We start from the raw sequence: 69,017 nt of genomic DNA, 5'->3' as shown, positions 1-69,017 counted from the left end.
ATAGGATTGCTAAATCCAAATATAGAATGATCCAAATAAATACAAAGAGGTTTTTGCCCAGCCTCGCTCATTTTACTAAAGCACTGCTGTGGGGGTGCTTTGAGTTGTGCTAATTTGCAAATTTCTTGGTAATAATCATCTTTTCTTCAGGTTCCCTCAACTGGAAACTAATGCATTTCAAGGAGGAAAATGTGAAGAAAACAGCAACAACCGAAATAGACTCAGTGGGGGAGGTTTTCAGATTTGCTTTTTATTTGGTCATTTGTTTCTTCAGAAAAAGTAAGCAGCTCAACTAAATAAAAAAGAAAACTCCTTGCTTATGAAATCTAGCAGACAATACAATGCTCTCTCAAGTGAAGTGGTAAAAGCTTCCATTACCTGAGACGTTTAACCGTGAATTGAATTTAGGACCATAAAGCATCTCATTCTTCCTGTGTTTCACATGCAGTGCAAATACTCAATAGCCTTACCAGGCTGGTACTGTTAAAAAGAGAAATGAGTTATGAATGGGATGTACACTGATACAATCTCTCTATGTAAGTACACTAAGTGTTGCATCCTTCGTAGAAATGAACAACAGGGTAGAGGGCTGTCTTCTTTTTGACTCCCCAAGTCTGAAACTTTAACTACAAACTACCCCTTTTCCCCCTCACCAAAATGAATGCAGGGCACACAGACCTCTGTCTTATTTGGGACTTGAACGTCTTGGAAGAACAACCTATTCTCTGCACCATGTACAACTGACCAGCACACAGCCTGAGCACATGGTGAGGATCTGAAGATCACTGGGAGGCTGGTCAAAACTACTTCTCAGACTGTCACAGCTTCAGCATCTCTAGACAACACTGAAAACCCTTAAATTCCACCTGGACATTATATAAAGGAAAAAAATAAGAAATTTCAGCTACCATTGCATGGTTGCAGTGAGCTATGAGCTAATGTAGCTTCCATTCTGATTCATCTCAGAGCACTGCAGCTTCTTCTGTAGGTTTCTTATGTGGCTGGCTCAGAAAATACTCTAACTGCAAGCTCACCCCATGTTTTTACTTATGCTTCAGAGCAACACTGTCTTCATACAAAAAAAATTCAAGCTCAGCTTTATGACTCCTTTGCTTGGTACAAAGTATAGATAAATTACATTTTATGGAAGCCTTTCATTCCCACATTTTCCCAGCATTAGATCAGTCGTGGAACATACTGCATACTTCACAGTTAGATAACTCTCTTGTACCCTGCATATTTATTTCAGCTTGGGGCACAGTGAGAGGTGAGTTTTTTTTAAGCAATTTTGTTAACAAACACTAGAGCAATCACATAAAAAAGTCATTGTATCCCTGATAGGCTATATTTACTCCAAGGTCAAGGACTCGAGGACTAGTTGCTTGGTGGATGGCTCCATGTAGTACATTTTCTTTTGAGTGATGATTCCCAAAAAGCCTCAGCACTCCAAAGTCTTTCCACCATGATATGTGTCCCTACACACATAAGCCAAAAGACCAGGATAAATATCCTTTCTCTAATAAATGTTCTAACCATCTCCCACATGCCTAGTTCTGTAATTTCACCCTGTACTCCATTTGCAAATGTCACAATATACAATTATTTTTTATTTAAGACAATTAAAACCAGTACTCACTGAAATATAAACTCAGCATCCTCTCAAACAGATGTGGGACTAGCAGGCAGCTGAGCAGTTGATGGAGATTGGTACACAAGTGCATGCTCAGCATCCACTGACACCTTGAATATCAGGAGAAAAATGGGTGTAGGGAGGAAAAGAGAGAAAGATGGTACAGCCCTGCAGTAGCTAGGGCATGCTGGAGAAAGCAAACAAGATGAAGGTCAGCTCCAGGTTTCACATGATCAGCATCCCAAAGCCTCCAGCATGACGGTGGTGGCCCACCCAGTATGGCAGTATCACAAAGTGCTACCTACCTGAAACAAGTGTCCCCCTCCACATCGCATGTGCTGCAATCATGGAGTAAGCCTAGAGACCAGCAGGCTCTGTCCTGGTCCCCAAAAGGCTGTGATCAAGCTGTGTATGTTCCTTGTTTGCCCTATCCTCCTATGACTCACAGCAGGGAATTATGATGCAGACTGACTCTTTCTGGGTTTTTAACATCTTATTAGAAAGTTCTATCCAAAGGTTTTAAGAAAGTGGTCAACTCTTCTCACCAAAAAAAAACCAAAAACCAAACAACAAAGATATTTCCTCTAAAGAGAGGGAAGTATTACAGTCATTGTGTAAGACCTTGGTGAGTCCTCTATGCAAACTGAGCAATTATCAGTCACCCAGCTTCAGGGAAGAATTCAATATAAACAAGTGGAGATCAAGGCTGCCAGCATGGGGAAGAGGAAGGAGGAAGCCACCAGCTGAAAGGGAACTAGAGAGTGCAATCTTTGTTTACCCTAGCCAAATGAGAACTGAGAGTAGGTATGACAGCTCTCTGTAAATACATCAGAGCAAAACCAGCAACAAGGCACAATAATTATATTAGCCAAAAGAAAATGTTGGCGCAGGAACTGATGGATGCAAACTAACCATGAATACATCTAGGCTGGTAATCAGGCAACAGTTTCTAATTACCAGAGGAAAGAAATTCTGGAACAGTCACCCACTGAGTGTGGTGGAGGACTGAGACCTGATTGCTTTTAAGTTAAAGATTGATCAGTTTACAATAGAGATCAGATGGCAGTGGGCCTGCAATAGCAGGGACAGCTCTCAAGCACCATGACTCTAAAGGACTGTAAATTACTTTGCTGTGTAAATGATTGCAACATCCAATATGTCCTGCAACACCGTTAGTTTCTCCCAGTACATACCACTCTGCAATGCACATGGGTGTACAAGGCACCTTTTGTTACTCCTCACCTAGTGCCAACAGCAGTGCACCAGTCTTTACCACACCTCCAAAATTCAGGAGTCTGGAGCCCTTCTCACATGTTGCCCACAGTTTTGCAGCAGCTCCATAGATCAAGACACACCATAGTCACAAGTATGGCATGAGCCCAGCTGGCATCCCAAGACTTTTGCAGGCAGTACTGTCCTGTTGCCAGCCTCTGCAAACTCCACTGCCACTTTGCAGCTGTTCAGGGAACTGTGAAGCCTTCTGTTATTCCCAGAAGTTCTGATTTCCAGCTACAATATCTGCATCCAGAAGCAGAACCAAGATGCAGGCTTGGCCTACAGAAACAACCATGAACCATCCACATTACTGGAAGAGGAATTCTGGCAATATAAAGATTACTGCTGCCCAGTGCAGGACACATGCTGAAGCAGTGTCCTGCAGGAATGAAGCAGCCCAGAGTTACAGGGCTTTTTCACAGAGGTGAAAGGCCAGGCCACTGTTTGAAAAGAGAGAAGCAGGTCAGTCTGGCCAGTACAGAAGAGGGTTGTAATAGACAAAGTCAAGGTGGGAGAGGAGGAAATGAAATAGATCACCAGACTCAAGACAAAAAGGGAAATGTAAAATGTAAATATAGATAGGACCAAATGTTTGGTGTTTCATGGGACCAGGGTTGTGAGGAATTATGGCCAGCAGAAGTCAGCAAGGTCCTTGAGGAGTATGCACGGAGGGAGAGTTGAACACTGAAAGCACAGGCCTTGTACAGCTCTGCAAAACTCAGATTTAACCAATTATGCCTCCCTGGCAGGTGGTGAAGAGGAGATGTTCTCACACTTGTACACATATGTGACAGTTCCAATGCTGACTGTTCACATTTAGTCCTTATGCATATTGCCTCAGCATTCTGCTTTTGTCTAACCACAACCAGGAGCATGCTTTTTCTGTTTGGACTCTACTAATCCTGCTGTAACACATGGTCTGTGTTACAGACACTGTCCTCTCATCTCACCTTACCTCTTTCAGCATGTCCATACAGAGAATGTAGAGTTAGGAGCAAGGGAAGACAGTGTGTCCCCACCTTGACAGATGCTGTGGCTCTGGGGGACACTGAGGCTGTCACATTGACATTACAAATGAATGCACACACCCTTGTGGTTTCATTAATTACAGTATTCCCAGATGAAGAGGCAAGAAAATGAATGCATCCTGGGAAAAAAAAATGAAGACAAATGGGAAGTAATTTAAATACATTCCCAACACCAAAATAATGCACATAACCAAGCTTCTGAAGTTCTGCTTCTCTGCAGGAGCAAGTCCATATATTCAGAGAGGATCCACTAGGCTTCTTTATAAATAAGACCAAAGATTTTATATGGCTGAGGTAACTGGCATGCAGCATCCATTTCACCTAAAGCCCACTGCAATACTGTGGTCACTTCCTCCACATTCATAGCCATTAGTCCTTTAAAATAGACTATTTTACACAGGACATATCCAAATGTAACAAGCTGTGCTTCCTTTTTAACAAGAGACAAGTGTTGTAGCATGCACATGGAAGAGCAGAACCACAGGATGGCCTAGGTTGGAAGGGACCCCAGAGATCATAGCACTGTCTATGCAAAACAACAGGGACCAGGATAGGTTTTAATCCAGGCCTCATTTCAGTCAACACCAAATCACCTTGGAATCTAGGAAAAAAATATGGGGAAATGGGGCAGGAGTGAAAAGAGATTTCTAAGTTGCAAACTACGACAGAGAGAATAGGTAATCATTCATAGAGCTCTAAGTGCTGTATTTAATTCTACAGCTAAATTTGGTTGTAGGCTTGGGCTCATATTACTATTTATTCACCTCATGCTTCTTGCACTTGCCACTCCGCTGAACTAAGTACTAAAAAAACAATGAAACAGAAAGAGGACCACTAAATCTAGAAACTTGCAGGGGAAAATGGTAGACAAGAATGGATGGTGAATATAATGTGGGCAAAACAAGACCCTAATAAGTGGCTTCATGGGTGGTAAGCCCTTAACACACAACTAATTTTGCATTAAGCCTAAGCACACACACATACATATCCTAAAATGTTCTGTGCTGATAAGAGCATTTCATAGAATATGCACCTCACTGCCAAGAAGACACCTGAAGGAACATACCATGCACTGATTTTTGCACTCTCTCCCTGGCACATAGGCAAAAGAATGCAAGGTGCTCTGAACAAAAGGAATAAGCAATATTCTCACAATAGTCTGAAACCGACAGAAGCTGCACTTCAGGTCTTAAAAATTATGGAGCCTGCATAATTTTCTGATTCTCTCACTACAGCTTCTTATAGTCAAAAGTACAAAGAAACACTTTAATCAGGTGATAAGGATTTGAAAAGGTTGTAACACTCTTTAATTTGCTGTAAGCACCCTGGTATTTTTCCCATCTGACCTGTATAATCTAGGTGCACACCCTAAAGGAATCCCTGGATTTTCTAGCAAAGGGAAAGGCTAAGCTGTTCAAAAGCACCTAATAAACGCCTGTGTTTTGTGCTGGCTGCTTCCCTTTATTAGTTCTGAAGAATGAGAATGACTGAAGTTAGTTTTTCCAAGCATTTCTGCACTGATGAAAAGTGCAGTGGGAGGGACTACATGTTGTTCTTACTATTACTTTTACTATTATAGTTATGATTGTTCTGTGGGAGAACAGGAGAATGGATGGATCTCGCCAGGGGAAGTCTAAATGATCAGTGCTTCTGTGGCTTTAAGTGCAAGCATTCTGCTATATGCTGATTGTTGCAAATTCATTCTCTTTCCTCCACACATAATCACTGTCACAATCTAATACCTACAAACCACCCAGCACTAAAATCATTAAACTGCAGGGGAGCTAGAATTCCTTCCCATTCTGCCTCCATCTAATCCATACACCAAGTGCTCCAGAAGTTAACTGATGTTTCCATACACTCCCTAAGATGAGTGAGAAAGCTGAAGAGTATAAAATCTTGCTGATGGGAGCCATATTTTCCTTGTACTGTGCACTGCTGAATGCATTATGGATCCATTACTGAGACCTCTAGAAACATGGTTAATAATTGGGGGTAAACAGCAGGTGCCAGGGTTGGGGGGGACAAGCCTGGCAAGGTCCTGATCATAAATCTGCAGAGACACCTGCCCATCTCATAACTCCTCCACAGGTTACGAGTTGAAGGGTAAGGAGTCATTTTAGAGAGTTTCACCAGGAGCAGGCACACATGTGCACACGTGTGAGAACATCTGCATGGACCTTCTGCTCAGCCTAGGGGCAGATGGGGTCTTACTCTGATGGTGTTAGAGGTGCTGCACCTGCAGACATTGATCCATACACCTTATTGTCCTGGAGTCCTGTATACCCCAAAATTCCTCTCTCATTGTAGTTTGAATGGGAGAGGAAAGGCACAAAAACACCTGTTCCCCTCCCCCCCCCCCCCGCCCCAGCTCTGCAGGCGTGAAGGGGGGACCAAGGGGGCCCTTCCGGCACGAGGGGTGCCCTGTGCAATGCCCACGATGGAATAGGGCTGGGGATTGGCTGTGGTCTTCGCACCTAGGCAGTGGTAACTCTGCTCTTTGTCTTGGAAGGGTATAAATACTGGGGGACTTCCCGCCTTGGGGTTTCCACCTTAGAGTTCTCCCCCCCACCTGGATAGATTCTGCAGAAGGAGCCCCTGGTGCTCTGCTCCGAAGGAGGCTTCCCATCTTAAGCACCCTTTATGCAGGCTCAATAGGCGTTAGGGACCCTCCTACAGCCTCTGAAAGAGAGCGAGGGGACAAGCAGCTGGACCGCCCTTCTTTTCAGCCAGCCTGACTCACCTGTGAGTAACTTTGGCTCAGCTTTATTATTAGTGGGGAATGCCATTATTTAATAGCTCAGCCTTCAACAACTTCTGACTTCAAAAATAGTCAAATTACCTATGGTATCCTTGTAGATCTTCTCAACCTAACTGAATCTGCTAATTCAAACTTAATTAATTTCTGTCTGTAGTTTTGGGGAAAATAAAATAACTCTATTTTTTTCTACAAAATTCCTGACTCGGCCGCATTAATTCCCTGCCTCCACAACACTTATTTTGGATCAAACTACACATCCACACAGCAGGCACAGGCCTCTATCCTACCGCAAATACTTATCGTGTACTTGTTGGGACACAGAAGCATCAGCAGAAAGAGAAGGTACATCTATAAGCGCTGGGAAACCGGGCCGCCTGTGATGGGTCAGGTTTAACCTCAGGCACAGCTGGGAAATGCAGTCTACAGACAGCATTTAACTGTGAGCAGCCTCTGACAGAGTCGTATGGGTATCTGCCAAAGCTCCTCCTTGTGTGGAGAGGATAGGATTTAAGGCAAGACTGAAATGGGGTTTGCTGAACAGGGACCTTCTGAATGCTCAGAGTGAAGAAAGGCTAGCCTGGTGGGGAAAAGTTTGCCTTTTCTAAGACTAGGGTGCTTCTTGCACTTTTTTGCCTGTCTTGGATCCTTTGCAGTATCAAATGAGCCATTTCGAAGATTGAGGTGGTAATTTGCCTACCACCTTTGGACAGCTGATGGGAAAAGGCATGTGGGTTGCATGAGGCAGTAGCCCCCTGAATGCACTGTTCAGATGTGTTTATGTCTGCTCCTGCTGGTCCTTACTCTCCCAGCAGCGCAGCGTCTCCCCTCAATTGCTCAGGCAATCCCATAGGCTTGCAGATGAAGCGGTTCATGTGCAGCGTTGCTAACTTCACGGAAGCGCTGCCTCCCTAAGTATTCAGGAACAGGATTTCGCCCTTTTCCCATTGAGCCACTGTGGCAGGCACAAGCAGGTGATTAACCCACGCTCGCAAGCACGGTCAGCTCAGTCTCGTAAGAGATTATGAGAGAGTTGTGCCACAACAGCACAGCACGGCACACAAACACACACAGACGAGCTTGTGCTGAAGACAAGGGAAAGATGGGCACGGCTCCCCGTCTACGCTAGGCGGTCGGGGACAGCGCCAGCCCCACGCCTCCGAAGGGGCACCTCGCAGCCGGGGTGCTTGCGGGCACGGCGGGCGGCCCGGCCTCCAGCGCAAGCAGCAGCGCTCCTCACTCTAGTGCCAGCCCTGGGCCCGTCCGTTCACACCAGCGGGGCACCGGGCAGGAGAGAAGGCTACAGGCCACGTCCCGGGGCCAAGGCGCTGGACAGGTAAATGAGCGAAGTCTACCAAACCAAGTCCCACCTGCCCTGTGCAGAAAAGCACCATTCTCAGCCCCGCTCCTATCCTGGGGAGCGGAGCACCTGCCCTGTGCAGAAAAGCACCACTCTCAGCCCCGCTCCTATCCTGGGGAGCGGAGCGCCTGCCCTGTGCAGAAAAGCACCACTCTCAGCCCCGCTCCTATCCTGGGGAGCGGAGCGCCTGCCCTGTGCAGAAAAGCACCATTCTCAGCCCCGCTCCTATCCTGGGGAGCGGAGCGCCTGCCCTGTGCAGAAAAGCACCATTCTCAGCCCCGCTCCTATCCTGGGGAGCGGAGCGCCTGCCCTGTGCAGAAAAGCACCATTCTCAGCCCCGCTCCTACCCTGGGGAGCGGAGCACCTGCCCTGTGCAGAAAAGCACCACTCTCAGCCCCGCTCCTATCCTGGGGAGCGGAGCGCCTGCCCTGTGCAGAAAAGCACCATTCTCATCCCCGCTCCTATCCTGGGGAGCGGAGCGCCTGCCCTGTGCAGAAAAGCACCATTCTCATGCCCGCTCCTATCCTGGGGAATGGAGCTACCCTCTCCGCCATCGATACGCTCGGCAATCCCACACTCCGCCCTCTCCCCCGCCCGGCGGGTGCTGCGTTGGACATGTTCGGCGATCGGCTGGCTGCCCCTAGCCCCAGCGCCCAGTGTGTCCCTTGTCTCCCGTTCCAAGATGGCGGCCGCGGGCGGTGGCGGCGCGGCGGGAAGTGGCAGTGCAGAGTGAGGCGACTGCACCGCCTCCCCACCCTGCGGCTGCGGGCCGGCACCGGAGGGCCGGCGGGCCCTGTCGGCCCTGAGCGGCCCTGCCGCCGGGGCACACTCGGGCCTGCTGCAGGGACGGAGCCGCGGGCTGCTGCGAGGCCGGAGCCTGCGCGGGTGAGAAGGCGCGCAAGCGGGAGCCGGGCGACAGAGCCCGCTTCGAATGGAGGCGGCGGGAGAGGCGCGGGCGACGGCTGGCTTCGGGCCGTGAGGGTGTTGGCGCGCATGCGTGGAGCTGGGACGGGGGGTGGCCGGGGGGTGCCCGGGGGGCGCGGGAGGGCCCGGCTCTGGCGCCGTGTGGGTGAAAGGGCCGGTACCGACACTGTCCTCGCTGCCGCACTCGCAGTTCCCAGCAGAGCCCGCCTGCCGCCGCGGCTTCTACAGGTCGCAGGGAGTGCTGGCGGGAAACGTGGTGAAGGGAGCCCGCCGCCACCGCCCCTCCGCTTCCACTCGCCACGGTCTGTTGCCAGTGGGGTGCACATCCCTTGGGGGACCGAATCACTGGAAGCCGAAGGGGCTGCAGATGAGCAGTGGTTGGGCTCGATTAGGGAACAGAAGACGTGAAGGCAGCTTCTGCAATGAACGTGCAATTAGTGCTGAAACCCAAGAATTCGAAGCAGGGAAACCTAATTAGGACAAGACTAGTTAAGGATATATTTTGTATTTTCAGGGTTGGAATACTATATTTTAAGACCTTTCGAGTATTATCTACCGACTTTTATACCGGACAAGCAGGTGAAATTTAAAAAGAATAAATAGGTATGGATCTAGCTGTAAATGAGTCTTAGTTTCTCCAAGCCACCTGTCTATGAATAACAGATTTTAGCTTTGTTGAACAGTATCATAAGCTTCCTATCCTGCCTAGCCGGGGGGCCACACCAGGCCCCCCGGCCTTTAGATCCCCTCCACCATTCACCCAGTGCACACCACGGGGACTCACCAGTGATGATGTGAGGAGGATCCCTCTGCCCAGTTGGGCAAGCTTGGGGCTTGCCTTTCCCGGAGCTGATTATAAAGGGGGGTGAGGAGGGAGGGCAAAGTGGCCACACCTGGGGTGGGAGGAGTCTCAACAGCACCCAGGTGTTCTGGGTTTGGGGGGAAAAGGTCAAAACACAGTGTGGGGTGGGAAAGGAGCAGATATGGTGGAAAAGGGAGGCTGGGGACAGAATGGCTGGAGAGCAGCCAGGAGGAAAGGGACCTGGGGGTGCTGGTAGACAGTAGGCCAGCAGTGTGCCCAGGTGGCCAAGAGAGCCAATAGCATCCTGGCCTGCATTAGGAACAGTGTGGCCGGTAGGACAAGGGAGGTTATTCTTCCGCCTGTACTCAGCACTGGTCAGGCCACATCTTGAGTACCGTGTCCACTTCTGGGCCACTCAATTCAACAGAGATGTTGAGGTGCTGGAACGTGTCCAGAGAAGGGCAACGGAGCTGGTGAGGGGCCTGGAACACAAACCCTATGAGAAGAGGCTGAGGGAGCTGGGGTTGTTTAACATGGAGAAGAGGAGGCTCAGGACTGACCTCATTGTTGTCTACAACTACCTGAAGGGAGATTGTAGCCAGGTGGGGTTCAGTCTCTTCTGTCAGACAACCAGCAACAGAACAAGGGGACACAGTCTCAAGTTGTGCCAGGGCAGGTCTAGGCTGGATGTTAGGAGGAAGTTGTTGGCAGAGAGAGTGATTGGCATTGGAATGGGCTGCCCAGGGAGGTGGTGGAGTCGCTGTCCCTGAAGGTGTTCAAGAAAGTACTGGATGAGGCACTTAGTGCCATGGTCTAGGTGACTGGGTAGGACTGGGTGCTAGGTTGGACTGGATGATCTTGGAGGTCTTTTCCAACCTGGTTGATTCTATGTTTCTATGATAATGATTCAGAGGAGGCCTGAAAAACAAGCTGACATGGGTTGCATTGCCGTGGAAGACTTAGGGTAAGGGAGGGCTTTCTTCCATTCCCTCTCCCAGGCTGGCATTCAGAATGGCTGCAGTGGTAGTGTTAGGAAGCAGATCAGAAGGGCGCACACCTTCGTTATAAAATGTGCAATCCTTTAGTTAAAGAGATTGGAAAGAATTCATTTGTAGTGCGGTGATTTCTGACTAGTTCCTTGTTTCCATTAATTTCATCTGAGATTCAAGGGTTTGAGGCCTCTCTTTAAACATCCCACTCTTTGCTAAGTGGTTCCTGACCAAAAATGGCTTTGATACAAGTTCCACTGCAGTCTTGTGTGTCATGAAAATCAAACTGACCTGTCATCTCACAATCTATTTTTGTAAATAAATTATTTCTAGCTATTTTTCAAAGAAGAGATGGTCTTTAGTATTATTTAAAACAATATAGAACAACCACTCTCAACTTAATTTAAAAAATATACCCTGTCAGGCCTCAAGCGTGAGCACAAACCAACCAGAAGGTAGATTCCTTTCCTTTCCCAGTATCTTACAGAAATCTTCACTTGGTTCAGAGGAAGTTTCCCATTTCACATCATGATTCTTCTTTGTGGGAGGGTTATTTTCATGCTCTTGTTTCTTAGACCTTTTCCTGTAGATGGGAACGGGGAAAGGAGCCCAGACGTGGCAACACAATCTCAGGCTCCTGCAGGACCACCATGGCTTACGATGACTCCAAGAAGAAAGAAGGTATGACTGCTTCATAATCTCAGAGGAAGTTGCCACAGAATAAAAACAAAACCAAAAAAGTGCTCTGCAGCCCATGCAGTCAGAGTGGGAAAGGAAGCTAGTATGCCATGGAGTCTGTAAATTTAACCTGGCCAAATTGCCAGAGGATCCCAAGCCCTTGACTTCCAGGTGTAAAGTACTAGGATTTGAACTTGAGAGAGATGGGTGTTTTTTTCCTAGTGCAAACACCCTGACTGTAAACTCTGCCACTGCAGCCTTTCTTCTCCATGCCAGATCCATGGAGCAGGAGACCAAGATAAGGGTAACATTTCTATGTCCAGTTGTGTTTAGAAAGAAATAGACAAGGGTCGAGTATGAAATCTTGACTGGTACTGTTCCTGCATTAGAGCACTGAGCCCCATTCCTGCCATCAGAGTACAGGTTGTTATTTTTTAGGCCTCTTGTGCTTGTTGAGTTTTGTGCATCACTCTGCTATCATGTGCTGTTAGTTTATTTTATACACTGTCCACATGTCTGTCGTTCCTTAATGGGGTATTTAATTTCTTCCTTTTCCCATTTCACACAAATCTTAAGAGTTCCTAGAGAGTGACCGAAGTGTTGATGACGTGGGGCTGGCAACTGGCAGGATACAGCGGGAGAAAAAACACTCTTACAAGGAACCACTGCAAGAGGAAGATGAGATAGCAACTCAGGTCAGGAAGCCCTCAGAGAAAAGGTTGAAGGTGTGAAGATATGTGTAAAGTCAGTTATAGAAGGGGATGGATGAGTTTCTTGTTCTTTTTCATGCTGATAGGCATGTAGAAGACAGTAAGAGCATCTATTGCGCCTTGTAACTTCACTGTGGAAAAGGAGGAATACAGCTTATACCAAAATACAACTTGCACCATTTTTTTCTGGACTTAGAAAATAGAGTAGTAGGAAGCTGTCTTGATGTAGAATCTGACAAGTCAGAATATAGCAAAAATAACTTTTTACACATAACACTCAAATTTGTTTTAGAATTTATGGTTGTGTGAATAGCCACAAAGGCTGAATATAATGTTAACTGGGGCACTATTGTCTTCCTGGTTCTGCAGACAGCCTGACACAATAGCTCTTGAGAGGTATGAACTTGCCCTGTTCACCTCTTTGGAGCTTAAACTCTGCAATCACGTACTGACAACTGAAATTCCTTCAAAACTTTCCTCTTTGAGCTTTTTTACTGTTAGCTCAAAGATGACTATTGTGATTTAATGATTTTTTTTTTAGTTTGGAAAAGAAGTTCTGGTTTAAAATTAAAACACTCCTACGATGCAGGTGGAATTCTGTAGAGGAGCTTCAGTTTCAGACCATAAATTGATCAAGAGACATATAATAATTGGGTGATGTGACATGTTAAGGACAAATTTTTTTGACTCATCATTTTAAATGTCGCCTCTATGTACTTCCTTCCACTTATTTTACCGTTTTCAGCACATTAAACATGGATTGCTCGCCTTCATTTCAAGGCTCGACAGCCTATGCATGCTTAGTTATTTTTCAGCTTTATTAAGAGGCAGTTGCCCATCTTTTATCAACTCATAGCTGATTTCCAAATGCTAGCTTTCCTTGACCATTTTTTTAACACTTATAAGTGTGATTTTTCACTTTTTCTTGCACATTGCAGAGAGCTTGCTGCTAGCTGGGTGGCTGATGTGCTGAAACCAATCCTGACTAATACTGCTTTTCATGTTTTCTCACCTATCTGTGCCATGCTTTTTGTCTCTTACCTTAAATCCTCACTGTAGGCTCTCGAAGAGAGAGTCTATTTCCTTTGCCCATTTTGGCACTTATAATAATGATCTCGGTTCATACCCAGGGTTCTTTGATATTACAGTAGTACAAATAAGTCTTGATATCTCCTACAAATGATTATCTATGTCAGTAGTGCATGTGCATCTCGTATTATCTTCCTCACATGTGTCAATAACCTTTCCCTTGTTACTCTAGGACACTGAGCTTTTTCCGAGGTTAGAACCTCACAAAAAGAAGAGAAAGCACTCCGATGAGTTCTGCCACAAAGGTAAGCACAGATCATGACACTGAGGAAAGGATGATGTTAAACACTGTCATCAGGCTTTGAGGTTACCACTTTGTGGGAGAAGAGTACATCAATTTTAGGACATGTCTTAGGACAAGTAAGAGAAAACTGATGCTGATCAGCACCAGACAGCAAATTAGGGAATTATAGTTTTAGAGTGTAGAGAGACTGAGGCAGCTGAGGTTGTTTAACCTGGAGAAGAAGAGGCTTGGGGTGACCTCATTGCTGTCTACAACTACCTGAAGGGAGATTGTAGCCAGGTGGGGGTTGGTCTCTTCTGCCAGGTAACCAACAACAGAACAAGGGGACACAGTCTCACGTTGTGTCAGGGGAAGTATAGGCTGGATGTGAGGAGGAAGTTCGTCACAGACAGTGATTTGCCATTGGAATGGGGCTGCCTAGGGAGGTGGTGGAGTCGCTGTCCCTGGAGGTGTTCAAAAAAAACTGGATGGGCCATTTAATGCCATTGTCTAGTTGATTGGAATGGGCTGGGTGATAGATTGGACTGGATGATCTTGGAGGTCTCTTCCAACCTTGTTGATTCTATGATTCTAAGTTGCTATTGTGAGTAAAGACCTTCCAACCCTTTTTCATTAATAAGTTTTGTTTTCTATACTCAAGCCTTCCCTTTTGACATTTGCATTTCTTTTTTTTTCCTTACCAGGTTGCAAACTGTAATTCTATTTGCAGATAGAATTACTTTCACTAATTTTGTAGAAATAGAATGCCCCAGGGTGAAAAAAATGGATTTGGGCTCAGTTTAAATACAGAATCGTTATTCTCACAATTAATAAGATGGCCAGAAAATGACAGTTCTGTTAATAAAAGCTTGAGAGATTTAAGATTTATTTTCTCCCAGTGAGAAAGCCAGGAGGAAATGTCATAAAAATTTGTTTTCAGAATGAAAATGCTTGTATTTTATCTCACCTTGGCTAAAAATGGCATGAAATCCTTGCACTCAAGATGTAATTTCAGTTTCAATAAGATACCTTTTCATCAAAATACGTTATTTCACAATAGAATACAGAGCGTGACATCATTGGAAGTTCTTTCCTACTCTTTCTTCCTGTATTAAACTGACTAGTTTGGGCAGTGCAGCTCTTGAATTGTGTCAGTACAGCTGCACTGAGATGGATACGCATGTCTGTGATCTGTTTAATCCTAAATGTAAACCTGTTGTCTGTAATCCTAAGTTTTGCAGGATTCCCACTTCATTGCTTTGAACTAGTGTGATGCTGTCTTCAAGGGAATCATCTTGAATGTACAATTTTCTTGATCTATTTCAGGTGTTTCACCTTTGGATCTACCATCAAAGAAGAAGAAAAAAGCAGTTTCTAGCCCGTCTTCAGCTGATACAACCATGGATTTACTCAAGGCTATCACCTCACCTTTGGCCACAAGCTCAAAGGCTTCAAAGAAGACCTCTGAAAAATCATCTTACTCTTCCTCTGGCCATTCTGAAAGCAAAAAGGAGCACCACAAGAAGAAGCTGAGTGGCAGCAGTGGGGAACACTCAGTGGATGATAGCAGCTTCCACAAATCTAAAAAAATGAAACCTCTCTATGTGAACACAGAAACTCTTACTCTCCGGGAACCTGATGGCTTGAAGATGAAGCTCATCCTGTCACCAAAAGACAAAAGTGGTACTGCAGATGATGATTCTTTCTCCTACTCTTCAGCTCCATCAGCTGCAAAGAAATCTTCAAAGAAATCATCTCGAGATGAGCAAGGCTCCGTCCTGTTAGGTCATGAACTGCCGAGCTTCCTGAAGTCATCTCGGAAGAAGCACAAACCACCTTCAGACTCGAATCCACCTTCTGAGAGCTTTGGTGCTGACACTTCCCTTTTTTCTGAGGGCCATGGGAGCGAGTATGAAGTTTCAGGTATGGAGGCACCACCAGAATCTGGTTCCTCTTCTGGTGGGGAGTTGGAGGCTGGAGAACTAGTGATAGATGACTCCTACCGAGAAATCAAGAAGAAGAAGAAGTCGAAGAAAAGTAAGAAAAAAAAAGACAAGGAGAAACATAGAGAGAAGAAACACTCTAAATCTAAAAAGAGTTCTGGACATGCTTCTGTGGCAGTAGCAGAAGTAACGGTGTCACCACCACCTCCTTCCGGTACTCCATATGTTCTTCCCCCACCTCCTCCTGCTATTTTCCACTCGGATGGTCAAGGTGAGAAAAGGAGGAAAAAGGAAGACAAGGAGAAGGACAAAGCTGAGAAATGGGAAAAAGAAAAGGAAAGAGAAAAGGAAAAAGAAAAGGAAAGAGAAAAGGAAAAGGAAAAAGAAAGAGAAAGAGAAAAAGAAAGAGAAAAAGAAAGAGAAAAGGAAAAAGAAAGAGAAAAGGAAAGAGAAAGAGAAAAAGTAAGGAAAAATTGGTGGGAAAATGGAAGTTGGGTGGTGGGTAATGGTGAATTAGACACTTCATTCCAAAGGCATGTTAAATTGAAGCAGAAGGATAACTAATAGCAGGATTGATGGGTTACCTTAAGCACATCTGCAAAAATTTCTGCTTGCAACAGAATACATACATATCATTCTGGTTTTGTGGCACGGGCAGTCTTTGGGCAGTAGAGGTTCTTTGGAAAGGTTATGCTTCATTTCCTCAATACAGGTTATGTACCAAACACAGATGCATCATTTTCTAAGGTAACTGGTTCTTGCTATTTTCAGGCTTTTGAACTAGCAATCTAGTCTATTGTCACAGTTCCTGTAAAAAGGAAGCAAGCTGTGACCTGAAAAATGGAAGTATTTGGCCATTTACTCCTGTATTAAAATGAAATTCTAACTCTTATCAGACTACCACATTCACAGTTTTCTTCTGTACTCACATTCAGTTTTGCATGGTTAATGGATACAAAGATGAGTATAAAAATTGGTAACTAGCATATGGATGAGTTTACAGGTGATAGAGCTGTATCCATATAAATATATAAATGGGGACAAGCAGTTTATATATGTTCAGATAGACAAAAGATGCTTTATGTCAGGAAATGGGCAGATGTAGCCCAAGTTTGCTCAGCTTATGTTTGGTAAGTTTTTTTCTAGTGATAGCTCAGCAACTGCTTCTGCCACTGTTGTCAGTGTCCTGTTACTTACACTGGCTATTTTCCTTCCAAGCTGAAGTGCAAGGAATGGCTCAAAACACTGTGATAAGGACTGAATTGTTTTAACAGAAATAGGTACTGTGAACAGTATGAGAGATACCTTTTTTATTAAGTTTTAAAACTGAGATCTGTTAACGAAATTGTGTATTCATTCTGGATTCAGAATAGCAGGTTATTATAACTTAGGAGTGAAATGCATTGATAGAGTTGTTGCAAGGCAAAACTTGTTCTGGCAGGTTCTTGTGCTTTCATAAATACTAAATTCAGCCAGAACGTGTGAAAACATTGCTTCTTCAGGTTCCTGATTTAGGCATCATATCTTTCTTTAAGTTTTCAACAAATGCCAATTTCTTAGAAAGTTTAAGTAGATGTCATAATTAAAAAAACTTTGTTTCTTTTTCTTCTTCTGACTAGCCAAAGAAGAAAAACATGTCTGCCTATCAAGTGTTCTGCAAGGAGTATCGTACAACTATTGTGTCTGAACACCCTGGGATAGGTGAGAGAATAATCTAGCCTTCTTTTGTGTATACACCAGACAGATTAATTAGCCAAATACATCATTCCTGTTTCATACCAACTTCTTGATTTTGACAGAATGCAAAGAATCTGCCCATTTTCGTTGAATAAGAGCTGGCAAAGGGGACAGGTCTGGACTGCATTATTTGTTTTCGTTGTATTTTAACCAAGGTGTGGATGTGAATTAAGAAATTGCTAGCTTGCTCTTGAAGAGTTACCTCAACTGTGTCACTTTCACAGAATCACAGAAAGACAGGGCTTGGAAGGGAACCTCAGGAGATCATCTAGTCTAACCCCCCTGCTAATGCAGGTACACCTAGATCAGGTTGCACAGGAACATGTCCAATCAGGTTTTTAAAAGCCTCCAGAGAAAGAGATTCCACTACCTCTCTGGGCAGCCACTGCTTCATCACTCAAAGAAGCTTTTCCTCAAATTGAAGTGAAAACTCTGGTATTGTAGTTTGTACCCCATTACCTCTTCTCCATTGAAAAGAGCCTGGTCCCATCCACTTGACCTACACCTTTCAGGTGTTTTGTGTATCTTTCCTGTATTTATGTATGTGACTTTATATTCCTGATACATCTTTAAAAGAAAATTAAACAGTAAAGGGAGTGCACACTGGCAGTTATTTCAAGGGCAGTGGGGAGAGTTCTAGTTGTGAAATTGGTTACGTCTTAAATGTAAATTTCCTGTGTTCTCAGCATGATTTTATGATTTCATTTGTTTCAAACATTTTTCTTCTTTCTTCCTGCCAGATTTTGGAGAGCTAAGTAAAAAACTGGCAGAAGTGTGGAAGCAGCTACCTGAGAAAGATAAACTGGTGAGTGTGTGAAATGTTTTTGTAAATGACTTCTGTAAACTATGTGTTTAGGTCAGCACATGCTGGCAGCATTGCCACCATACCTTTAAAAATGCTGCCTGTGCCCACAAAGTGTGGAAGCCTTGCTCTTGCAATCATAAAAACATTCATCTTATGGTATTACTTCATCAGTTACATCATTCAGCCTCCAGGTCCTGGCATCAGGTAACACATTTACCTAATGTTATTAATCTCTTTTTGCATACCATGGCGACTGCAGATCTGGAAACAGAAAGCTCAGTATCTCCAACACAAGCAGAATAAAGCAGAAGCCACCACTGTGAAGAGAAAGGCCTCATCTTCAGATGGTGCACCAAAAATAAAAGGTAATTATACTTTTATTTACTCTGGTGGTCTTTCTTGGACAGGGAAGACTGTGTTGCTTGTGAAGTAAGGAACAAAGGTCCTTTCCTGCTTCACACATCTGCCTGCTTTCTCTCAAGTCTTGACATTTAACTGATCATATTACTGAAAAACAAATTTTCTGTGAGAGTGATAATGATGTCAGCATTAAAGAAAAAAATACATTGCTATATCTAGTTTGTATAAGGGTATTTAGTTTAGTAATCTAGGGGTTGAAATGTAAACTAAGAAGAGGCATGCTGCAAGAGGAAAAGGAATTGTTTGATTTGACACCTGTTTACCAGATATCCCAAACCAAGTCTCCCAGATTTTGTTCAGCTGAGGTTGATGCTTTTCATACATAAAAGGAAAGTAAGTTTTTGACTCCAGATGACCAGGTCCACAGAGCTGTGTAAGCATCTTGTGCTTTGAGATTTGAGTGTTGCTAAGTAAATTGTCTTGTAAATAGAAGAATGGAAAAGGGAATATGAAATTCTAATGTCTGTGTTTCCAGCTTCTCCAACAGGAGTGATTTCCCCTCATAAGAAATCTCCTACCAGCACTGTGGTGATGTCTTCCTCACCAGCCAAACTCCCTGAGACAGATCCTATCGATGTAGCTGCACACTTACAGTTGTTGGGTGAATCTCTGAGCCTCATTGGACACAGACTGCAGGAAACAGAAGTGAGTGTGTAACCAGCAATGTCACAGTAATTTCATGCAGCCTACACAGAGGACTGGGAGGTGGTTTGTTATTTCACCTGAAGGTTTAGCCAATACTTTTATCTTAGGAAGAGAAATTATTGATGGCACGTTATGTTTCTTTGATGCATTGCTGTTTGTTTTCAGTGAAGTAAAAAGCCTTATCAGTAAGCAGTAGAGAGCAAAGACAGGTCTTTTGCAGCTCCAGGTCCTTGGAGGCAATTTTTAATTCAGCAGTCTTCAGTCTTTTCTTCCTATGTGTTCAGCATGGATCTGGTACTTCCTTGCTGGCTTTGCTGGTTTCTGGTCTACTTCCTGTTACTGTCTCAAGCTTTCTTAGAAACCATCAGCCTTCATCACAATGTTTTTTGCAGGTCCTGTTGTTTTCTGGCAGTATTATAGTGCTTTGGATAGAGGCTACTAATGGTTTCAACTTAGTTGTCAATGTAGAAAATGTCCTATCGTGGTGGTTTCCTGCTCTGAAATTATGGTAGTTCTGTCTTCGCACACACATTCACACATGCACTTTCAGAACTCGGCCCAGCTGGTGAGGAGAGCACATATTTCACTCCAATGATGTAATTGAATTTTATGGCTAGCATGGTCATCTCATCCCACTATGCTTGTTTATCAGGAGTAAAATAAATGTTCTTTCATTTTGTTTCTGGTATGACTGATAGAACCCATTCTTCAGAGGAAAAACCAGAGTAAAACCTCCACCTTTACAGAAAGGGACACAAATTCCCTTTCCTGAAAGTATATCAGTAACTAAAGCATTTATTACAGACTTAGCATTTCTTTAAACTTACTAATGAAACCACTAGTGTATTGAGGACTCACATAGTTAACAAAATAGATTGTATGAAATGGCAAGGAAATTACATTACAAAACACTGTGCAGTTTTGTGCAGCTGACTTTCTGACCTTTTCTGTTCCCTAATTTTTTCCTACACCAGTATGCTGCCTGCTGAATTCTTTCATCTTTTTGAAACAGGAAACTCTCTGAAGCATAGTTTTGTTACTTTTTAAGAAATTGAAGTGGACTAAAGCTTGAGAGTGAGATACTGTATCTGAGATTCAATACAGCTGTGAAAGAACCATAATTTTCACTACTCTTTCCTATCTGTTTTTTCCTTTACTACTTCCAGGGAATGGTGGCTGTTTCAGGAAGTTTGTCTGTACTTCTAGATTCAATCATCTGTGCTTTGGGCCCTTTAGCTTGTCTGACCACACAACTGCCTGAGTTGAATGGCTGCCCTAAGCACGTTTTGGTGAGTTCCTCGTGGTTACTTCCATTCTGTCATTGTTAATTGCAGTAGAGTCTAGCTTAGAGCTTTTCCTGTGCATTAATCTTACAATGTAGTTATAATTCTAGTGCAATAAGAAAATTATGTTGGTCATACACTTTCTACAGAGGAATATTGCTTGACATTCTTTCAGGTGTAACTACTGTAATAAGCACACCACTTTTTTGTCCCGGTGGCAACTGACCTAATATTTGTAGCATTGATTGCAGTGCATGTAGGTCCTGTTTTAGTGACTGAATCAGTCTATTTGAATCAAGGAAAAGCACCTGTATATATACCAGTATTTTTGAAAGTTCTATTTTTCAGTAAAAATAAAAAGCACCTCCTAGCTGCACTATGTCACACAATCTGTTTTTTCCTTTAATAGCAGAAAAAATAACTTGCGATCTCAAGATTCCTAATGTGACTGAGTAGGGTGTTTTCTCCATGGCTGTAACCTTTTCCAAGGAAAGAAAAACAGACTTCTTTTAATGAACTACATAACTACAGATTCTTTTCCACTTTACACTTAATATTGAGCCCTGTGGACATAGATTAAGGTGGCAGTGTATTCAGGAGCCATACCTCCCACAGGGGACATGAATAACGCAGCTAAGGAGCCTAAACAAATAAATAGCCTGCAAAAGTTTAAAACAAATCTGACAGAGAGAACAACAGAAATGGGATATGAATTCACATGGTATAATAGGGCAGGCCAAACATTGATTCATTCTGAGAACACTTAACAGCAACAACAAACTTGACAGCTTAGGTTGTGAGCTCCCACAAACTGGCAAGTCTGCACAAAAGCTGAGTCAGTGGGGTGTTCCCGTCCTAAGCCTTGGAAAAACATCCTGTTTTTCCTTCCTGCTTGCCAAGTGCATTCAGTGCAATGACACCACCTGACTAATGACGCTTATATTGGAAACTTGATCAACTTACTGTTACAAAGAGCAGTGGTGCTTTAGGTGGATGAAAGCACTTACCCTTCACTTCTGAAAAGTGATATTCAGACTCGATGATAACTAAGCTACTCTGATTTTTACCATCAGATACCTATCAGTGATATTTAAGGTATAGATCAAACTGGCAGTGGTTGTGTTGCACAGAAAATGCAATTTGCGTTCGCAGTCAGTAGGTGGCATTGTTAAAAGTCTAGAGCCGTGACTGGTGCAGCTCCAGCTGCCCTGTCTTCAGCAATAAAACATGGTACTCCTAAGGCCGTTCAGCAGCAGGCTTATGCTTACTGAAATAGTGCATTTGAAGAACATACAGATAATATACTGCTGGGTCTTGTTTTCTGATGTGCATGAAAAGGAATCTTGCTCTAAGAATTGTATTATATTTTGCAAGAAAAACTGGAGGGTGCTTATTTTCCCCATCTGACACCATATTTGTGTATTTAAGGGTTTCTCTCTTGTGAGTGTAAAGTCAGGCAATTTTTGTATATGCTACAACTTTGATCACTTGCTCAAGTCCTTTATCACTAGTCTTTCCTGTGGTTGCTGTGTTATAATCAATGTGTCTTGTTTCAAATTCAGAGATCAGGTAGGGGGTTTGTAAGGAAGGGGTCACCTGAGGAAAGCCTCAAGCATTTCCTTTGTTTCCAGGTGCTTGTAGATACTGAGGTTGCCTTTATGTTCAGTTAACTTACATTTGCAATGATGTAAAACTGAGCCTAACAGTGGTGTCAAGGCCTAGGCAGAATTGGTTGTACCATCGTATGATGACTTGTAAAACACGTGAACATGCTTAATACCCTTGTCTGTCATTTTTTAAGGATTTTGAGTCACTGCCTGGCACTAAAAAATACTGAATTTCTTTTCCCAGTCAAACACACTAGACAACATTGCCTACATCATGCCTGGACTTTGATGGGAAAGGATCCTGGGATGTACTTAACCTCTGCGGAACTGACTTGTGTACATAAGTACTACACCGGCACTCCCAAAGGGCTCCGTGTGTAGGGTTTTAAAGTTTTATATCTTTATGGTATATACATAGGATTATAACTATTTGACTTCTCTTTTATGAAAAGTTGTGAAGTTAAGCTGAGAAAAACCCTTTGTGTTTGTGGGTGAAATGTCCTCCAATCTGAAAGTATTTTATATGAAGCATTCAGAAAGCTTTTGAGATACTTGCCTTAAATTCAGATCCGTTAGTGGGGGAAGCAGACAGAGAATGGACTTCTTGAAAACAACAACAAAAAAAAGTCACCATGAGAAGAGCTCGTTGAAACAGGTGGCCAGGAGAGGTTCCTGATTGTACTTAACAACCGAATGAGCAATCTGCTCTAGCTGGGCTTTCTTTTAGCAGGGAGATGAGCCAGATGACTTCCTGATATCCCTTCCAACCTAAATTATTCTGATATTCTAGAGGCAGGTGGAGGTGATAATATATTTTGAACCAAGGAATAGATCCAAACTGTTCACCAGCCCTATTTCTAAATGGTTTTCAGTTTAAAATCTGCTTAAGGAGAATGATGCATAGCTGATCAAAGATACAGAGGTCTTTGCCTCTTGGTCACTTCTTCTAAACCCCTCTTCATTTAGTAGCAACTGAAAGTTGTCAACCTCAGCTGGCTGGTCTGGTAGCTGATGATTGAAGTGGAAGATGACAACAAATTTAATCTTTTCTTGTGGATTTGTACCCAAATCATCATTAGCACAGTATCTCAACCAGCTTGAGAGAACAAACCTCCGGATGATTTTCCAAGGGCATGGTCAGCCTGCTTTGATGAAGAGGAGTGTGGAAGCAGATGGGGAAAAACTTGAATTGCTTCTGCCCATCTCATACCTATTTTGTCAAGAGACAACTGGTTTCCAAGATTGCTCATCCCCCATGCCTTTCACCAGCAGTATTGAAAGAGCTGTGGTGCTGCTGTGAGGCAGTGACTAATGACCAGTTTAAAGCAGTTACGGCTGAGTAAGGCACATGTGGGTTGCTTGGACTGATTCCCCTTCCTTCCAGCCACGTATTTGGTGTATGGTTTTCTGCTCCTCTGGAAGAGGAGGCACAGGAGAGCGCTTGATTCTCATATAGGCTTTTGTGTGTCTGTATGTACGTGTATGTGGTGTTCATATCATGTGTATTTAACTTCTGCCAGTATCTGTAACAGATTTTAATTTATCCTGTATATTTCTCTGTGTGTGTGTGTGTGTATATATATATACATAATTTAAAAGCAAAAGCCCCTCCCTTCATCAACCTTGTGGAAAAAAATAATCAAGTTGGCCTCACTCCACTTCATACAGGAATCTGCTGTATGCGTAGCAGTAAGGATTGCCACGGTATGGGGAAACATCAGGAAGGTTTTAAGTATTTGTAGAAACAAGCTATCTTGTGAAGATAGGTAGAACAACTGAAGTGTAATTTGACTCTAGTCTTTCCAGCCTCTTAACACAAAAAAGCTTTTAAATGACAGAAGAGCAGTTTTTTACTTCCAGTGTGAAGTCTAGCCTCTGTTTTTTTCAGGACAGTTGAAAATGAGCTGTCCTTCGTTGTGGCTGAGCTCCAAATCACATTTAAATTAAATCCTCAGGTGTGCAGGAGGGGTTTTCTCCCCTGTTCCTCTTTATCGTGTATTCCCCACCTGTGCCTGTACAAGGTAGCCTGTCTCTTACATAGCTTTTCTCAGTGCAGTGGAAGAGGCAGAAGGTTCTCAGACTACAAGATCTCAACCCAAGCCTCAGACCACAGCACGCAGGCATTAACTATACATGACTAATCCCAGTGAGCCTGGAACTGGGAAGATCCTGGGAGGAAGGCAGTCCAATCCCACTTAAGATCCTGGCCCATACTAAAGCATGTTACTGGGAGTGGCACAAAATCACTGTCTCAGCCCTATACAGTTTAAAGCATGGCAGGTAGAGAGATCTGCTCTCAAAGGAACAGAAAGGGATCAGCTTTAGCTTTGTCATCTGTACAATGGAAAACTCTTCAAGAGTGAAAAACACACACAGCCCTGGTGTATTGTATTTTTATTAAAATTTGTACACTTTGTATAATCTCTATCTTGTGGTATTTGGTGCTAGCAGGAAACCTTTGGCAAGACTTAGCAGTTTTTATAATTTTTGTTATTTCCTTGCTGTTTGATCCAGATTACATTGCAATTATACAAAGACACTTTTTTGTACTGTACTTACAATATATTTTTTTTTAACATTTGGAGTACTGTCATTCATTTCTGGCATGCAGTGTGTTTTCTGCTACTGGCGTTAACTTCTAGTTTTTAATGTTTCTCGGCAAAACACGCCCAGTTCTACAAACTCATTAAACTCGTTCGGTTTGCAGGCAAGCTGTGGCAGTGCCAGTTGCACAAGTCACTCAAAACGTCGCTAAAATGCTGCTGAACGCTTGAGGAGCTTTTTGAAGGGAGATGAACCATCGAGCACTGCAGGTGCCTTCGGGGCGTTTGTCTTCCTGCTGCTTCGTTTCTGCTCTGCCTCCCGATATTGATACCACCACACGGGGCTCGGGCGAGCGTATTTAGAGACGATGTCAGGCGGGGCGGTGTCAAATCGTAATTTGTGGCGACCATTAACACGTCCCCACTTCCAGGGAACGAGCGTCAGTCCACTGCAGGCTCGGCTGGGGCGGGGCGGTGGCTCACGCTTGCAGGATGCTGCGGAACGAGGTAGCTCACTAACTGGCCGGTGTTCCAGCACAGGATTACAGAAACCTAGGAACCCATCGCCACAGGCTTTCGTGTATGTGGGGCACAAATCGAGCTCGAGGGTTTTCGGCACGACACCTGCGAGGGAAGCTCTCGGATCCTGCGTGCCAGGGACCCGCCACCAACACTGCCTTTGCCTTATCAGCTGCCAGCCGCGGTCGGACAGTGGGGCCACTCCGAGCCTCTGCCCCACGCCGGGGCCGGGGCGGGCCAAATTGGGCGCCCCTCCCGGGCGGCGGCCGCCGGCGTCACAGCGAAGCCCGGGTGGGACCCGCCCCAGCCCGGCGCGCGGGTCACGTGAGAGGAGGCGGCGGCGTCAGCTGATCGCGGCGCGGCGGCGATGGACTTTCTGCTGGGGAACCCCTTCAGCTCCCCCGTAGGGCAGCGCATTGGTGAGCACCGCGGCCGCGCGCCTCCGCAACCCTCCCTGCCCCCTCGCTCCCCCTCCCCTCCCCGCGCCCCCGGTGGCGTTCGCACGCCTGCCCGCCGGACCCCTTCCTCCGGGAAGCGGCAGCCCCCGCCTCCGCGGCGGGACAGAGACGGCATTGACCAGTGAAGGGAGAGCCCCGTTTTGACTGACGGACCTTACTGACCAATAGCGGACGCGTAGCTAGAGGCGGCCCTACTGACAGCCCCACCAGCCAATCCGGGCATGAGAGGGTCTTTAGGTGGCCGGGCGAAGTTTCCTTACTTAAAGGGGCCGCAGAGCGGTGGTCTGAGCCACGCCCCCCGGTAGCGCCGAGGCCCCTGATTGGCTCGAGGCCATTCCCGCCTGCACCTCTCTGGGGGCTTCGCAGGCGGGCGGGGTCCTACCAGGAGGCACAGCAGGAGTCGCCGCTGGACTCGGTTCCAGTTGCAGTGGTCTGTTGCGTTCGGGGTGGGAAGAAGCTCCGCTCCGCATGAAATGACAGGGTGGCCTTGAGCAGCTATGTCTGTGCTGGAGGCTGCCCCGGGATAGGGGCTTCGGACTGGCGTTGCCCTGCGCTGCCGCAGCTCCCTAGTCGGATCACTGCGCCCCACCTGAAGGATGAGAACTCTGGGCACGCCGGGGATGTCTGCTCATACAGAACTTACCATCTTTGGCTCTGTGGAGAGCAACTCCCCTGCGCCATGAGCCTCCTCACAGGCCTAAGTACCGGGTCCCGGAGTGAGATCAACACCCAGAACGTAGCGTCTGCCCTGTGACCTTGCAGGCCCATAGAGACTCGGTCTCATAGTTTATGTGCTCAGGTCAACTAGATGAACACAAGGATATAGTCTGAGAAAGTGGAGCAAAGAGATGTTAGAACAAGGACATCAGCAGTTACACTGGTCTCAAAACAGAGATGCAGTTCTTAAAATGCTTAAAGATTCTTGTAGTCCTATGTTGTATTGGCTGATTCTTTTCATGTTGTATTGCTTAAGTGTCTTCAAGTTGTTCTTGAAGGCTGATGTTGCTCATTTAAACTCCCTAGCTTGTACCACATTCATTTGGAAGCTCATGTACTTGGTCAGTTTTGCTTTTTGTCACCTTGGAGACCTTTGCTCTTCGCTGTGAACTTCTGGTCCCTGATTCAGTGGTTTTTGGTGTGCTTGCATGGGTGAATAGGCTGCCGTGGCTGGAGTGGGAAGGGAAAAAGCAGCTGCTTCCCCTTTCTTCCCTTTTTATAACACTTTTATAAGCACTGCTTATTTTAAAGCATACCCAAAGCACTGCCCAAATTATGTGAATTGGAAGCACTGTGATGTGCCACCATAGTGTCAGGGCAAGATAGGTGAGATGCACTACAGCAAGGTGGGGGAAGGATCACCAGGGATGGTTTTCTGTAACAAAAACCTCCAGATGATGTCTACCGCCTTCCCAGATGAATGTCACGTGTATTGTGACACTTCTCCAGGAGAAGCCATCTCTTGCCCTTTCCAGAATGAATGCTCTTTGATTCCCTCAGTGAATACATCAGATAGGTTTTTGTGTTTGAGTAGAGGCAATCTGAAGTTATCTTTAGATGCCACAGATCACTTCCTGCCCTCTGGATCTTCTGATCAGTATAGTAGACAGATTTTGAGTTCCCTTTGGGATTAAAGAAGGGATTTTCAAGCAACAAACCAACAGCAAAGAAAAGTAAATAAGTATTTCAAGAGTGTTGTCAAACAGGACCTTACACTCCTTAGTACCAGAGGGGTGACAGTAGAGAGATCTTAATGACTGGAGTTGATTTGGCTTATGAAAAAGGAACTCAGTGTGGAGGACTTGAAAGAGATGGTGGCCGAAAATATGAATGTTTTCTCCTTTTGAACGTTGCCAATCAACATCCTGGGGACAGGGATAAATGCTATCTTCCCTGTCTAATTTGAGGCGTGGACATGACTAACCCAAACTTGTTTGTTAGGTCTGCAGCAGCTGCATGTTAAACCTATGAGCCTGATCACCAAACTTGCATAGCACTGCTGCTTTGGACTCTCTGCAAAAAGCTAGTACTGTGTCCTTGTGAATTGCTTGGGTAAAGTCATGTGTGCCTGGTACAGCTTTTAAAGACTAAAATAGCTTTAGATGAAGGCTAAGGAATAAAAAATCCTCTGTGGCACACTGCAGCGAGGTTCTCAAATTCCCTCATTAATGTTAATCTAGTAAGTCCTATTTATTTTGCTGACAAGGAAACTGGTGCTCAGATAATCTCAGTGATCTCTCACAGAATGAGTCAGCTGCAGAGTAGGTTTTCTAGATTCTTATGCCCAGTCCCAAAATTTAGTCACCAAAGTTGCCTCTGTCCTGTTTTCAAACTGCGATGTCTCTTACCAAGTAAGATGACTACAGACTTGAATTAGAGTTTTTTGGTACTTGGTTTTGTGGTGTGGATTGTTGAGGTGTTTTTTTGACACGGTACTTCTGACAAGTGGGGACATTTCCAAACAGTGCTGAAGCATCATAGTTTGGTTTCCCTTCTCAAAGAGGAAATCCACTGCACCTCCATCTGGGAGCTAAGAGAAACTTCAAAGTAGAAAATCTGATTTCAAGGAGGTGCTCTGAGCGAGAGAATAGAGAGGAAACCATGAATGCTGCTTCCTGCCCTTGGAAGTCTGAAATAACCAGTAATTACAGCAACACTGAAAGAGACAGAATGAGTTATTTCGGTGAGCAAGGGAAGATGAGGGAGAGAAGTAACAGTGTGGCACAGGGGTGACCAGGATCTTTTGTGTCTGGGAGCTGGTTCAAATATAAGAACAAGGAAAAGTTGACGCTACAAAGAAAGAATAGCAAAGAGAGGCTTTGGGGTGAGGAAGAGGGGCAGACACAATGCACTATGCTAGACGAATCCCAACAGCCATTTGGGTCCTTCTTTGCAGGTGTCCCTGCACCCCTCTGAGCTGGGACCCTGGGAGCTGGTGGGCTCCAGTCGGAACTAGATGGATCCCTGCAAGGTAGTGCTTCTCAGGAAGATGTTGCCTTGTCTTCTGTGTCCTCTTTGTCTGGAGGATAAGTAGAAAGGGTACCAGTAAAAGAGTAATTTGATTCCTGAAACTTTGAGCTGCTTCATAGGAAAGAAACAGAAGTTCAGAGACCTAAATACCCACAGCACTATGTCAGCACAAGTCTGTGTCCATCACCATCCTTGAATTAGGTTTGGAGCCATACCTTTGCTCCCTAGAAACTGCATTGTGCCAGGCCTCTGTCTTCAGAGGAGCAAATGAGCTGAATGACGGAGTCTCAGTTGAGCTGGTGCTGAAGTTTCAAAGGAAGCAAAAGCATGAGGAGACTTTGTACAGGAGGCTGACTCGTGCCAGAGAGTTTTGAATTGAAGAGAGGCTGGGAGAAAAGACTCCTGTGTTGCTTTCTGCTGACCCTGCACTACCTCATGCAGTGAAATGCTTGTGCCCTCAGACCTGTTAAAATGGGTGAGAAAGTGCTTGATGTTTTACTAAGGAATTTAAAGACATCTTGACTGAGCACTGTAGGGATCCTGATTAAGGGCTTGACCTGGGAAAGGAGCACACTGTCTGTGATGAGCTATAACAGAGCTTGTCACAGGCCTTGATCAGCAGTTCGTGGCCAGTTATGGGTGCTTTGGGTCTGTGATGGGGAACAAAATGGACAGGAGCCTGTGCAGCATCATTTGTCCCCACCTCCTGAACTTCCTTGTGCTGTTGACTGCCCTACCAGTGTGCAGCTGCAGGGATAGCTGGGTGGGATTGCCAGCCCCACAGTGAGCTCTCCCCTGCCATGAGGGCAGAGATAGAAAACCTGGAAAGAAACAAAGCTGTGAAATCTACTCATATACAGCTCCATTGTGTCAGTTATGCCGAGGTCAGAGTTCTTTCTCAGCTGACAATTCCTGATAACTTCTATCACCTAGTTGCAATCAGCAGGAGCACATCAAATGCCAGGCAGGAAAAAGAGTTGATGCTCTGGTTCAACCCCTACCACAGTCCTCCATGGTTCTGAGTTGATCCAAGCAGTTTTTGAGGCAGCAGGCTGCAATCAGACAAACCCCAATGCTGTCAAACCCGGGAAGCCAGACAAGCTGCCAAAACAGTGCATTCTCCCTAGTTTTAGGTACTTGTCGCTGTCCCCAGCCATCCTAGGCTCACATTTCATGAGAGGCAGACAGCTCATGTGCTAATTACAGCTCGTGAAATGGGGCCAGCCACTCTGATCCTTCATGTGACTAATGAATAGGCTTTGTTTGCTTCCCTTCTGCAGGCTTTAGTGAAAGGGTAAACCTCAAGATTTCAGAGAAAACTCCAGCATCTCTTACTAGGCTTGGAGAGCCCCTTGGTGCCTGGAAGCAAGCAAGGAGGATTAAAAGTGCATTAGCTCCAGCTCTCCTGAGGCCAGCTAGGCCAGGCCTTAATCTGTACTGGATAAATTCAAGTGTTTTGTCCTTGGGAAATGCCTCATGGTCACGTTCCTGTTTTCCATATGCCCTAGTACTTACTGCTCTTCCAGCTTTCTATTTTTTGAGCCTGTGTTGCAGGATTGTGTGAGGTTTGCTCCCTTCCTGCAGCTCTTCATCAACCAGCATGTGAACAGGAGTGATGGTAGCAAGATGACCACAGTGGGGTCGTGTGTGTCACTCCTGAGGAAGCCTCATTTCCCAATTAGTGGCCAGCCAGGTGAAAGAGCATGCTAAGTTCCTGTCTGTAAAGCAAACCTACTGCCTGACCTTGGCAGGACTGATGTGTTTGGAGGAAAAGAGATGGTGATAGGGAGCAGGTTACAGAATGCCACCAAACATAGAGAATTGAGGGAGGGGTATTTGCAGACTCAGTTCATGTTTGTGTACAATGAAAATGAGGATGAGAAGAGTTTGGGAGACTTGACCAGGAAGGACTTTCCTAAGATTCCATGACTAGACAATTAAAGGTAGTTCTGTTTCGTCTGTGGTTTCTTCTGTAGCTCAGAGCTTCCCATCAGCTTTGGCTCTGTTCCTGAGTTGGGGGCTTTCTTCCTTTCCATATGCAGTGTTTTTCTTCAGGGGTGAGAAGAATAAACTTCCTTTCAGTAGGGCAAGCTTATGTGACTGATTCATGTGCTTCATTGACAGTAAACAGTACAGAGAAACTTCTGCCCAGGCTAAGTTTCAAAGCGAAGTGGATCATGAGCAGGGGATGCTGAAGGAGGGTGCAAGTGAAGGGTAGCTTTGTGACCACATGTCCCAGAGCCAGAGGCAACCTGGAGCTCTGCTACTGTGCTAAGTCCTGATTCCAAAGTAGCCCTTAAAGAAATAGTTTTCACCCATATATTACCACTGCTTCACTCATCCATTGGCATATGCCTTGTAGCAGGCATGCTACAGACATGCTCCCTTGTAGCCCACAGCTCCAGATATGTTCTCCACCACATCATCCAGTGTGATGCTACCTTTTGTGCCTCTCTGAGAAAGCTTAGATCCCTAAGAGACTAGGATTCCTATATAAAATTAATACTTTAAGGGACAAAAGTTCACCTGAATCAAGAGGCCTTTAGAATGTTACGGTAGCAGCCAGAAAGGTGCAGGAGCATCAAGGACATTCTGCCACTTGTTTGCTGTCTTCCATCTGGCTGCAGCCACAATGTAATCAGCGTAATCACAAGGTAATCAATACTTTATGCAGTCAACAGAAAAGGTAGTGGCTGGATTGTGATAAAATGCAGATAGGTAACTCCATGCTGTGGTGTGTAATCTGTGGAAGGGATGTGTGTCTAAGAGGCTGCGTTACAAGTGCCGTGAATAGCTCTCTGCCTGACCCTTAAAAACAGTACATCCCAAAACATAATGTCTGTGCCTAGCCAGGAGGAGTTGAAAACATCCTTTTTTTCCTGTGCTATGGCCGTATCCCGTTACTGCATGAGCAGGCATTACATTTCATTCTCAGAAAGGGATCGTTAGCTGCTGGGTCAAAAGCACAAAAAAGCAGCCCTGCAGAGAAAAGGCCTGTCTGTACCCACAACAGCCAGGGCTGGGTCCAGATTTTGCAGGCACAGCAGTTTTACAAATGCAGGAACTTCTCTGTAGTACCCTGTTGGGCCTGAGTTCTCCTGAGGAGCACCTGGTAAGTGCTAAACCAGTCTGACTGGTTGTAACTCTCTTGCTTCAGTGATAAGTCAGGCATTTTGTAGGATGAGAGATGGGAAGGATGGTTCTTGTCCTCATTTTGCCATCTGCTGTGTCTTTGTGTTTCCTCGTGGTCTGGAGATTGCCTGCAGAGGTCCTGTCTGCCTCGCTGGCAGATCCTTTTCCCTCAGTCTCCTTTTCCCTCAGGTGGTGTCCCTGAAGGTATCAGTGGAGTCTTCTTCTCAGGAGAGTGTAACAACCTGCCTGGATGCATTCCTGTGCAAACTACCCTAGGTGATCCTGCCTTGGCAGGAGGGTTGGACTCGATGATCTCTGGAGGTCCCTTCCAACCTCTAAGGTTCTATGATTCTGTGATCAGTCAGTCAGTGCAGCTAGGATCAAGACATGGCTGATTATAGGGTGGAAACACTGGTACTCTCAGTAATAGCTGCTCCCAAATCTCTGCTTTGAATAAGATCAAGGCTGCCTGAGGATTTCCTAATTAAAGGGCACACAATCAAAAGCTCAAACAATATTGGTTGGACTTCAGCTTGCAGTCTACTTCTGTCCATACTCCTCAGAGGCTAGAAGCTCAGGGCAGAGATGTAAATGTTAAATAAGAGAGAGCCCTGCTTTGGCTGTTTATGTTTGCTTGTTTGTAGGGCTCGTGTAAAAAGATGGGGTTTGATTCTTTTGTGTCCTTGATTGGGTGCAAACCAAGACTGATGCCACTGACAGTAGATCTCTGTCAGCCTCAGCACACCAAACTCACGGTTTCTGGCCCTGCAGCAACAAAGCAAACATGCCCTCTTTTCTCCAGCTGTGGAGCAGAAGTTGTGCTGGACACCAGAGATCACACAGTGTGTGATGGTGTATTGGTAGCATGGGTGGAGTGGGCAAAGTTGAGCACCCACCCATGCCAGCGCCGGCCAGCCATGTGCTTTGCGGTGGTCACACCTAGAGGGGAGCAGTCGGTGGCCTGGGCACTGCAGCCAGATTCCCCTCCTAGAAGGTGGTGGTGGAGGAAACCAGGGGAAAAGTGTCTGGGCACTGGGGTGCCTTGGCAGCAGCTCATGAGAGTGACAGAGCTGCTCTTAGCCTTCCTGTGTCTTGGTTTCTGTTTTCCAGAGAGAGCTACAGATGGGTCCCTGCGGAGCGAGGACTGGGCTCTCAACATGGAGATCTGTGACATCATTAATGAGACTGAAGAAGGGTAAGGGAGCTGACAGGGGTCCCAGCATGCTCTGCATCCCTAGACTGCAGTGGTAGCATACACTGGTGGAGGTAATAGGCTAGGCTTCCCAAAAGTGCCTTAGACAAGACTCTGCTAGGAGATCTAGAGACACAGCAAAGCTGTCTGAGCATCTGTTAGATGCTTTCCTGTAATCTCTGTAAGCACTGGGAGCCATTCAAACATGCCTTTAGGGTCCCCAGAGAAACCTTGATTCAAGCCAGGCTGCCTCCCCATCTCCCAGAGGTGTATTTGCAGGTTTTCCACTTCGTTTTACTCCTCTTTCATACTCCTCTCCTTCTCTCCTCTGGGAATGTAAAAATCTACAGGCTGGTGGCTGAGGAGGGAGGAAAATCTCAGGCTGCTGTTCAGTCCTCTGACTGTGAAAGTCCTGCTGGGGTTCATTTCTCAGGTATTTTCATGTATGGTCACAGAGTGGGTGGGGGAGTCCTTGTATCCCTCTTCCTGTGGGGAGACTTTTAGACATCCACCAGTATCTGGACTGAGGATTTGCCAGTGAATTCAGCTGGGACTATCTCTTCTCACAGTGGAGATGTCAAAAGCAGCATGTAAAAAAAAGGTGCCACATGGAATAAAGAATGTAGGTTTCACTCCTGCTGTCCTACCCCACAGTGATGCTGACAGAGGATTAGCAAGCACAGTTTTCAGTTTCACAGTTGTATGAAAACAAAGTCAAACATCTTTACTCACAGATCTGTCACCACTTCTTTTGCATGCTATCCCTGTGGTACAAACATGCCTGCCTCTGCCCACAGTTCTCACTCCCAAGCTGAGGCCATTTGGTGTTTCTCTTCTGGGTGACTGGTAACACAGCTGTACCCTCCTGCCATGGTGGGCTCTCCCATTTCTCTGCTAAAGCCCACGCATTTCAATCAACCTGCTCCATAGGCCAGTCTGCTTCTGCCTTCCTTCTTGCCTCAGTGTTTCCATTCTACTCTTCTCCTCCAGCATGGCTGCTCTTCCAGCCCAGCCTCTCCTGTGCTTTGCCAGAGTACTCTGAATCATTTGTACCCCCTCACAAGAACACAGTGGGCTGAGACCACAGTTCTTCTCCCCTCTGAAAATGGTTAAGGAAACACTGCTATGCTGCTGCTGTCTTTCCTACCTGCAATATAGGGAAGACTTTGCTACTGCATGTCCCCTGCTGCTTTTTAGCCTCCTTTCCTCCAGGGAAATATTGTTAAACATCCTCTCTCCAAACAACACAGCCATTACTGCAGCTTGCTCTCTCCTTCCTCTTTCTAACCCATGCCAAGCCTTTTTGAGATCTCCTCCTCTTCAGTCTCTCTGCCATGAGATTTTGCTCTACCCACCCCAGACAGTAATTTCTAGCATCGCTTGTACTCTGCTCTCTGTTGTGTCCTGTGCACCTTGAATTGCTGCAGTCATCAGATCGGAGGACTCCAATTACAATAACAGCACTCATTAGTAGGACCCAACTCCTCTTGCAGAACCACAGGCAGAAAGAAGGTGCTTTACCAGTCATTGCTTGAAGCCCCCCTGAAAACATGGTGGGGAAGGTCATCTGCTGAGTATGAGGAACCCAGAAACAGTGGCTTTTTAGCTTTGCTTCTCTCTGCAGTGAACCTCTCGACCTTCTAATGATCTTTCTTCATATGATTTCTCCTGCAGGCCCAAAGATGCCTTCCGAGCCATTAAGAAGAGAATTGTAGGCAATAAGAACTTTCATGAGGTTATGCTGGCTTTGACGGTGAGTGGTCAGGTCTCTCTCTCAGCTTTGCAGTATCCTGTTGTAAAGCTGAGTCCTTGGCTGGAATGACACAAGTACCTGAAGCCAACGAGTCAGACACACGTAGGCAGAGAAGGCCTAATGCTTCTTTGTCTTTGAAGGTTCTGGAGACATGTGTCAAGAACTGTGGCCATCGCTTCCACGTCCTTGTGTCCAGCCAGGACTTTGTAGAAAGCGTGCTGGTGAGAACAATCCTGCCAAAGAACAATCCACCTGCCATAGTGCATGACAAGGTGCTGACCCTCATTCAGGTGAGCCAGAAAGAACGAGTGCTCTGCACCAGTTCAGGGAGTGTTGGTCTGTCAGTGTCTGTACAGAAGACTGCTGTAAATGATGATGGGCTGTGCTGTCTTCTCCTTCCCAGTCCTGGGCAGATGCCTTCCGCAGCTCACCAGACTTGACAGGTGTTGTTGCTGTCTATGAAGACCTGAGACGGAAGGGCCTGGAGTTCCCCATGACTGATCTGGACATGCTGTCACCCATCCACACACCACAGAGGGTATGAGAGCATTACTGAAGGGGAGGGTGTTGGGCAGCTGCCGTTGTGGAGCTATGAAGGGACTTCAGTAATTCTAGCTTGTGTATAGAAGGCTTCTGGGGAGTGAGAAGCTCCAGGACAGCCTGTTTCCTGGAAGAGCTATTGAAAACACATGCAGAGTTCCCATCAACATTTCTCTCCTAGCTGCACTGTTTTGTCAGCCATGAATGTCTAACATCTCCTCTCTCATTTTTCCCACCTTTGTCTGTAGACTGTGTACAACTCCAACTCCCAATCAGGACAGAACTCACCTGTGGTCAACTCCCCTCAGCAGATAGAGTCCATCCTCCACCCCATCACCCTGCCCACTGGGAAGGGCACATCCAGCGATGCTCCCATCACACCCACACCAGAGCAGGTGAGTTGGGCATGTGTCTGGTGCTGCTGCTGATTCTTCCTGCATTTGGTGGCTGTTTCACAAACACCATTCTGGAATTGCTGTCCTGGTCCTTCCCCAGCCTCTGTCCTCAAGAAGCTGTTCCTCTAAAGTACAGTCCCTTGAGAGCTCCCTCAGAGCTCCATTGTGGTCACAGTAATGAACTGGGATAACCACAAACACCAAGTGGTTGGTTATGTTTTCCTAAGACAGAGCTCTTTGTAGGTAGAGGGATGATCTCCTGGCTATGGGGAAGTGGGAAACTGAGTCAGAGAGATTTGGGGCTTTGTAGTGCAGTACAGCAGAAGCTCGGTTGATGCCTACTTATCATCTTTGTTTATACTGCTTCACTGCTGACTTTATATGAATCAATGCTGTCTAACTATGTGGTTTCCAAAAGCCAGGGCTTTCACACTTGTTTCCTCACTCTGACTTCCTACAACACCACACCTCCAGCTGTCAGTGAGTTGCATCCCCTTGCAGAACAGAAGGTGGAAGCCCCTCTCAAGAGGCTCATTAGCAGCTTGTGAAATAGAGAGCTAGAGCTTCAACCGCACACTTAGCCAAGCCTCACCTTTGGAATGGGAATTCATTTTCTTGCACTGCTTTGGAAATGAAATTATTTGAGCAGCTGCCACATGGGAGCTGCTAGCTAGGGAGAGATTTGAATCATAACAGCAGCCTGTGCTGGCTATTAAAAATCAAGGTTAGGCTAGTTGCCAAAGATCTCAGGTGAGGGCCTGGCATCTGTTACTAGCAAATGAACCTGATGGTAAGTAATGGAGCTTCCTTCTACTGGGAGCTCCCAAGAGCCCAACTGAGTGGTGACAAATGAGCTCCTCAGCAGCCATTCTCTTTGACCCTGTGAACACACACGTGGTGCACTGCTGTTCAGAGCTACTTCATCTGTCTCTACAGCCTTTTCAGGCAGAGCTGTCACTTCCCCTCCCTTTTGCAGGTTGGGAAGCTGCGCAGTGAGCTGGAAGTGGTGAATGGAAATGTGAAGGTCATGTCAGAGATGTTGACAGAACTGGTGCCATCCCAGACTGAGCCTTCCGACCTGGAGCTGCTGCAAGTAAGGAACACTGGCAACAAGGAGGGCTGTCACATGCAGCTTGATTTAGCAATGACTTGATGGACTGAGGCGTGACACATGCCAGGCATGGGGAACAATTGCACTGGACAGTTTAGTGTGGGGCTTATCAGGGTGTGACAGAATAAGGGAAACGCAGGGAAGGTAGAGTTTCAATGGCCAAGGGAAGTTGCATTACAGAGACACATGCCCCCACGTGGCAGCTTGTAGTCAGCAAGTGCCTTTCTTTCAGGTGATTTACTACACAAGAGGCATACAATTATTGTCTGTAAATCTCAGACACAGTTTACCTCTTACTCTAGTATCTGTTGCCTGTCAATTCTTGCAGATAGACTCCAGTAGCCTCTGAGGTCTCTGTGTCTCAGTCAGAGTTCCAAAATCTGTGAATGCACAGCCTTAGCCTAACCTTGGTGGTAACTTCCCCTTGCTGTGAGCAGGAGCTGAATCGGACATGCAGAGCCATGCAGCAGCGTGTGCTGGAGTTGATTCCTCGTGTCCTCCATGAACAACTCACTGAGGAGCTGCTAATCATCAATGACAACCTCAACAACGTATTTCTGCGCCATGAAAGGTACCTGTCTCCTTCCTTCTCTGCCCTGTTCTTCCACAAGAGTTTACTGCCCCTTGAAAGCCTTCTCTCTCACCCTTTCGATCTGCCCATGAGAATAACACTTAAGATCTATCAGTCTGTATCATCCATCTTTGAGAACAAAATTCACTTTTGCTGATGTATTCCTGTCCCTTCAAAACTGCTGTGTAAGTAATGGATGGGATATAAAGACATCCCTGTGGCATAAGCCAGACAAACAAGGAGGGAGCTGCATGAAAGTACTTGGATTTCTAGATCTGAGGCAGAAAGAACCTGTCCATGTGAGGTCAGCACCCCTTTTTTTCCTTCCATTTCGTAAATCCCATCTCTTAAGCTAGGACAATGTCTAGATAATTTAGTCCCTATGTCTGTAGGGAGAACTGGGTTTGAACCATTTTGGTTAGAAGTAGCTCTGGAGGATCACAGAAAGCTTCCTCACACCGTATCTGAGGAGGCCTCAACTCTGTGGACCTTGTTGTTGTGTCTTTGAGGGAGAATTGGAACCCAAGCCGTGGTCCACTTTTCCCAGCACGTAGGAAAGGGCAGACTGTGCCAAACCTTGTGAGAAATCTCTTGGCCTGTGGATGAAGAAGCACACAGTACTGAAATGCTTCCTGTCATCTTTCTTGCAGGTTCGAGCGTCTTCGGACAGGACAGCCTGTTAAGGTAGCTCAGCAGAACCTCCCCTCTGTGCAGCTTCATTTGCATCCTGCAGGTCCAGGAGAGTCCTGCTGGAGAGAGGCTTAGTCTGCCCCACTTGCAAGCTGTAGGCTTTGCTCTTCTAGCAGCCCAACTGCACCAGGCAACACTGGTGTGCAAAACACTCCAGTTACCACTGCTGGCCTCTCCCTCCATGCCAATGGGAGCCTTTCTCTCGCCCAGAAAGCAAAAGCAGATCAGCGGCAATTAATGCTTCTCTTGTACTGAACACTGAGAGAACCGAGTAGCTTAGGAGCATCCCTTTGTCCTCTGAGCCAGCACTTAACCCTGCTTACTGACATCCAGCAGAACTGGGATGCTACCAAGCTGTATTCTGTCCCGAGACACTATTCCCAGCCTGTTCTCTGATTGCCTTCTCACAAGAGGCTTCACAGCTGATACCTTCTGATGGGTACAGAAGGGCTTCTCTCTCCAGTGTTCATGAGCTGGGGCTGAAGGGTTGGTGTGTCAGGCTTCAGAAACTCTATCTTCTTTTGGTTTTTATTTTTCTCCAAAGGCATCAAATGGGGCAGAGAACAGCTTAATTGACCTGGGGCCCAGTACTCCTGCAGTGAGGCAGCCTGAAGTCACCAACAACCTCACCTCTCAAATGGCTGGAATGAGTATGTTTCCATGCAGTTTTGCCCTCAGTCCTTCTTTGTTCTTCAGGGAATCCTTTCATGCCCTTGAATCATCTCCCAGAATTATTTAGTCTCATTCATAAATCAATCTAGGGAAGTAGGGTGTATTGTCAACTTATAAACTTAAGAAGAAAACTCTATTTGTCCCGAGGCACACAAGCATATGTCCAGACCTCAGGCTGTGCAGGGGGTGGATGTGGATTAAGAAGGACCTCAACAATAGGCTGTGGCTAAGGACTGGGCCTTTCAGCAGGACAGGGAAGAAAGTTGCTCCCTCTGCAATGCCTAGCAGCAGTGCAGTGGCCTCGCATGCTGTGTGGTGTCAGGGTGACCATTGTGGGTTGGGAGAAGAAAAGCAGCTGAGCTGTTCTGCAAATATAGCCATGAGCATCTTGGGCTCCAAACCCACAAGATTGTTTACTCAGAAAGCTTAAGAGGTCCTGAGAGTCTCCAAGACATAGCAACAGCCTACATAGATAGCACTGCTCTCTCTAGCTGTGAGCAAATCCAGTGCTGCCTGGATGCAGCTATAGAAGACTGGCAAGGCTGTTTTTACAGACAAGCCAATTGAGATATTTTTCAAGCCAGGGTTTTTCAGATTATGCCTGCATCATGAAAATCCACTCATCTGTCTCAGAGGTTCTTGCCCAGAAGCACATGTTATCCTCTTCCACAGGTTATGGAGCAATCCCTGACTTAAATGGTCAGGAACATCTAACCTTCAGCATCAGTGCAGTGAATTGATGTTGCTGTTTCTGCCTGAGACTGAGCTAAAAATACCTGCTGAGCAGGCAGACAGACTGCTTTTGCTACTTCACCCGTGACAGTGCACACACACATAGACCATGTGCAGCTGAGGGGCAGGATAGAGGAGTGGGCCTAGAGCAGTCTAGCTTGTTCCCATGCCATCTTTCCACCCAGCACCCTTAAGCCCATGACCCTCCGTTTACAGTTCTGTGCTACCTGCTTACCCTGCTCTCTTTCTTACAGACCTGAGCTCAAGCAGCACCAGTGCAGGGCCATGCGTGCTCAACACCTCTGGCAAGCTGGAAGAAGAGTTTGACATGTTTGCCCTGACCCGTGGCAGCTCGCTGGCTGAGCAGCGCAAAGAGTGAGTGTAGCAGCCTACCTGTCCTGGCCTGCCTTCTGGCAAGGCAGGGTTCAGGGCAGCTGGGGCTGTGACCCCAACTAGCAGCAGTTCCTGGAATGTCTCCCAGTGGGGTGTGATTGAAATGCGCACTTAGAATCACAGAATCAACCAGGTTGGAAGAGACCTCCAAGTTCACCTAGCCCTGTCCAATCAACTAGACCATGGCACTAAGTGCCTCATCCAGGCTTTGCTTGAACATCTCCAGGGACAGCAACTCCACCTCCTCCCTGGGCAGCCCAATCCAATGCCAATCACTCTCTCTGCCAACAACTTCCTCCTAACATCCAGCCTAGACCTCCCCCAGCACAATTTGAGACTGTGTCTCCTTGTTCTGTTGCTGGTTGCCTGGGAGAAGAAACCAACCCCCACCTGGCTACAACCTCCCTTCCGGTAGTTGTAGACAGCAATGAGGTCTCCCCTGAGCCTCCTCTTCTCCGCGTTAAACAATCCCAGTTCCCTCAGCCTCTCCTCATAGGGTTTGTGTTCCAGACCTCTCACCAGCTTTGTCGCCCTTCTCTGGACTTGTTCCATTACCCCAACATCTCTCTTGAATTGAGGGGCCCAGAAGTGGACACAGTAGTCAAGGTGTGGCCTGACCAGTGCTGAGTACAGTGTTTGTAGGATGGCACAGAGTGTTCCCAGTCCTTCCTGCTGCCTTCATAGTGTTCTCCTGGGTGTGGGGAGAAGGAAGTGGTCTCTGTGCGTGGGGACTGTGGTATCACGTGTGCTAGGGAGACTCAGTGTGGGGAGATGAAAGTGTAGTGTGGGTCTGTCTGAATTTCTTTGTCTCTGAACTCATTGTGCTCTCTCTGGCATGATGTTAAATTTGGGAATTGTTGACTGTCAGTGCAGCCTAGGGGGCAGAGTATTGAACTGGGGCACAGGAAGTATGTAGTCAGTTGCTGCTTGCCAGGCAGGGCACTGCTCTGTGCCTCAGCTTCCCTGTTGGTAAGTGGGGACTGATGCCTCTTCCTCCATAGTGTGTAAAGCACTAAGAGTTGGCTCTCCATTGTACTGGGTGAACTGAAGAAGTCTCTACTGCAAAGATTTCTGAATCTTTGTCCTGGGAGGAGCCAACAAGAGCTGTACTGACCAGATCCCTGAAGAGACTGACTACACTGTTTTACATTGCTTTTCCTGTCAGAATCATCCACGGCTCTCCATCAGTTGCCAAGCAGTGGAGCCCACAGACAGTGGCTGCCTCCAGCCCTCAAAGACCTGTGCTCCTGGTATCCAGCCACTGTACTGCTTTGTTCCACAGTAGCACATTATGGTCTCTTAAGGAAGTCTCTTTCATTCCTCTTCCTCAGGCCACTTCTGGTAAAAATGTTGGGGAAAATTATGGCCTTAGACACTTTGTGTGTTTTGCCCATGGGTTTGCCCACCACTTTTCCTGTGGGTTGTGCTGCTTGAGGACAGAGGCAGTCTGGGACAAAAACAGTGGGGCCAAGAGCACCCAATTTGGGGCTGAAATCTGAGCCACTGGTATGTGCTCAGTGCTGGAGGCCAGGGGAGATCTGGGCAGGGGTGGAATCGTATCCTTTCCAAAGTGGTGCAATCCTCACAGGCTGCAGCTTGTGATCTCTGCACAAGTAATAAGACATCTTCTATTTATTCCTCACTGCTCTTCATCTGCCTGCACTTGCACTTCTGCCAGGTAGCCTCTACTCGCACTAGCTCAGGTTTCCCATTTCACTCACCAGCCTTTGCTCTCAGTGTCGCTGTCAGTTTCGACAGTCATTCCCCTGCTGCTCCTGGATAGGACCTGCTGACAGGAGACACAGGCAGAGCCAGTGGGGTTTGTTCCTGACCCCATTGTGCTTCATGTGTGTCTCAGGAAAGCAGTGCTTGAAACATCTCAAGCCTTTCCTGCCGTTCTTCCTCATCAGTGGCATGATAGCAGCATTGTACTTCATCCTTGATGCCATTGTCCACAGCGGCCCCTTCACTGATGAGCACTTCTTCGAGAAGTTTGAGCGACGGTGGCCCAAGCCTCTGGGCCCCAACAGAAACAGCTCCACTTGATGGTCTGAGGGGTCTGCAGAAAAGGGCCCTGGAGCAGCTGGAGAGGAGACATTTAGAGAATTTCTGGGAGAGGTTTCATTCTTCCAGCACGGACAGACTTTTTTCACCACTCTGCATGGATCAAATGGTGACATGTGGCATTAGCCTGTGTTGTAGCAGTCTAGAGGGGACAGGGGAATGGGTAAGGGGGGTTATGGGTGAGATGTGTCAGTGTGTAGAAAGCAGTTGCTGTAATGGTGCACCTGGAGACCTTGAAGCAACATTAGGCTCTTTTGAATGTCTATTCTCACCTATGTAGTATAGACCAGTGAGTCTCTGCCACTATCAGTTCTTGAGCAGTATCAGTTTAAGAGATGTTTATTGGGCTGTGCTTGTGTCTGTGAAGGTAGATAAGTAAGGCTTGTTGCTCAGTTCCTTTCTGAAGTATCTGTAATCTTCTGCTCAGTCTGTGTTAGTTGCCTCTTCTGCAGTCAGCCTCAGAGACTTGTCATGAGTGATGTGTCATGACACCATGAGTGTCATTGTTGATACACCTAGCTCTCCTAGCTCTGTAATCTATGTTTTCACCTGCTGGATGGTTGTTTTCATATGATGCTTCATGTTCCTCCCGTTGTGTGCTAGGGCTGACCTGTGGCATCTCAAAGTCATTGTTGCAGTGAGTAGCTCACTCTGCTTTGTGGTCAGCTACACCTTTTGTAGGTGTTCTGTGCACCTTTCTAGAGGTGGGAGCAGAATGACAAGAGGTGAAAAGCTGTGCAGGCAGAAGCACTGAATATATGTTTAGGAGTTCCTGCTCTTCACTCTTAGGTATCTCTTCAGCCTGTGTTTTATCTACTTAATGCTTTCAGGGTAAAGTACGAAGATCCTCAAGCCTCCAAAGGACTTGCTGGTGCCCTGGATGCCCGGCAGCAGAACACAGGAGCGGTAAGTGGCCACAGAGCTTTTAGTGCATCGGTGGGAATGAGAGTGTCCTCCTTGCTCACTAACACAATTAAGTGTGCAGTCTCTTTGAAAAAATCAAGCGCCTAACATGACTTGATAACTCCTAGTCCCCATCAACCTGCATTTCTTACCTGCAGTAGAGATCTCATTCTTTAAACCCCAGAGGCAGGGAACTATGTGAAGTCTGGAGTTAATTCAGTCAGTAACAGGATGACCTCTTTAGATCAGCAGGGAAATTTCCAGCTGCAAATGTATGTGTTATTCCTCTTCAGCAGGTTTCCAAGTCCAGTTGCCTTCTCTCTGCAATCAGAGAAGTAGGCCACCAGTACTAGTGTGTTCTTTCCCTGACCCTAAACCCACTATGTCCTCTCTCCCTCGCTCTCTGTGATAGCAGCTTTCAGTGCAGACTCTTTCTCAACCAGGGCGAGTCTGGTGCCTCCAGTGATGGAGCCCAACTGACTAAGTGGATGATGCGGCAAGGAATGGTGAGATCATGGAGCAGCAGCAGGGTGGCTGGGGCTGATGGCCTCGAGGTGGCTCTGGCACAACATGTGAGAATGCACAGCAGACATCAACAAAGACTATGAACTGAAATGGAGCAACCTTGTTCTGGGCCAGTAGTGGAGACCAGGGTTGGGAAGGAAGCAGATGTTCTTCCTCAAGTAAACATGTCTTCAGGAAGAAATCCTAGGAGATCTGAGGCCAAGAGAACATATGCCAGTCTTGAGTTAGCTAGACAATGGTCTGTTTTGGGATGAGTGTCTGGGGCAGAGGTAATAGCCAGTGGCACTGTGAGGAAGGCTGCTGCCGTTCATTCCACCTGCAGCCTCTCCTGCTCTGCATGAGCTGCCCTATTTGGAGGCAAACATACTCTTGCTTTTTCCCTGTGCTAGGTCCTCTGGCTAAAGTGTTTGACCCTTCAGGCAGTTAAATTTGGTCTTTTGGCAGCAGGAATTCCTGCAATTACATCCCCTTGGGCACACTGAGGCTTTAAAACACTCAGATCTGAAGTTTGTTAGCCTGTCTTCCTGAAATGGGCACTGCCCAGACTGATGATGTCTGCTTGAGGAAGGTTCTCCACATGCTGTCCAGTTGGCTTCAATGCAGTTCTACCCCAAAGAGTTCCTCTCTGGGTAGAGAAAGCCAGCTCACTTTGAAACCTGCTTAATCTCACACATCCTCTTCCATGCCCATTCATCCATCTGCCAGCTGTGTTAACTCAATCTGATCCCTGGTCTGGGGAAATCTGCCTCTCCTTGGTAAGAAGGGATTGTGCTTTCCTTTGCTCTTGCTGTTTCCCTGAGATTGAGTGACTTATGCATCCTAGAAGACTAATAAATGGATTCCCACAAATACCCTCTTACGCTTCTGCTTATGGAACCTCCAGCAAGGGCTGCTCTTTGCTCAGCTTTATTCAGTAGTTTGTGACTGGAAGAGGCTCTGGGGTTTTGAAGTGGACCTGGTTTCCTTCAGGGCTATCTCTGCCCACTAGAAAGGAGTCTGTCTGCTGCCTAAATTGACCAGGGATATGAAGTAATCTGAGTTAGCCCTGTCCCTCCTACTAGAAGCAAAATTGAATTGCAGAGGACTTTCTTTCTGATAGGTTTGTTTCTGTAGTTTGGCAACATGTCAAATCCTGCTGTGCTCTGTGCTCCTCCTACCAGATAATCACTTTTTGGCAGGTGTCTTTCTTCCTTAATGTAGTGCCAAACCTGGCATACCCAGTATCTGCATGATGGCAGACTTTGACATCAGGCTGTCCCTGGTTTGTAGAAAGGAGAACTGTGGCAAAAAGCACATCTCTTCTTCTCTGGTTGCTTAACACAAGCAGTCAGCTTTCACTGTGAGTCCCCACCAAAATGGAAAGCTTGGTCCTGTCATAATACCCCAAAGCCAACCACCAAACCCCAGATGCTTTTCCAGTGTGTTCTGGAAACTGCATCTCTGAGTGTGGATGGGGCAGAGGATGCAGGCAAGCGGTGGCATTGGTAGCTGGGAAAGCTTTGCAGTGGCACTGGTTGAGTTTGGAAGGAGCTGAGCTGAGTGAATGGTGGAGTGAGAGGGTTAGCTTTTAGGTTGGGCTGTTTGTTTTGGGTTTTTTTTTGTGGAGTGTCTTGGCCTCAACACTCTTTTCACTTATGTCCTAGGTGCCGGTTCCCCAAGCCAATTTCATGGAAGACATAGAAAAGTGGCTTTCCACTGATGTGGTAAGTGAGGGGCTGCTTCTCTGGAAACAGCAGTCCTGCCAGAGTTGTCTGCAGGGATGGATTTTAGGCAGTGTACAACTGCTCTGGCACTGCTGAATGTGTGGCACGGGCTGTGCAGAAGGAGCAGGTGAGGAAAAGCCAAGGACACAGGGATAGCACACCAGTATAATTAGCCTTCTGGGCATAGCTAATGAACTGCAGCTTGAGGCCACTCTAACGTGTGCTGCAGAAGTGGGAGGAGTGCTATCAGGTCTCTCTTCATTCCAAAGAAGAACCATGTCTGTGGAGGTGCCTTTGGATACATTGCTTCTAACCATGCTCTTCTCCTCCTTCCGTAGGGAGAGTCAGAGGATGCAAAAGGAGTCACCAGCGAAGGTAAGGCTTGCCAGCCAACACCCTTCTCCAGCTGATCCTGGCAGCACCTTGGCTCTCCCACAAACCTCCCTCCTTGCTAACACTCTTCTCTTGCCCCAGAATTTGACAAGTTTCTGGAAGAGCGAGCAAAAGTTGCAGACCGGCTGCCTACCTTGTCCAGCTCCTTAGCAGGGACGTCCGTCTCCCCTCCCACTGCCAGCCATCACCGGAAGCAAGCAAAGGAAGATGATGCTATGTTTGCCTTGTGAATGCTATGGACTGGTGTGCTGTGGAGCAAGAGGCTGTGCGTGCTGTTTTGCTTGCCTCCAAGCAGGGGCTAGCAGGGGAAGGACTCTCTCCCCTTCCTTCACTTTATTCCTGCTTTCCCTTTGAATTGTTTTTAAGTTGCTTTCAGATAATCTTCCTTGTGTTTAGGGATGTCACACCATAGACTTGTGAAGGGGGCTTTCAAAGCTGCTAAAGTTGGGGGTTTTTTTGGTACAGTGTGGGCTAAGCAGAAGAAGCTTCCCATCCTCCTCTCCAGTGAGGTAATTAGAGATCTTGTCCAAGAAACAGGAGAGGCTGCAGTCTGCTGCTGAAATCATTCCTGCCTGCCTCTTTTCTTACCCCATCCCTAGAACAGATCTCCAGCCCTCTGCCTGCCAGGTTTATACGGGAAAGCATGGGGTTGCAACGTATTACAGGTGGCAGAGGAACTCTAATGGCAGAGGGGCCCCACTGATGTAGTCTCTCTTGCGCAAGTGCTTGTGGTGTGCACCACCTTCCCACTCACAGACCTTTCTTTTTCTCTTCCTTTCCTCCCCCTCCCCATTGGTTCATCCAGAATCCTGCCCACAGCCTGAACGTCTTCGTCGCGAGACCACCAAAGCCACTGGCTGCACACAGCTGCGAGCAGTACCTCAGGCTGAAGGGGCTGTCTGCTATGGGCTAGGACATGCCTTCAGCCACCTCTCTGCAGTTAATTTAAGTCTCCATTTATTAGACTTTTCTCCCCACTTTCCCCTATGTGATCCCATCTCCCTCTCTCACTTCCACTGAGGCCTTCTACCACGTTGTGATGCAGTATGGGGACTCTCCTTAAGTCTCTGATCAGGCCAATGCTATAGACTCCCTCAGGATAGCTGTGAGTACCAGGACTGCAGAGCTGTGTTTCCTGAAGTGGGAGGCCCTTAGGATGACACTGTTCTATCAACGAGAACATGCCGTTGCTGGGGTGGCTTATTCAGCTGGTGCACACAGAGGTGAAGTGAAACATCAGTCATATCATGCCAGCAAAGCAGCTCATGCCTGCAGCAGCCAGGAATCATAGAATCATAATCTGGGTTGGGAGGCACCTTAAAGACCACCTACTTCTAACCCATGCCACGTGCAGGGACACCTTTCCACTAGACCGAGCACCTCAAAACCCCACCCAACCTGCAGGCTTGAACACTTCTACAGATAGAGCATCTACAGCTTCTCGGGCAACCTATTCTAGCATCTCATCACCCTCATGGCTAAGAATTTCCTCCTCATATCTAACCTAAATCTGTACCTTCTTTCAGTTTAAAACTGTTACTCTTCCAATCACTACACTCCCTCTAAACAGTCCCTCCCCATCTTTCCTGTAGGCCCCTTTTAAGTAATGGAAGGCTACTATAAGGTCTCCTCAGGCCTTGTCCTTTGCACATGGGGACAAAAACTCTTCTAAGCAAACTGCACATGCTGCCCACTTGTAAAAGGCAGCCAGGGAGGAGGATTCCAAGACCAGGGCTCCTGCTTGTGGGATTTCCCGTTGAGTGTGGGATAGTTGCCTTTTTTTATTGCACATTAAAGGAGTAAAGTCTTAAGCCTGTCTTGAAGATGCATGTGTGCTGCCAGTGCTGGCACAGGGAGGGGAGGACCACATCTGGGAGAAGAGGCCAGCAGACATATTTGCTTTTCATGGAAGGGCACAGGTGCTATGTCACTGAGATGAGGCACAGTATGAGGGCTGAGGGTGCTGCAAGCCAAGGCAGGTGCTCACCGCTTTTTAGCACAGCCTTCTGGGAAGGTGATTACAGCCCATCTCAAAATAGTAAGAGTGTGAGCTAACAACTCCCTTTCCCTTTCTGTGTTGTGACCAGATCTGAATATCTGCTTCCCAGCCCTTAAAGATATGGGAGAATTAGAGCTGCTATGAAAGGACTGTATCCACAGGGCATCCTCAGTTATCCTCCTGCCATCCCCTGATGTCCAGCTGAGTGAAAGGATTGTTAAAAGGAGGTCAAACAAGTGGAAAGTGTCATCTGAGCCCTTGACTTGGAGGAAGGAGTTAAATCAGATGAAGGTGCCCAAACCTCATCAGTCCCTCTCCCTGCACTGGAGTCTCACCTGTACCAAGCTCGGGCAGAGGGTTGAGGATAAGGGCTGTGAGAAAAGCTGGTCTGCAACTGGTGACAGTGGGGCTGGAAATAGCAGGGCACTGTTTCCTTCTCTGTCAGCAGTTGCAGAATGGGAGGAGACTTTGTGTCTTCTTCAGCTTTCCAAGACGGACAGCACATACACTCTTTGGATAGTTTGGTGCTTGGGAAAATGAGTCACCATTTTCAATTCCACTGCATTCCCAGTGCCTCGGGGAGGAACTGAGGGAAGACCTCCTCCTTTCTGAGCCAAGTGGTATTATGTATTTACTACAAGCATCTTTAAGCAGCACTTAGCAAACCAAGGTGTGTATGCTATCTTCTAGAGGTGGTGGGGAGGGAAAAGTCCAGCTCAATGAGACTAAAATTCAGCTGATCCTGCCCTATCTTGCCGATGAGGCCATGAGTGGCTCCACTGAAGGTTGTCTGAAGCTAAACAATTGTGGCTTCATCTCTGAGCTACTTCTCCTCCCGCAGCCAGTTCTGCAGCAGGATTTCACTGTGCTGCGGGACTTCACACTCCTCACCAAGGAAGGACTCAGATCAAACAATGCAAGCATCTTCTGAAGAGCAGAGCATAAGAGCAGTGGATTTCTGCCTCACTCACTGCAAGAGGGTTTTATGTAGCAATCACACATAAACACTGGGGAGTGGCACAGCTGCAGACCTCTATCACAAATCCATTTTTACCACACCCACAGTTTCCTGAAATAATCCTTCTATGGTTTGGTTTGGGTTTTTTTAATCTCCAAAGAATCCTTCTTGCACAGAACCTAGAAGTTATTTGCCCATGCAGTGTTGACTCCAGCCTTTGCTATCATCCCTGCAGCAAGGCCACAGCCAAACTCAGCTCCCTGGAGAGCACCTTCCCCCAAACCCCAGGCCGAGCATGCAGGTCTTTCACCAAAAGCTTCCTGCTGGGTGTGTGGCCAGCAGGAGGACATTCAAAGGCAAGTCCCTCAAGCTACATGCCAGCACAGCATACCCCCAGCCCTAAAGACCTGCAAGGGTAGGTCCCTCCTGCAAGAGAGAACTCTTGAGTTGAGAAACAAGCAACTGAGGGCCTCTGCAGCTTCCTTCCTGCAAGTCTCAACATAGAACAAGGAGGAAAACCAAAAGGGTCAAATGCTGACCTTCCCCAAGGAGAGCAAGCAACAGCAGAGGCATGATGGAGCCCAGACTGGCAGGTTTTGCAGCTGTGGGGGCATAAGGATTTCTAGAGCAAGGGACCTAATATCCAAACCCTCTTGCCAGTGCCTGGGCTCAGGCTGCCTGGCTCAGCCATGGAGGGAAGGCATCTGGCACACAGCAGCATTTGTGAAAGTGCCCTGCCTTTGGCTGGGGTAGTTAGTTTTCTTGCTGTTCACACCAGTATTCATGATGATTTGAACTCCATGCTCCTGCCTCTGAGTTTAAGGCTCTTGCTGCCTCCAGATCCCTCTGTGCATTGCCTGTGGCTTCCTCTGCAAGAGGAACAAAGCCACCCCTGAATGTATACCCTGTGCACAGGGCGTTCAAGGTCTTCCTTGCTGCCACTGGGATGCCTGAAGTGCACCTCAGGGTAGGGACCCCTTCTCCCCATGCACCTTGTTTTTCTTTCCCTGACATCCAGCACAGGAGCTGGCAAAGCCAAGAGGGAACCATTCCTGCAGAAGACTTGAGCATAGCAGTCACAGAAACAGCTTGCTGCTATTTTTGTCATGAGGTGAACAGGTGGGAAGGGTTATTTGGTGGCTTGCCAAGTGGAACCAGTTTGAAGCAATGACCAACAGGTGAAAATAAATAAGAGTGGAGCTTGTGACCTCTGGGCAAGTCTATCTCCTCCCCATCATGCAGTCAACCATGATCACAGTGCTCTTCACTTTGGGTTACTCAGCACAGACACTTCTCCTATGGGAATGACATAGCTTTTTTTTTTTTCCAAGCATCTGAAAATATGGAGAATGGGGTCAAGGGTATGGAACCTTTCCATGCCCAAATTAGTACTTTCTCACTTGATCATACCAATAATAGCTTGAATAATTTTACACAGTTTCTTTTGAGGAGGAACTTGCCAGGTCTGCAAGAGATGGTTTTAAGTAGAGCCCAGGTGTTTTACAGTGGAAAAAAACGCTTTATGATCATGCAAAAAAAATAATGACACCACTATAAAGAATTCCTTTAAATGTTTTTGTTTGTTTGTTTGTTTTTGCCTTCTAAAAGTGTTTTCTACTGTTGCTATTTTAAAAAGCAATAACTCTGCCTGCTCGCTTCTCACCACCAGATGGCTGTGGTTCCTCACACACACAGCTTGAGCCCGCCCAACCGCAGAGGACTTCTCCCTTCGCGGTGACCTGTTTAGCAAGCTCCTCAACCAGAGGAAACAAAGCAACGAAGGCTTTCCTTATTCTAAGCATTATGCTCCAACCATTAGTCCAGCGCAGACTCATGCAGCGACTGCTCTAGAGCAAAAAGGCAAATTTGCAGCTCAGAAGGCAAATCACATCCTAGGGTGCATCAAAAGAAGAGTTGCCAGCAAATCCAGAGAGGTGACTCTGCCACTTTGCTCTGGCAAGACCTCACCTGATGAGGTCTTGCCAGAGCAAAATGCATACAGCTCTGGAGCCCTAAACACGGGAAGGACATGGACCTGATGGAGAGGGTCCAGGGGAGGGCCACAACAATGATCAGGGGGTTGGAGCACCTCTGCTATGAAGATAGGCTGAGGGAGCTGGGGTTGTGTAGCCTGAGGAAGAGAAGGCTCCAGGGAGATCTAATAGCAGCCTTCCAGTACCTGAAGGGGACCTAGAAGAAGGCTGGAGAGAGATTGCTTACAAAGACTGTTAGTGATAGGATGAGGGGTGATGTTTTCAAACCAGAGAAGAGTAGATTTAGATTGCATGTTAGGAACAAGTTCTTTGCCATGAGAGTAGTAGAATACTGGAACAAGTTGCCCATAAAGGTGGTTGAGGAGATTTTCCAGGTGAAACTCAACAGGGATCTGGGCAACCTGATCTAGTTGAGGATGTCCCTGCTTACTGCAGAGGGCTTGGACTAGGTGACCTTTACAGGTCGCTTCCAACCCAAACCATTCCATGATTCCATGATTCTGTGTTGGAACAAGGCCTTGAGAACCCTGGTCTAGTGGAAGGTGTCCCTACCCATAGCAGGAAGATTGGATCTAGATGATCTTCAAGGTCCCTTGCACCCCAAACTATCCTATGATTCTGTGATTGCACAGAGGGCCTGGAAGGAACAATGCACACCCATTAATAACAGAATGACAGAATCACAGAATCAACCAGGTTGGAAGAGACCTCCGAGATCACCCAGTCCAACCCTATCCAATCAATTAGACCATGGCACCAAGTGCCTCATCCAGTCTTTTTTCAAACACCTCCAGGGATGGTAACTCCACCACCTCCCTGGGCACCTGATTTAGTTGGGCAATTAATGAGGTGGGAGTTCCAGCACCACTTCCCCTTTTCCACCACACCTGCCCCTTCCCCACCCTACATCTAATTTTCCCCTTTTTACCCCAAACCCAGAGCACCTGGGTTCTGTTGGAGTCTCCTCCCACCCCAGGTGTGAGCACTTTGTCCTCCCTGCCTACTCCCCTTTATAATCCCCCTCAGGAAAGGCAGAAGCCCTAAGCTTGCCCAATTGGGCAGAGGATCCTCCTCACGCCGTGACTGGTGAGTGCCCATGGTGCACACTGGGTGACTGGTGGAGGTGATCTAAAGGCCGGGGGGCCTGGTGGCCCCCCGGTTAGGTAGGCTTAGAGACTCAATGATCGCTCTAACATCCCCCACGGGTGCTGGCTGCGTCTCCTTACTCTTCTGTGTTTAGCTGCTGCTTTCTGCTCACTTATGATGAGTTGAAGTGGTTGGCTGAACTGGAAGTCTAGGTTGGATGAGGCCTTGAGTGATCTGTTCTAGTGAGAGGTGCCCCTGCCTATGGCATGGGGTTGGAACTGGATGAGCTTTGAGGTCCCCTCCAAACTGAACCATTCTATGTCCCAGTCTTTGTTTATAAATGTTAATGAAGTTGCTCCTCAGTCTCCTATTCTCCAAGCTAAAGAGCCCCATCTCTCCTCAGAAGGAAGATGTTCCATTTCCTTAATAATTTTTGTCTCTGCACTGGGATGTTAAGCAGTTCCCTGCCCTCCTTGAGCTGAGGGGGCCAGAACTGGACACATTATTCTGAATGTGGCCTCACCAGGGCAGAGTAGAGAGAACCTTCTTGTAGTTACTTATACCACTTGTCCACTAGATAGAATAGAATCAACTAGGTTGAAAGAGACCTGCAAGGTCATCCATATTGTCCCTTATCTGAAGAAAACAAGTGTGCCCCCGGATTCAGCCCTATCCCCTGTATGAATCTCCTGAGGTCAGGGGTGCTGGGATCATTACTGGGACCAACATCACAGGGCAGAGCCCACTGGGAACAGAGCAGCTAGGGGAGTGCCTGGGAGAGGGGCAGCTGCAGGAGAAGGGAACTGTGGCATTAACAAGGGAGAAGATTACTGTCTGGTAGTTCTAAAGCAAGGAATTCCCCCAGCATTTTGCAGTATTTAAAATCTGTTTTCTACTGAGACTAATTATTGGGCAATTGCAAAGCTTGCTACCAAAAAATGTGCAGCTCGTTGCATTTGCAGTCTAACAGAAGCTGCCTTTTGCTCGTCTGCCTAGTGCTAACAGATCCCTGGCCTCTGCTTCTTTCTCTTCAACAATGTCTCCCTGCTGGAGCTTCCACAGATCCTCGCTGTGTGGTGACACACCTCTGCTCCCTGAAACAAACTCAGCCAGGAGGGGAAAAAAAACAAAAAACATCTCAAAACTTCAGCCCTCATTCAACCCTCTCAGAGACATAGAAGTAGGGAAACATATGGTGCACATCATCTGCATGCGGATGTGTTACTTGCAGGTGTCTGAGCAGTGTGTGTGTCTGTCTGTCCCAGGAAATGACATTTCTTCTTTACACAGCCCTCCCTGCAAGGCTTTGGGCAAGTATCAGCCTTCTCTCCCCCAGTTCATGCAGTAGTTTTGGATTTTCATCCTCTGGCTTCTGGCAGAAGGACAGCCCAGGAGGGAGGGAGGGAGGGATTTCCTGGCAAAGCCATGTCCACACAGGGTGGCAGCCTTTCCTGTGCTGTGGCACTCTGAGGGACTCCCTTGGCCTCATCTCTGGGTTTTGGCATTTCCCCAGGGAGACAGGAACCTAAGGCACATGGACCCAAGAAGGGTTGCACAACTCTGGCATTTCTTGGTTTCTGATTGATTTGCAAGTTAGTCAGCTTGCAAAGATTGGTAGTAGTCTGAAGGTTTACCAGCATCTCACCCCTCTCCCTGCCTTTTGTTTTTTAAAACCAGAACACAAATTCTGTTATGTGCAACCACTATAACCCCTCATCTCCTTGGCATCATCATCAAGATCTGGACTCTGCCACACAGGTCTTTATGATCTAAGGTGAAAAAAGCATAAACTGCCTCTATTGATAACAAAAATACCTCCAAACACATCCCCAACCTCCCAGCATTCTCTCAAAAGTATGACACGTAGGCACACTGGGAAGATGATACTGACCTGGATAGGTTATTTTGCATGACCCAGAGCAGATGTTTCTGTGCAAGGTGAAGAAAGGCATAACTTCCTTGTCCTCCACATCTCTAAAACACAAATCTGTGCTAAAAGTTAGAGTCTTTCCATGATGCTTGGGTTCTGTGGCTCTTGGCATACTGCACTGCAGTCACAGAGGCAAAAGAACACATGCTCCCCTTTTACTTCCTGCTAACTTGCAAATAGCACATACATTTTATTCTTATATTTAGAACAGTTGACAAAAATATCCTCTGATTTCCCACAACATCACTTCAACAATCAGCACAAGTGTCCCATGCTAGTACATTAGGAAGGCTGCTCTCCATCCCACATGGATTTTCCTGTTGCTCTGCTGCATAAAAACATCCTCAAAGCTTATTTGCGATAACAAAGCTCCCCTTTCCTTCACAAAATTCAAGTGAAACCACTTCCCCTTCCCTTCAGATCACTGTTAGTGCCACTGCTTAGCTCAGATGGAGATGCTGGGAAGGGAAGTACAGCAGGGACCCAGTGGGCAAGAGACAGGGGTGTTACATGGAAGGAAAATATTACTGTAGGTAACTCATTTTTATCTGTATGGGGGCATAAGAAATGGATGCACAAGGAGAGAGAAAACATGAGACAAAGAGCAAGTGCTCTGGAGCAAGGAGATGCAGGTGCCTGGTGGTCACCAATACAACACAAGGAGTTGTACTGGCAGTCAGTCTGGGGTTTTTTTCCTGTTTCTCTGTTCCACAAGACATGCAGGCAGAGGTGACTTCTTGCACCAGGGTGATGCCAAGGTGCTTGGTAGCCCTGAGAAGATTTCTCTTCCGTTGGCTTTCCTGCTCTCCCCTGGCTTCTAGGGCACGTAGTACATCCCATACAGTGCTTGGCAGCTCTACTGCCTGTTGGGTGAACAAGTCTGCTTGTTGCTTTGTGTCAGTAACCTGCAAAGCCTGAGTAAGGAATATGGGCTCACAAGTAAAAGCTTCCTCTTTCCTATCTGCCACTGTCCTTGCAAAATCTTGTGAGTGGGGGTTTACATGGGATCCACAATGGGTTCTGACTGCATGAGTGGGTAAACTCACTTCTCTCTGCCAGGAGACAGAGAGATGAAGAGGGGTGAAGTGGAACAAGATTGCTTCCCATGAGTAGGAGGTTTACTGCAGCACTGTCTCCAGCAGTGTTTCTGAAGGGCTGCACCTTAGTTCTTATCAGGAGCATGGGGGTGTTGCACTGTCTGACAGCAAGCAGCAAGGCTCGGGGGTCAGCCCTGGTGAGGAGATCCCCAGGGAGACAGGCTCTGCAGCAGGGCTTTTTTTTGGGAAGGATCAGTAATTCCCTTCCAGCACAGAAAAGCCACATGTGCCAGTCTCCAGGCACTGTGTTTTCCTGGCTGATCTTGGCAGAAAACCATGGATCAGGCACAAGGTGAACTTGATGGTGGGGTGAGGCAAGGACACGGCTTTCCTGAGGGTTTAGGGGAGGCTCTTTCACCAGCATGGAACGACAGGAAAATCTGTGTTTAGAAAAAGTGCTGCAAGGCACTTCAGTGGTATTTTTAGCTCCTTGACCAAAAAAAAAAGGCCCTAAATACCAGACCAGTCTCAATGGGAGATAGGTACCAACTTCTCTGAGCTCCTTTGCACAATTTCAGTCCAAAGGGAAAAGGAAAAGAAGAGAAAAGAAGCCAATGTGTGTGTGATGTGCTGCCAGCAGTGCCCCTCTGCCCATCCCTTCTGCCTTCAGGCAGGGCCACATACAGCAATTCACACAGTCAAGACCAGCTCTGGCACAGTAATAAGGGGGTGGCTCGCACTGTGCCAAGCACCTTTGGTCCCTGTCACCTCTGCCAGACCACAGCCAGCAGCTGAACACTAATTCAAAGCCCACGTTGCCCTGGTGCTCTTGTTAACTATTATGTAGCTTAAGAGCTGCAGCCACAGCCCCATGGTGCAGGGGACAAGGGTCTCAGCTCCCCAGTGCTTGGGGTGCTAGGGAAGGCCTCCAAAAAATGTGGATGTTTTTGTTCTTTTGCACTAGCAGCTGAAGTACCCAAGCACTGTGGTGCACAGGGCTCTTCAACACTGAGCTCACTGACCCTAAATGAAAGGCTTAGAAGAAATACCTGCCCAACACCAACCCTCCTTCGCCTTCCTGCTGCTTATTAATCTGTAACCATCACCCTTTCAAAACAGACAGCAGATCAGTGGGATAAATGCAGTCTTGCCTGCCCTAGAGTGATCCTTGGTAATGAGTGAAGAAAAAGGGATAGAGAAGGGAGGGGACACAGACTATGCCACAGATACCTTGGGTAAATTGCTTAAATTTGGCACACCCTGCATGCCAGCCTCTAAAATAAACTCATGGCCACACTAAGTATCTCCTGGATTTGGTGTTTTCTACCAGAATAGACAAAGCCAGGGACCCATCCAGCACCCCTGAGAGCAGTGTTCCCATGCCTTAGTTCTCCCTGTATGGAGCAGCGACTGTCCCAGTCCCAAGGCAGATGGCCACAGCATCCTCCATGTCCCTGGGCCAGCAAGGTGTGCAGACTTCCTGGCCTGGGACACTTGCTTTTCTGACCTTCCCTAGCTTGCCCAGTGCAGCTGCCGAAGGCTGGGAAGCAGAGCTGAAGGGAAAGCATTTCGTGGCTGCCAGCAGCATGTCACGTCCCACTGGGACTCCCCAATCTTAGTGAACTCTCAACCCTCCCAGCCTCCCTCCCGCTAATGCTGACTCACCCTTTTCCCAGCGTGGGCGTCCTGCTGAGTCAGGGTCAGGCTGGGTCATCCAGTATTGCTGAGCAATGGTTTCTGGCTGCGGTGGAGCAGCTGTTTTGCTGAGTCACGGTGGAGAAGGGTCCACGTGAGGCTCTTTATTTAGGAGCGGTTTTCTGAGCACCACTCCAAGATTGCAGCTGCTGCTCTTGGCTCTGCTCCCACGTCTCAGGACAATCACAGAAAGCTCCAGAAACTGCCCCAGTTGCTCACAGCCGCTCAGCTCCCAGCTTGTTGGAGGAGGACACTCACATCTCCTCTATCCCAGGGGCAGGGCACCATGGGTTCCTTGAGGGAACTCAGGTCCCAGTTTGCTCCCCTCCCTTCCCCTAAGAAAAGAGCTGTGGGACAAGGTCCTGCTTGTTGCATGTGTATGATTTTCAAACCCAGGTTTTTCACAGTTTGTCCTGACTCGCAGCCAGGACACACTGTTTTACACAGCTGGAGCACTGAAACAAAGGATGCAACGTGGATTGAAACATCTGCACGAACCGGGGGTTAATTTGGTAACACTGCCCTGATGTTTTCCATACGTCCTTTTTGCTTCCAAAGCAAAACCCCCAGCAGGACACGGGGTTGAAGTCCACCAGCACCAAGACTCTAGGCTAGAGCATGCTGGGCTCTCTGGTCACAAAACAGGTACATGCGTTGTGGGTTGTTTGCTCTGCTCCCAGCCAGCTGAGAGCTCTTGTCTTGCTCGTAGCTGTGTGCTGCAGCACACGTACATCTACCTGTACAACTGTGCATTGTAGTCTGCATTTCCTGCCTTTATCAAGCTGGTTCATTTATGGCTGAGAAATCCGCCACACCTCTGTCTCCCAGCGCACCAGCTGTTTGGGATTCTCATGTGTAGAGTCTGCCCAGCACAGCTATGTCTATCAGACCCTGTGAAAGGTACCAGCAGTGCCAGTCCAGACGACAGCTGCAGCACGACCTGCACTCTACATGGAGACTGCCAGTGCATTGCACTCCTGACCTCCTTTTTCTACCTGTTTCTTTGACCTCGATGTGGATTGCTTAATGTTGATGGCAGTGAGCACAGTCAGTTCTTCCAGAGCAGGGCTAGGCTGGGCAATACCTCTTTGGTCAACACCAATTAATCCACGGTGTATCCCTGTGTCCTCCAGCACTGACTCTCTTCAGCAAGTGATTTAAGCAGTTATCACAATTTCTCCCACCCCCACCGTTACTCAGCAAGTCCTGGTTAGGGAGTCAGCTTTCTGGGTGCAGTCCAGGCAGCTGCATTTTGCTGTGTCATGGTCTGAGACACCTCCTCGCCGGTGCAGGCTGCCTTTTACCACATGCTCCCTTCCCCACCGAGTAGAGACAAGCTGAGCTGCCAAGAGCTGCCTAATGGAGCCCGGCAGGATACAGCACCTCCCACTTGGGTTCAGGAGAGCTGACTTTGCACTCCATGGCTGCTGAGTAACGAGGTACTTCTGACCATAAAGCTATTGGCAGCAGCGGCTGTTAAGTGTATAAAGAGGAAGAATCCCCCACTTCCCTATCCCTGCTGAAAACACAGATCCTTTAGTGACTTTCTGTTGTTATTAACCATTTAACTAAACCATCTCTTGAGTAAGAATTTTTCAGAGGCTGGGCTATGCAGATGGAGGCATTCAAGCCTAGCTGGAAGAGCTACCTTGCCTGAGGCTCCTGGATTCATCTTTGCTAGGAATCTCCTGGGCCAATTCACTCCCATGCACATTGTCCTCCCAGTGAGTAGCTGAGCACCACACAGCCGTGCCTCACTGCAAGAAGAGTATCAGGCAGTATGATTCATGGAAGGCATGGTGAAGACCACAGGGCTGGTACCTCGATGAAGTCCAAACAGAATTTCTTAATGACCTGAATACAGCCTGGCCTCTGCTTTCCTGTGGCCTGCTGTGCTCAGAGTGAGTTGCTCTGGAAGTTAACTTGTTCTTTCCACAAAAAGCACACAGCTCCTTCCCCATGCATTGCTCTCAAGCAAGAAGCAACTTTCCAAGTTCTCTTCTAGGAAGAGATGGCTCCTTGAAGATCTCTGCCACCACACTGGCACGCTCTGTGTCATTAACCTCTCCACACCACACAGGAACAGCACAGCAGAAGCAGTAAGAGTCATTTTTGCAGTGCACTGGATGGGCCAGAAACGCCCCAGGCCAGCAAGTGCAAAAATGATGATACCTCACTTTCAGTTCTCCTTCCATCTTGCTGCAGGGCATTTGGGCCTTTCCAGACAGCTGGGCTTGATCTCAGAGCTGAGAGCTCTGAGCAGGTAAGAGACAAGACAGCATAAATCAGTTATGGGGCATGGATAGCTTTCCTGCACCTATGAAAAGCTCGAAGTGGAGATGAGCTGCAGAAGGGATCTTATCTTCTGTGACCAACCCAGGGGAAGGTCAAGCCTAGAAGAAGGTACACTGGCTCCATGTCCTGGGGCAGTGCGGTTATAAGCCAGGACTTCTTCCTGGGAAGACATATCCTACCTGGAATGGCAGTTATGTGGCTAGACACCCTCTCTCTCTTCTTCCCAAGTCTCACACCAGCATCTGCCTCAACTCTGGATGAAAAGGACCCTCTGGATGCATCATTTTGAGTGCTTTCAAGTATACCGCTTCTTAGAAGAAGGTAGGCAGGGCACAAAGGCACCAGCTTGAAAGCAGGCAGAAAGGGTACATTAACAGAGCTACAGAACAAAGGCAAAAAAAGGAACAGGGCCTGGGAATTTGATTTTATTCTTTCATATTAGTTCATGTTTCTGAATGAATATTATTCATTTTTATACACTTACATATTTCCTCATTTCCTCCTCCAGAACTAAAGGTTCCATCTGTGCTCCAACTTCCCATGCCAGGACAACAGTCACTGAAAATTAAGAAAAGTTCACATGAGCTGTAAAGAATGAAGCCAGAGAGAAACACTCAATTTGTGATCATCTCTGACAAAATGGCATGCATCTCTTCAGGATGAACAGGCCATGTAGCCTGTGCTCCCACAGGCTCCACACAGAATCCCTTTCTCAGGGGATATGTGGAGCTTTGTCACACTTGCTTCAAACACTGGGACATCCTCATACACTTATTTCATGTGACAGCAAAACAAGCAAGCCAGCAACAAGTTGTCTGCACTGGCATGGGACTAAGAGTAGAACATGACAGCTTTTGCTAGCCTGCACTGTTGCTTTAAAAGACAAAAGCAAGACAGGAAAAGTTTGGCTGAGTCAGGGTGGAAGCGCTGAGTAATCTTTCCTGAGCCTGCAACACACACCAGATGTCTGCCCAAGTCAACAAGTAAGTACAGAAGCACATTTCCTCCAGGACAGCTCCGATCCCAGCTGTGGCCAGGTGTAGGTACAGTCACAGGGAGACACAGGTGTGTGCCTTGGATGGCAGCACCCACCACCAAAGCTGAAGAGTGGACTCACTAGAGGGGACAGAGGGTCAGAAGATGCCACAGTCCTTCTCCCTCCTCAGAGTCTGCCTCCCTACCAATCCCTGCATGACTGCAGCACAGGGCTTTCTTATACCCACAGCAGCAGAGGCATGGTGGCTTTAAGTGCCCTGCTCTTTGAGCTGCATGGGAAATGTGTGCTTTTCCGAAACAGAGTTGGGCTGGCCCTGCTCCCAGCACAGCTACACTTGGAAAAGAAGGTTCCTGCTTCATCTATCAGATGCCTCATTGCCTTCTTCGCTAGATAAAATGAGAAAGCAGCCAGGCAGTGGCAGAATCACCCTGTCAAACTCTCTTTTCCCAAATCAGAGAAATTACTTGCCTTTTAAAGTCTCTGCAAACTTCCTCTGTTTCCCCCAAATCTCTTGTGACATCTTGTCAGTCCACTAGCTGCCCAGGCCTTCTGGATGTCTCACAGAGATGGAGTGCTGCTCTCCAAGCTTGCCCAGCACACAGCTGTGGTAACAGCAGGGGCCAACTGCCACACAAATCTGTGTGTGCAAGAGAGCCTGGAAAGGATTCCAGTATGCATTAGTGCAGGCACACCTGTGCTGGCTTTGTGCAAAGGGACAGTGTCCATTCCTCAGCACCTACCACTGTGCAAGTGCAGTTCTGGCACCTCCAGACTAGAGCTGATGGACGTGTGTGCAGCTGGATTACTCCAGGTGTCTGTGACTAGTACACACCTCGGGGTCCCTGCTGTGAAGGGCACAGGCTTCTGGTCTGTAGCATGGATCTCACGGTCCACAAGCACCACGTTACCTGACTCTCTCTCTCTCTAAAGATCTACACAGTCATGGGAAAGAAACGTTTATAGTACCTGAGTCGTGCTAGAGCAGATGCGGGCGGGTGCTGTATTTGCTGCTCAGGCATGGTGCAGGAGGTTGCCCACCCTGCCCCAGGCACTAGCCCCGCAGATCCACCCCTCCTTGACCAACCTGGCTGCCACTAGCACAATGAGCACCTCTTGCAGCATCTGGGCTGCGCTTGCCACTGGCGCTGAAAGGGTTACAGAGCCGAACACGCTCGAAGGAGAAGTTGCTGGACATCCTCTTGTTTGTGCTTAGTAATCAAGAAGCATCAGGTGACTTCCTTCTGGTCCCCCGGGGGCAGCAGGCGAGGAGAGGGAGCCTGCCACGCTGGGAAGAGAAGTGCAGCTGTGTTGCAAGCAGTTGTGCTCGCACTGAGGTCAGCGGTTTGGCTGCTCACGTGGCCGGGCAGTATAAAGCTGGATGCGGGAACGGAGCTCCCCAGCTCACAGCTTCACTGTCCTGGGAGGAGCAGGGAAGGAGGAAAGCACCGGCAAGAACAACAACAGGGAAGTGGAGGCGCGAAACGACCTGGATAAATATGGAAACCTCTCAGCCGCGCAGCTCCGAAAGGTAAGAGCAGGACCGGAACGAGAGGAAATGTTTCTCTGGCAGAAGAGTATTGTTCGTCCCCTTGCTTTAGGCACGCTGTGCCTGTTTCTGCTTCGCAAGGAACGGCATGCTCCTGCTTTCACCTCTGGATGGAGTCTCTCTGTTTTCCTTGCTCGGGACGATTCCCATCCGTGGCTCTCGCGAATGTCCTGTCCCTTTTTCGGCAGTCCCAGGCTCCCCCCCTTTTTTTTTTCCTAGCGAGCTCAACACCGCTTTTTCCAGAGGAAAGCGACAGCACTTACCTCTGTTTTGCTCTTCCTCAGCACGTCCAAGGACTTGTCGGAGCTGCTGAAGGAAGCCACCCAGGAGGTGCACGAGCAGGCGGAGAACACGCCGTTCATGAAGAATTTCCAGAGGGGGCAGGTGTCGCTCCACGAGTTCAAGGTATGTAGTAGTAGTACTGCTTGGGGATGGCTGTTACATCAGACTGGCTGCGTGGGGGCTGAAGAGTGGAAGGAGAGGGAGAGCATCTCCTGGGCAGAATACGCTGTTAAACTCCAGCACCCTACGGTCTTAGCTGCTTCTCTTGCAGAAGGCAGCGGAGGAGTGTGTGTATTAGAGTGGGCAGCCTGAAACAAGGTAAAACAAAGAGGTTAATGGGATTCATGCAGTTTGCTTTTCTCTGTCTTCATAAATGCCTGCATGTTAATTATTGCCAATGATAGTTAACGGAGGTGTGACTACATGCAGACACACCAGTGGCTGAGAATACTGGAGGAATACTGAATTTACAGCAGTAAGCAGCTACAGCTAGAAATAATGATGGAATCCTGAGAAACTGAGGCTGTGGCATCATCTAGGGCACTGAACTTGGCAACGTTTTAGTTGTCGCTTGGGTTATACCAGAGATCACGAGTAACAGTAACTCCAAGGCAGACTGAGTTTGAACAAGTTATATGCTCAACAGGTATCAGCCTGTTGCTTTTCTTAAGATAAAAAAGAATCATTTGCAGATAAAAGCCTGTGCCTAACCTTGGCTACATACGTGATTCCTGGGACCTCAGCCACATAACAAAGCCATGAGCAAAAACAAAGCACACACCTGGGCCAGAAATTCCTGGGAGGCTGTAGGATGTGACACATGGGCTTGCAAATAACAGTTAGCAGTCCAACCTATGGTTTAATTACTTTGTTGTTGAACTGTTCCTTGGCAAATAGATCCACAAGAGCAGGAAAAAGACTACTTGCTTCTGACAGGTCTCATTTAGGCTACTTAGTCAAGCAGAGATTTAATCTCAGGTGCTGACTTCCTGCTGTTAGACATGCAGCATTGGTTAGGAAGTGAACTTTGAGACAGGCTGGCACTAATGTAAGTCAGGTCTTCAGGAAAACAGCTCAGTGTCTTAAAAGATAGTTGTGTTCTATAGGAGGCAGCGAGACATGACAGGGTTTTAAAAAGTAATGATCATTTTCTAAAGGCACATTTCCCATTAAACCACCACCTGCCTCTGAAAACGAGTCAAGTTACATTTTCTTAATCTGTTAGGCAATGTTCCTCTGTTTTATTTCTCTTCCAATAAGCTGAATGGCAGGTTCTTGTTTAAAAGCCTCTATTTTTGTTTACTCTCTTGGCAGACCTATATATCTGACCCAACACATGACTCCCCAGAAGCTGAATGTTTGTTTCCACAACCATGCCACTGCCTGTGTGCTTATCAAAGTCCTATTTGCTGGCACAGTGGGGGGAGGTCAAAGTGGCAACTCTTTTACTGCAGAGGTGACTGCTTTGCAGGAGAGTAAACTGCTTCCTCTCCTGCCATCAGCATAATATCCTCAACCTAATTCACTTGTACTGTGACCCCTTCGTGTTTTACATTTTGTTGCTGATAAGGGATTCCAGTGTAAGGAATGGGTGGTGTAGGTGTAAATATGAATACAGCCTCTGAAAACAGAATGCACAGGGAAGGAAAGAACACAGCCAGATTGTCTTACACCACATGGAAAAGCTGGCAGATAGAAGGAAGTATCACGTAAGCTGGGAGAAACAATAACAAGGGTTTTGAAACAGAGGAGAACACACAGCCTTGCAGCACTCCTTCACAAAGGCATCTTTCAGAGGCAGGCTGTGTTCCAGCCCCCTTTTATGTTGTCTCCTCTGAGCAACCGAGGAGGCAACCCCACTTGCATGCCTGAATGAGGACAGTGGTGGTGCCTCAATTCCCAGGATGGTGGGATGCTAACATGATTAATATGTTGGAAAACAAAGAGGGTGTGTCATTGCCTCACAAGGCCCCACAAAGGGAAGCCACATTTTGAAGCATTCAGATTTGAACAATGCATCAGAAAATATACCTTTGGGAATATTCTCCCCATCAATCAAGAGCATAAGGAGAAAGGACTGGGCACGATCTAACAGGGCTCCAGCTTCCATTGCGTTTAGCTGCAAGACCTTTAACTTCAAATTAAGTGCAGTGGCTTTTGAGAGCAGGTAAGACCAATATATGCTGGAAAGAGTTTGTCTTACCTGGTGCTGCCTCAAGCAGAAGGCAAAGGGATAAAGAGTGTCTCATTGCTCCTTGCAACTCTGTTTTCCCTATGGGAAACCTGCAGCATGACAAGTGTGCACAACTCACACTGGGTAAGCCCATAAGTAACTTTCTGGGCTCATCAGTTAAAGAGAGATGTTGAGATACTGGAATGTGTCCAGAGAAGGGCGACAAAGCTGGTGAGGGGCCTGGAACACAGCCCTGTGAGGAGAGACTGAGGGAACTGGGATTGTTTAGCCTGGAGAAGAGCAGGCTCAGGGGTGACCTTATTGCTGTCTACAACTACCTGAAGGGAGACTGTAGCCAGGTGGGGGTTGGTCTCTTCTCCCAGGCAACCAGCAACTGAACAAGGGGACACAGTCTCAAGTTGTGCTGGGGGAGGTCTAGGCTGGATGTTAGGAGGAAGTTATTCCCACAGAGAGTGATTGGCATTGGAATGGGCTGCCCAGGGAGGTGGTGGAGGCACCGTCCCTGGAGGTGTTCAAGAAAAGCCTGGATGAGGCACTTAGTGCCAGGGTCTAGTTGATTGGCTAGGGCTGGGTGCTAGGTTGGACTGGATGATCTTGAGTTCTCTTCCAGCCTGGCTGATTCTCTGATTCTATGATTTTTATTAGGATGATTCATCCCCCAAAGCTACAGAATCATAGATGCACCTGTAGCTCAAATTCTTGCTTCTCTTTCAGCTGGTTACAGCATCCCTGTACTTCATCTACTCTGCTCTGGAGGAGGAGATTGAACGTAACAAGGACAACCCAGTTTATGCCCCTGTGTATTTTCCGGCGGAGCTGCACCGGAAAGCTGCCCTGGAGAAAGACTTGGAGTACTTCTATGGCAGCAACTGGAGGCAAGAGATCCCATGCCCTGAGGCTACTCAGAAGTACGTGGAGAGGCTCCACTATGTCGGCAAGAACCACCCAGAGCTCCTGGTGGCCCATGCCTACACTCGGTACTTGGGAGACCTGTCTGGGGGGCAGGTGCTGAAGAAAATTGCGCAGAAGGCGCTGGGGCTGCCCAGCACTGGGGAAGGGCTGGCTTTCTTCACCTTCGACGGCGTCTCCAACGCCACCAAGTTCAAGCAGCTCTATCGCTCCCGCATGAACGCTCTCGAGATGGATCTTGCCACTAAGAAAAGAGTCTTGGAGGAGGCCAAGAAAGCATTCCTGCTAAACATACGGGTGAGTAACAACCAGCCAGCCCTGCCTGCCCACGCCCTCCCTGAAACAAGATAATAGCTACAGGGGAAAGGCAGAGCCGGTATTCCTGCTGTGGAGCTTATGGGTAGGTGTGGATCAGGGCAAGCTAGTCAGAGTAGGATGTCCAACCTGGCAGCCTAGTAAAAGGCTGGTCTCTGAAAAGCTCCCCCCTCTCCCCTAGAGTTTGAATTTGTTTTTTCCTATTCGTTTATGAATGAGGGCTTGTACCAGGAGTGGGGACCGCTTGCCTCTATGGTACAGGTCCTCTGTGGATGATAACTATATGCACAGGTACCTTGCTGTCCTTCCCATCCAAAGATGGGTAGTAGCTTCCTTGTGAGCTGGAAGCTTTAGGCAGAACTTGTGAAGTGAACAAGGTGTTTGCTCTTGACCACACAAGGCATATTACATTCTGTGCAAAAAATGCCAGGAGAATTGGATTGAAAGTTTATGTCTTCACCTAGTTCCTAAAGTGCCTGTAGCAGGGGCAGGGGGTCCAGTGAAAGAAATGGAGGCCGCATAATGACTCGGTGTACCTTTTTCTCAGGTGTTTGAGGCATTACAAGAACTGGTGTCTAAGAGCCAGGAGAATGGTCACCCTGTGCAGCCAAAGGCAGAGCTTCGCACAAGGAGCGTTAACAAATCACACGAACACGGTAAGGCACTTCTGAGGACTGGTGTTTCACGTTGGCCCTTGTGCTTTTGTTATCCCTTCAGGTACTTGTTCCATCTCTTCCCCAGTCATTAGTGCAACAAGGAGAGGTGCTGGTGTGTGCAAAGCTCTTCTAGGCATGACAGAGGAAGGATGACACATGGGAAACAATTTCCATGTTGACAAATAGTCAATGAAGAAGCTTTACAAGAAAGATTCCCCTTTCCTCCTCTTAGGTTTCAACAAGTGTAAAAGTTCATTCACCACAGGAGTTTTGACCACGTGGAAAACTTGCCTTCAGTTCACAAAAGCAAAGACAGCAACTTTGGGCTGAGCAGATCAGCCATAGTGTTGCAATGCTGACAATGTTTGTGATGGTTTGGGCTCTTAACTCGCCCCCCCACACTTTTGTATTTGCCCCAGCTAACTCAGACGGCCTCTGGGAATATAAATGAAGTTATTTATTTTACAGCAGCAAATATACAGGCAGCTATTTACAGTATATACAGTTATATACAGAAATATACAAAGGATAAACAATACAGAAGCACAACTCCCCTCCCAGAAACCTGAGTCCCCAGGAGGGGCTTTCAAACCACCCCAACACCTTCCCCGGCCCCTCTCAACCTTACCCCAGTTCTCAGGAAGAACAGAGGTGCAGCCAAGAGGTTAGGGAGCAAGGTTAGTGGGAGCAAGGTTAATGAAATGTGACTAGGTCTGAAGGCAAAGGCAGAAGTGAAAAGACAAAATGGAGAATGTTTTACTTCTTCTTCCCAGAACTCTCAGCAAGACTGTGAGAGAAGGAGACACAATTGTTTTTCATTTCACTGCCCGTTATCTAGTTCTTTTACCAAAACATTCTTGCTTGCTTCAAACTAGCACAATGTTCTTTCAGATGCAACCCCATCCTTTCAGATTAAGTCTCCCTCTGGTCATTTTCCTGCCTTCCAGAAGTATTTACTGAAAATGCTCCTAAAAGTGTGCTGGATTTACAGTGAGCATTGTTCAGAATGGTGGAATGTAACCAGCTGTGAAGTGGGAAGGTACAGGCTGCCTATCAGCTTTGTGAAATTGAAAAAGTCCCACTACTGGCCAGTGCCAATCCCAAATTGGGCAAAGCCTGAGCAGCAGCTGCAAGCAGAGCAATGCCTTTTCATGGAGTCAGGCTTGTAACAAAGTGAGGAATGGGCTTAGACATTTACAGAGGACTTCCCTGGCAATATGTGATTCAAATTAAAAAAACCCTTATGACCTATCCACTCTGAAGCTAAAAGGAAGATTTTTTTTCAGTGCATACTGGATTGAACTACAGCATTTCTCTGGCAGAGACTGAAAAACAAACCTTGTCTCGCACATCTCTAGACAATGAAGCTTAAAGCACCTTCTTTGGAAAAGGCTATAAAAGTTCCTCTGTGAAACTTTGCCACTCCTTTCCCAATACACTCATAAAAGTAAAGTTTTCAGAAAAGTTTGGTGCTGGATGAGGAACTGCAGCCTAAAGCTGTATATTTATTTGGAGTCATAAGGACTACCTGTTTAAGATCATTAGATGTCTACCCAATTGAATCTACTACAAGTGGGAGGCAAAACGCCTTTTAGAATTCTGGCTTAAGTAATTGGCTGTCTTCTGACACATCATGGATTTGGTGGAGATGGGCAGAGCTTGTAAGCAAACACAGGAAGAGGCCAGTACTCGCATACAAGCAGAGGGATTACAAGCCTTTGTGATTCCTACATCAAGTTTGCTTCCTCTTTTCTTCCCCAGGAGAGCAGAATCTGCTGTCACTGTTTCACTCAGCCCAGCTGGGCTTTAGGCTTGCTTCTTCCTTTGACAGCTCCATCAGGGTCTGCTCCAGCACAGAGGAGGGCAAGCAGGGAACACCAACAGTGTCTTGATGCAACATCTCACTCTTTGTTTTCTTTAGGTCCTGTGCCAAGGAAAGAAAGTGAGGAGACAAACAGGAGACAAACAGGCATGATGCCCACCACTCCCCTGGTGCGATGGATTCTGGCACTCAGCTTCCTAGCCATGACAGTTGCCGTGGGCTTATTTGCCATGTGAAGGAGCAGGACCTTCATGTTCTCTTCATACCTTCTCTTATCCTGAACTAATTCACCTTCCCCAGTCCTTGTGAGAGCAATTCCCTCTGACTGGGTACTGTGATCTTGGCTCTGCCACTAATACTAGGAGACTTTTCTCCCCAGAAATCAGTGCTGTAAGGGGCGTCAGGCGAAGTCTCTCCCATGCTTGGTGTGAGCTCCTCTCAGAGACTAACTTTTAGCACCAAAACAACTAAGGGCTAAAAACAATGGTCAAGAAATGTTGCTGCTTTACAGAGTACCTGCAAAAATCCTACAGGATCAGAAGTGCAGCTTTGACATCTGTCTCACCTCAGAAATACAAAGTTCCCTGGAGCTCTGTGTTTTTTATACTGCTAGATAATACTGTGATCACTTTTTCTGTGGAGCCACACAGCTTCTGTGAGTTATAGACTGTTTTATATGACACTAGTAGGTCTTTGTTAATTCTTTCTCTCATATATATGCTTTTTTTTAAAAGCAGATGACAGTTGTTGAAGCTACACTGTCACACTCTTTGTCTGGTTATATAATTTATACACATAATAAACTTCAATGTAAAGTCTTCAGGCCTGGTGTTTCCTATTATTAAAGCATCACCTAGGGAGAAAGGAGGTTTCTTTCTTCCTCCCTGTTTTATATCTTTGGAAGCTGCTGCTGCTGCAAGAGACCTGACAATAGACAAAAGTGGGAGCTATCATCAGAGCCACTCTCCCACTCAGTGCCAGCACTCTCACTCACTGCTAACAATAACCTGTTAGAAGATGGGGCAGGATTTTTCAGCTCCTACATGCTGGTCTCTATTTCTAGAAATGGCATTAAATTCTGGGAGCAAAGTGGTTTTAAGGGGTAGAAGCCATACATAAGAGCTGATTGGTATTCTAGCAAAAGATGATGGGTCCCTCAGCCAGTTGAAACCAGGACACCTTCCCCCTGACCACTACCAGCTAAGGTCCCATTACCAGACTGCCTTGGCGAGAAGTTCTGCATGAATCACAAAAGCAAATGTTTCCATTACCCCAAAACTGAAAGTATGCTAGATTTTGATCCTGTGAGGTAGCTAAATGGGAGACATCAAGCATACAACTGCATTCCCTCACCTGGGTAACTAATCAACCCAACTTACACCTAAGAGTTGGCACAGCTAAAGACCCCAAACCCACAGCACTGCCAGAGCAGTCCATGGACACAGCTTGCTTACCTGCCCCTGTTGCTGAGGCAGACCTGGAGGTCTAGCTTTGTGGCCAGCCACTGTCATGGCTATAGGCCTTACCTGCTTCTGAAGGCCTCCTAACACTGGGGTCACTGCAGGAGAGGCTGCAGCTCAGGTGTGGCACAGCAGGTCTTGACAAGGCCATTATCTCTCACATCAAAGTCCTTTCCTCTCTTTCTACCAGAAAGCCTTTGAGACCACCTGTCTCAGTGATGGTGCCTGCTCTGGCTGTGACCTTGATCCCAGGCATGCTTTCCTGCTGATCTATTTTAATGAGCAGCATTGAACCTGCTCCAGGAGCAAGAATGAGCAGGCAGGTTCTGCTGAGAATAAACAGTGGGAAACAGGGACTGTCAGATAATGGTTGGACTTAGTGTTACCTTAAAGGTCTTTCCTAGCTGAAACACTTCTATGATTATTTTCAGGCTCTTATCTACCCTATATCCCTGCTGAAATCCCCTGTAGTGATTCTCTGTTTAGACCCATTTGCCAACCTTTGGTAGAAAAAAATCAAGGTTTTAGGTTTTTAAAAAAATATAGTCAATGTTTAAAAGCAGGAATATGAGGCTTGATAATTACTCATATGCAAGATCTGATTCATTCATCTGAATTTATATTGTGGTCTATTCAGTCCCACTAACCCACCTGAACTACATCAATATGTTCATTCAACC

General features: G+C 47.1%; 3 protein-coding genes and 2 long non-coding RNA genes across 9 annotated transcripts; 4 read left to right on the top strand and 1 right to left on the bottom strand.

Annotated features, from left to right (window-relative positions):
• Nucleotides 1–230: 230 nt before the first annotated feature.
• On the bottom strand, nt 231–1,812 carry LOC135181891 (uncharacterized). Its single transcript, XR_010305009.1, has 2 exons — nt 1,637–1,812; nt 231–1,475 (listed from the first exon to the last, which is right to left on the bottom strand). It is a non-coding gene; the product is annotated as an uncharacterized LOC135181891 (long non-coding RNA).
• Nucleotides 1,813–8,618: 6,806 nt separating this feature from the next.
• On the top strand, nt 8,619–24,484 carry HMGXB4 (HMG-box containing 4). Of its 4 annotated transcripts, none has more exons than XM_064155358.1 (11): nt 8,619–8,936; nt 11,342–11,447; nt 12,021–12,139; nt 13,416–13,488; nt 14,793–15,871; nt 17,029–17,110; nt 17,887–17,951; nt 18,211–18,316; nt 18,847–19,016; nt 20,183–20,305; nt 22,151–24,484. In XM_064155358.1, the coding sequence occupies exons 1-11, from the start codon at nt 8,667–8,669 to the stop codon at nt 22,193–22,195; spliced, it is 2,238 nt and encodes a 745-aa protein (XP_064011428.1). In that variant the 5' UTR covers nt 8,619–8,666; the 3' UTR covers nt 22,196–24,484. The 4 variants fall into 4 exon arrangements, with proteins under 4 accessions (XP_064011428.1, XP_064011427.1, XP_064011429.1 ...); XM_064155357.1 differs by having other exon boundaries at nt 12,021–12,169; XM_064155359.1 differs by lacking the exons at nt 11,342–11,447; nt 12,021–12,139 and having other exon boundaries at nt 8,630–8,936.
• A 770-nt stretch (nt 24,485–25,254) lies between these two features.
• Nucleotides 25,255–46,973, top strand: TOM1 (target of myb1 membrane trafficking protein). 2 transcript variants are annotated; one of them, XM_064155361.1, is made up of 16 exons: nt 25,255–25,387; nt 32,636–32,720; nt 34,392–34,470; nt 34,611–34,760; nt 34,874–35,008; nt 35,259–35,405; nt 36,382–36,498; nt 36,954–37,087; nt 37,738–37,771; nt 38,322–38,427; nt 39,436–39,556; nt 42,469–42,544; nt 42,985–43,047; nt 44,710–44,769; nt 45,108–45,144; nt 45,244–46,973. In XM_064155361.1, the coding sequence occupies exons 1-16, from the start codon at nt 25,336–25,338 to the stop codon at nt 45,390–45,392; spliced, it is 1,545 nt and encodes a 514-aa protein (XP_064011431.1). In that variant the 5' UTR covers nt 25,255–25,335; the 3' UTR covers nt 45,393–46,973. The 2 variants fall into 2 exon arrangements, with proteins under 2 accessions (XP_064011431.1, XP_064011432.1); XM_064155362.1 differs by lacking the exon at nt 42,985–43,047.
• A 10,502-nt stretch (nt 46,974–57,475) lies between these two features.
• On the top strand, nt 57,476–59,024 carry LOC135181888 (uncharacterized). Its single transcript, XR_010305008.1, has 2 exons — nt 57,476–58,124; nt 58,665–59,024. It is a non-coding gene; the product is annotated as an uncharacterized LOC135181888 (long non-coding RNA).
• A 287-nt stretch (nt 59,025–59,311) lies between these two features.
• Nucleotides 59,312–67,695, top strand: HMOX1 (heme oxygenase 1). Its single transcript, XM_064155355.1, has 5 exons — nt 59,312–60,681; nt 60,984–61,104; nt 63,890–64,381; nt 64,947–65,055; nt 66,977–67,695. Exons 1-5 carry the CDS (start codon nt 60,650–60,652, stop codon nt 67,111–67,113), a joined length of 891 nt encoding a protein of 296 aa, XP_064011425.1. The 5' UTR covers nt 59,312–60,649; the 3' UTR covers nt 67,114–67,695.
• The last annotated feature ends 1,322 nt before the right edge of the window (nt 67,696–69,017 follow it).

Source organism: Pogoniulus pusillus, chromosome 15 (assembly GCF_015220805.1).
Source record: "Pogoniulus pusillus isolate bPogPus1 chromosome 15, bPogPus1.pri, whole genome shotgun sequence".
NCBI lineage: Eukaryota > Metazoa > Chordata > Aves > Piciformes > Lybiidae > Pogoniulus > Pogoniulus pusillus.
This window is presented reverse-complemented; position numbering and strand designations above follow the sequence as displayed.

Excerpts from the sequence above, each read along its gene's own strand:
- TOM1 (XM_064155361.1), top strand. The coding sequence starts at position 25,336 with ATGGACTTTCTGCTGGGGAACCCCTTCAGCTCCCCCGTAGGGCAGCGC. Across the intron at positions 37,088-37,737 it reads GTATTTCTGCGCCATGAAAG|GTTCGAGCGTCTTCGGACAG; the intron begins GTACCTGTCTCC and ends TCTTTCTTGCAG. Across the intron at positions 38,428-39,435 it reads CTCTCAAATGGCTGGAATGA|ACCTGAGCTCAAGCAGCACC; the intron begins GTATGTTTCCAT and ends TCTTTCTTACAG.
- HMOX1 (XM_064155355.1), top strand. The coding sequence starts at position 60,650 with ATGGAAACCTCTCAGCCGCGCAGCTCCGAAAG. Across the intron at positions 61,105-63,889 it reads TGTCGCTCCACGAGTTCAAG|CTGGTTACAGCATCCCTGTA; the intron begins GTATGTAGTAGT and ends CTTCTCTTTCAG. Across the intron at positions 65,056-66,976 it reads TAACAAATCACACGAACACG|GTCCTGTGCCAAGGAAAGAA; the intron begins GTAAGGCACTTC and ends TGTTTTCTTTAG.
- HMGXB4 (XM_064155357.1), top strand. The coding sequence starts at position 8,667 with ATGTTCGGCGATCGGCTGGCTGCCCCTAGCCCCAGCGCCCAGTGTGTC. Across the intron at positions 15,872-17,028 it reads AGGAAAGAGAAAGAGAAAAA|CCAAAGAAGAAAAACATGTC; the intron begins GTAAGGAAAAAT and ends TCTTCTGACTAG. Across the intron at positions 17,111-17,886 it reads GTCTGAACACCCTGGGATAG|ATTTTGGAGAGCTAAGTAAA; the intron begins GTGAGAGAATAA and ends TCTTCCTGCCAG.